Source organism: Bidens hawaiensis, unplaced genomic scaffold, assembly GCF_021521415.1.
Source record: "Bidens hawaiensis isolate Kalapana, Puna unplaced genomic scaffold, B.hawaiensis_p1.1 tig00033191_1, whole genome shotgun sequence".
NCBI lineage: Eukaryota > Viridiplantae > Streptophyta > Magnoliopsida > Asterales > Asteraceae > Bidens > Bidens hawaiensis.
In genome coordinates this window covers 58,660-130,748 of record NW_027495685.1, presented here as the reverse complement: position 1 = coordinate 130,748, position 72,089 = coordinate 58,660, and the positions used below count along the sequence as shown (strand labels likewise).

The 72,089-nt window shown below is 36.2% G+C and overlaps 3 protein-coding genes across 3 annotated transcripts; 2 read left to right on the top strand and 1 right to left on the bottom strand.

Moving 5' to 3' along the window:
• Positions 1-9,106: 9,106 nt before the first annotated feature.
• On the bottom strand, positions 9,107-12,372 carry LOC143584593 (uncharacterized). Its single transcript, XM_077066613.1, has 2 exons — positions 12,345-12,372; positions 9,107-10,989 (listed from the first exon to the last, which is right to left on the bottom strand). The coding sequence occupies exon 2, from the start codon at positions 10,970-10,972 to the stop codon at positions 9,107-9,109; it is 1,866 nt and encodes a 621-aa protein (XP_076922728.1). The 5' UTR covers positions 10,973-10,989; positions 12,345-12,372.
• A 13,567-nt stretch (positions 12,373-25,939) lies between these two features.
• Positions 25,940-52,209, top strand: LOC143584592 (rho GTPase-activating protein 7-like). Its single transcript, XM_077066612.1, has 26 exons — positions 25,940-26,125; positions 26,271-26,356; positions 27,936-28,082; positions 28,909-29,345; positions 29,826-29,908; positions 37,791-37,827; positions 38,244-38,320; positions 38,859-38,929; positions 39,022-39,100; positions 39,198-39,342; positions 39,906-40,025; positions 40,119-40,196; positions 40,277-40,329; positions 40,457-40,526; positions 41,014-41,101; positions 41,170-41,404; positions 42,186-42,422; positions 43,064-43,336; positions 43,834-43,883; positions 43,968-44,028; positions 44,102-44,185; positions 44,310-44,423; positions 45,114-45,253; positions 45,401-45,470; positions 46,548-46,754; positions 52,012-52,209. The coding sequence occupies exons 1-26, from the start codon at positions 25,940-25,942 to the stop codon at positions 52,207-52,209; spliced, it is 3,426 nt and encodes a 1,141-aa protein (XP_076922727.1).
• A 7,984-nt stretch (positions 52,210-60,193) lies between these two features.
• LOC143584591 (uncharacterized) lies at positions 60,194-63,583 on the top strand. Its single transcript, XM_077066611.1, has 6 exons — positions 60,194-60,268; positions 60,939-61,026; positions 61,132-61,196; positions 62,881-62,949; positions 63,038-63,087; positions 63,180-63,583. Exons 1-6 carry the CDS (start codon positions 60,194-60,196, stop codon positions 63,286-63,288), a joined length of 456 nt encoding a protein of 151 aa, XP_076922726.1. The 3' UTR covers positions 63,289-63,583.
• Positions 63,584-72,089: the final 8,506 nt, after the last annotated feature.

Genomic DNA, 72,089 nt, shown 5'->3' with positions numbered 1-72,089 from the left:
GTTTTATATTCGGGAAATTTTGTCACTAAAAATGGCACGTTTATCAAGGAAATTCTATACAATTTATATTTATTTATTATATTTATTTAATATATATAAAACTTTGGAAAATATTCATTTTTAACCCAAAACATAAACTCTAACCCCCTTTTGTATCCACATCAAAGCTTCAGGAACTAAACTGCAATTATCCTTATAACCCTTTCACCCAAACCCTAATCCATATCCATATGACCCGAATACCCGTATCCATGACCTGTTTAATTACTTGGTGCACAATTTTCATTCTAAACATAGAATTGAGTAGTGATTTTGATTCCCCGTATCAATATCGGCCTAAACTAACTCGTTAATTAAGAAACAAGATCCATTGAGATACGAATTTGATTATAAACCCAAACCACTGTGACCTAAAATTGAATATATAACCTAGACTTAACCACAATTCAATTAATCGCGTCTTCACGGCTCTAAGATCAGCTCCAACATAACCCCTATGGTTAATTAGATTATCGAAGGCCGCATATACCCCGTTCATCATAGTTCGCCGTTGGATCTGTTTGATTCAAATTGGATTGTGTTCAAACATCTAATCAGGTAATCAATAATATGGTTGAGTTCGTTTTTATCTGCTCTACAATAACCCTAACAATAATTAAACAAACGGTTAATGGATTGATCGATTTCAGGATTTAGGGTTCTTATATCACAATTCGGTTTTATTACTTTCTTTACATAAATATCAGTTTCCAGATATTAACCAACTGACACCCTAGCCCAACTGGTTAAGGTGTGTGTGTTCATCGAATCCGGTCAGGTCGTGGGTTCGAGTCCCAGAAGGCCCCTGTTTTTGTTATTATTATTTTTATCCTATTTTAATGATTTATACATTAAAATTAATATAAAATATACCATAAACAATATTTTCTTTAAAACCGACAATTATAAAAGTTAAACTTTTCATGTCAAATAATCTCGTTACTAGTTTTCGTATATGTATATATATACACACACACATATATATATGTATCTTATTATTAATAATGAACCAATATCATTTTATTAAAACCCGACATTAAAGATTGATGTTTCTCGTTGCAAAAGACGTTTTTATAGATTTGCTCGTATTTACTTGATATGTATTATTTGTTTTAAACAAAGTTATAATAAACATATTAAATACGTTAATATATTTTTTACCATCAAGTTTCGTTAACGATTTTAGGGTATAAATTTTATTATAATTATATATTTAAAACGATTAGTATTATAACAGCTCTCAACTTATATTTACTCAAATTAATTATTTGTAAGTTCGATTATACGTTAAACAATGATTTTATAATTAAATGATAACAATAATCCGTAGAGATCAATCGTTAAATCCATAACATCCCAAACATAATTGTAACTCAAATTATATCGAATCCTAAATTCATTATATGTATTATATCATCTATAATTCACTCATCATATCATTTAATTAGGATTCTTTTCGGTAATTCTTGAGGAGTGTGATTATCATTTTTGTCGTATTCATTTTCGTTTGGCTTAATCGATTAGGTGAGTTTGATCATTCCCCTTTTTATATACTATATTCAAATATTTTGGGGACATATGTGTACTTATTCATATTTTCTATCTATATATATACACAAAAATCGCAAATATAATAATTATGTGAATATCAGTTGAATGCTATTTGTTATTTGCTACATGTTTAATTGATTACTTGATAACGTTCGGAGAGGTCCAACATATCCCCTTGTAGAGGGTTCTCATTAGTATGATCATACGACCGTCTTAGTAACCGGAGCCCGATTCGCTTGGCAAAGGTAAAACGACAACCTTAGTCATTGTAATCAATGCCCGATTCGCTTGGCAACGATTTCATTGGCACACACGATTTGGTTATATGCATGATTGTTATGATTCGATTGATTATTATCACATGGTTGGTTTGCGCATTTATCATTTATCATTTAACAACTATATATATGTGTATATATATATATGTATATATATATATGCTATTATTTAATGTTTGAAAATTGGTGATCATCTCACTCAACATGTGTTGTTGACAAACTCCATTTTTCTACGCATATGAAGGTTGATTAGATTGAAGTATGGATATTTAGTCAAGACTATAGGTTACATTGAAGTCAAACTTAAATTTATTTGATTGTAGTTTTTATTTGAATGGTTTTGTTGTATTTGATTGTTGTGTGTACATTTGAATTAAAATAATTAATTAGATATTTTCACTTTTTATTTATGATAGTATCTTCGAGCTGTGAGCAATCGGATCACGCCACGGCATTTCCGCCTTAGGTTGGAGTGTAACACTCACCGAGTCGACTTTTTACATAGTTGTAACGAACGTTTAAATTAGTGTAATCAATGTACATCTTTATTCTCTCTCATACTTAATTTTTTAATCAAATTTAATCTTAATCACATAATCTAATTTATTTAATTAAATGTGTGGTTAAGAATGAAGTTCTTAAGTTCTTAAAACTTAACAAGTTTCTCAGCTTATCTCTCCCCTGTATATATATACTAGTTGAGTGCCCGAGCGATGCAACGGGGTTTGCGCTCAAACTCGACATTGAACGCATAGTCCTTGTGGGTACATAAGTCACCTGATGATAGTGCGCACGCAGACTGAAATTGGACGCGTATCTCGTGCAAGGGGCAGTTGTGTGTAACCGAAGATTGAACACACGTACCCAGACTGGAATGCACGTTACCGACATTAAAACATGCTTAACTAAAACCAGGCATCTAATTCATGCCGAATACCGGTGCGGGGGCACTGGATTGAGCGCTTACCAAGATTGGACTATGTGTGTTACGTGCTGCTTAACACGCGTTTATCGGCCCTGGTACATGTAAACAACGGCATATGCGTAACCAATGACGAAAATCAAGAAGCAAAGATGAAATATACAATAATTTAAAATATATCATTCTTTAAACAAAACTTGTTTTGGCCTCAAACTTGTTCTGACTCGACAACATTCTGACCTTGCCCCTTTCTACTCGAACTTGTACCGACTCGAACTGTATTAACCCTTTTTTGTATCGACTCCTTCCGAGCTTTATCTAGTTTTACAAATAACCTAGATCACCGACTCAACTTGTTGCCAGTTCTAAATGATAATCACGTAACATATAAAATTTTTAAAACTAAAAAACTATAAAAATATCATACTCAAATTAAAGAGAATAAAAGGCTCATTTTTATGATATAATTTTTTTGAAAAAATATTTAAGTGTGAAAAAGTTATGGCCGTTAAAAAGTCATGGGATAGTTGGTTTTGAATTAGGGGGTATACGTGTAACTATTTTTTAAATTAACAAATAGAGATTGAAGTTGAGGGATCAAAGTTGTAGGTGCATTTGAAAACAATGAAAATTTACGTAATAGTTGTGAGTAAAGTCTTAATTACCCCTATTAACTATATTTTAGATGCAATATGCAGTTTGGTACCTCTTAAAATTTAAGAGGTCCCTAACTTATGCTTCATATATAGTAAAGATAAAGATATATATTGTAACATCCCCAAAGTTTCGGTCTAAATTTGACAAATTTATAAAGATGAAGGATCAAAAATATTAATGAGATAAGTAATGGAGAAATGAGATAAAAGAATGTCATGTTAAGGAAATAAGGAAACTCCATCCCACATGGAAAGAGGGAAACAAATGAAAACACTTTATAAGGAAGAAAGTTTCCATAGTAATACTTTTATGTGGCTAACAACTCTTGCTAGTCCTAGCGGAGGGTGCGAAGCACCCGACACGCACGGGCACGGGCGATTGCACTTTGATGGCGCACTTTGCACTTCGCATCGCCGCAAGCTGCTTGAGAGCTGCATTAGTATTTTTGAACTGTGAAAGACAGATCACGACGTGACGAGCTACTAGGGACTAAAAATGAAATTTTAGATTTAATTTCCTTCGCGCGACGCGAAGGAAATAGGTAAGGAAACTTCGCCGCGCTACGTGAAGTAGCCACGAAGTAACCTTGTCAGGTGCTGAACGTGTCACTACGTATCGACACGTAGCAGGTCTAGGAGATGACACACTGGACCTATCTTTGTCCTTCGCGCGACGCAAACAACTATCAAATCAACTTCGAGATACGCGAAGGAATAAAATAATCAAAGGCGGCTAAGTTTGTCCTTCGTGCTACGTGAACGGCTAAAATGAAATTCTTCGCGCTACGCAAAGGAACACATTTCAATCTATAAATAGGTGGCACTAGGGTGGGAACCACTTCATCACCACACACCCACGTTACCTCAAATTTTGTGCCAAAATCCCGCCATTTCCGACGCGCTCGCTGTCTAGAAGTACGCGCAAGTAGAAGTGTTGTCCACGTCAAGTTTAAGCATTTTGTATAGACAAGCCATACAAGGTAGGGGTTCTGTCTGATTATTTTATTTTATATGGCTTAGACCCTAGTCGGGAGTATAGTCTATAACTTGATCAGATAAATAAGTAAAATGTAGCTTTCATAAGATAAGATTATAGATGAAATATTATTCTTTATTTTATATAAAGGTATTTCTTATGAAAGAAGAAATCTGATATACACGTTTCTTCATGAAAAAGAAACGTAACGTATAAATGTTAAACATATGTTTTATAAAAAAAATGGATATCAAGGTAAAGATTATGCAAATAGACTAAAGGTCTAAAGCTAGATTTTAGATCTAGTTAGTTATGAAATATTACTCTCGTACTATAGGCCCGACTCCCGAGATAAAGATCTAGCCTATATCAGTGAGATACATTGATTATAACAAAAGGTGAATACGCTCAACCTTTTTATAATATGAATCAACCTTTTTATAGTATGAATGTCCTTTACGACGTGATTGTGTTTATAAATCAAACGTGATTGTGTTTATAAATCAAACGAATGAGGTATGAGGTAACAATGCTTTGAACACACAGCTTTCTGCTAACCATTGGCGACTATGGCACATATGACTTCCGAATTATAATAAACTAGTTTTTAACCCGGCGTGGTAAATCCGAACGTTGGTAAGACACAAGCATTACCGGTCCTAAGTGTTGAGGCAGTAAGTTGACATGAATTCGGTCAGTTTCTATTACATGTGTTATTATACGGAAACCAAAACAAAAAAAAGTTATAAAAATCGAGATGGAACATTGGGATAGCGTTAGTCGGTGAAACTCGAGCGTTGGTAAAACCCGAGCATTGTTGGTCCCTGGCGGTGAGTCTATGCAAATTTGGTTGGGTTTTTCACATTCGTTATAAAACCGGACTAAAAAGAAAGAATTGTCATTTGGTCAGTTTCGTTACGGTACTATAACTAAAACTAAATGCGCTAAGTCTATGCAAATTATGTCAGTTTTTATCACATCCGTTACGGTATATTGGTATTGGAACTAAACTAATAAAAAACAAACATAACAAAGATAATTAAAAATATAATTATCAAAGTTTAAAAACAAAAAACAAACCAAATCTTGGTCCAATGGAATCTTGTCAAATGGACCAATCATAGTCCAGCGTCACCAAAACTTCTCTTATATATCTATATTACATTATAACATAAATAGGCAACTTTTCACATTCCATCCTTCTCTTTACATCAGACGCCGTAATATTTATTATCACTTCCCTCCGGCGACGTTACTCCTTTGAATCGCTCCCTTCAATTCAATCTTCCGGCGACATTCAATTCACCTTCGGTTACATTCAATCTTCCCTTCAATTCTCCCAATCCGTTTAAATTGAACCCTATTTCTCACTTACCTGTACGCCTTAGCAATCGTCCCACCTGTAACGTATTCTTGCTCCACTGGTCTCAAGGTTCGACGGATGATTTCTTTTCCTTTCTGCAATTTTCTGTTTCTCTGGTAAACGCATCATTCTTCTCTAATTTCTATTTTGTTCTTTGTTTGTTTCAGCTTTTACCTAATTTTCCACCTCCTTTTCAATTTCATCAATTCATGATGTCATAGGTTTTTGTGTTATCTATCATGTTCGGTAGCCAAAATATCGTGTTTTAGGTGGACGATACTGATAATGCCAATCAGAAGCAGAAATTTGAGGCAGATTTGAACAATGAAATTAAGAAACTTCATAGGTACAGTCACAGTGACCAGATTAAGGCATGGATTCAGTCCAGTGAGATCAAGGATACAAATGCATTTTCTCTTTCTGTTCTATTACAACACTTTTTACCTACGGTTATGGAGATACAGATTATATTAGCAGACCATGTATAGCTTGAGAATATTTGATGTAATGTTAGGTTACATATTATGTTAAGCAGACCCTACCATAGCTTGCTATTGGTGGGATATGATGATGATGATGATGATGATGATGATGATGAGGTTACATATTATGTTAAGCAGACTTATTTGGATAGCTCAAATTGTGTTTATCTATATAGCTTCAGAATATTAGATGTTATGTTACAGATTATATTAATCAGACTTGTTTAGATAGCTCAGATTATGTTTATCTATATAGCATGATATACTTGTGCCTGGTGGTATGGAAAGCATGTCTAATTTCCCTAAGTATATTGTAAAAGCAAGGTAAAGATCTTTCATTCTTCTGTTTGTTTAAAACTAAGGGTTCTTGAAACTTCTTCAACTGTTTCTTGCTGCAGGTAGGAGTCTAAATTTGGATATGATACTCTTGTTGATGGAATCCTAAAATACGGATTATTGGATGTTTTCAACAGTTACAAGATGGGAAATCTTACCTAAGGTATCTCTATCCCGAGGCTACCTGATATGTTCCCAATGAAAGTATATGCATTGCACGATGTATACATTTCTTCATTGCTGTGGCAAAACTAGATATAACTTCACTTTATTTACTATAACGTGTAGTTATCGTTACCATGATATCATTGTTTATGTGTTTAGATGGATGCTCGAATTTCTCATGGATCAAAAAGGTATTACATGTGTGTTGGGAAGACTAATAACGCTTACCAGAGCATGTCAAAGAATCTCACAGCTATTTTTCGTAAACGGATTGTCATGTTCAATATACAAAGACCTAGAAGAATGATAATCAAATTAGGTTTTCACATTATGTAGAGTTGTATTTTTTTTTTCTTTTTCTTTTTACCTCTGTTTATTTATTTATTTTTAACACATTTGTTTTATTATCTGATGAAATAGTTTATGAAACGTGCTACGGTTAAAACGGGTTCTTTCCAACAAAACATGAACAGCCAAAATCTTGTACCCGCCAATCCAGATCGGTTAGTGAACGAGCCAAGTCCGAGCCAAGGTAAGATTTGCATGTTGGCTCGCTCATTAGGCTTGTTTAGCTGGTTTGTTGCCTTGTCTAAACTAAAGCTCAATGAAGATCTTCGCTGTTTGGGGAAAATTGGTCACATTAAATTGAATTGTAAGGAACTTAGGAACCGGTAAAGGTTTCTGTCAATAGGGGTGTTCAACGGGTCCGACCTGGACCGAATCCGATTCGGAACCAGAACTGATTTGCATGATTTCTCAAACCCGGAGCAGGACCTATTACAAATGGGTCGGTCCGGGTATATAAACCAGTTGTGTTGTACGGGTTTAACGGGTTTCTTAACAAAATTCAGAAAGTATGGTAAACTCTTTGTTTGCTTGATTTCTTCCCAGTAAATCAAATAATATTTACAACGTATACTCTTAACTAACATTTCATGTATCACAAAAAGTACCTAACCTGCTGCATTCATATAGATAGTGCATAACCTTCAAGTATGATAAAAACATAACCTAAAGTTTATCAATAAAAAAACAAATTTTATAATATAACATTAACAATAAGCAGCTGAGTTTTTTGGTCAGTATCTTTTGGTTTCATGCACCCTGTTGACTCTCATCAATTGGATAGTAGTTGTAAAATTGCATAAATTAATTTACTGTTTCTTGGAAAGATTTGACCTCTACAAGCTTAAGCTTGCAACAACATACACAAAATAGATTTGACTCTTAATGTAAAAGTCCAAGCACAACCACTAAATTGCAACTCCAACCACAACCATAAAACTTCTGGTTACTAGGTTTTTTATTTGAATCAATTTTTGAATTTGTTTTAAAGTATGCATTTTTATGTTGTTGTGGCAGATACAGGATGCTGGAGTTTGTATAACATGAATCTGCATCTAATGATTGGTTTGGGCTGAAATTTACAATGAAAACAGAAAAAGAATCTTTATGGCGGCAGCTTGTTGAGGACCTGCAACAAAGGCGGAAGCCAACAGTTGACTAAGATTCTGAAAAACAACGAAATTGTAAAACATGTAGTTTGGTTGACTCTAGAAAACACATTTAATTTCAGGTTATAAGAGAACTCATGATCGCCAGTAACTTTTAATGGGACTATATATACCTTGACATCTTATACTGTTTGCTTATGATCTCTTAAATATTCTTTATTTTTTTGTATACTATGTAATAGCAAAAGATATTATTGTATTGTTTAGTCATGTTATAGTTAAATTTGTTTTTTGTTTATTTTGTTTGCATTTGTTTTGTTTTAGATTTTATGCCGTTTTTACATTTGTTTATAATATTTGTTAGTGATTAAAACATAATCAAGCGTACGCTCACCTTGCAAATTTTCTGGTATTGACGTTAAAAGACTCATCACCCTCGTTGTCTCGTTATCCTTGTTTTTGCTCAGCCTACACTAGCATATGTTGCATTAACCTATAGTAAACTGTTGTACCATCACAAACCGACGCCATCGAATTTTCATCGCGTCTCCGCTAGGAACCTTACTCATACCAACCTAATCCTCATGAAGTCCCGCCGCAGCACGCGGGCACACCTACTAGTATATTAGTAATAGTAATATAACTTAATCCAGTTTAAACAAGTTACTAGAAATCCTGGATACTTATCTTTTTTTTATTTTTTTTACTATTTTAACCTAACAATAATATAATGTTTAAATAAGCATGTAAATAGGCAGCAGCATAATTAAAGAACCAAAGCAGACAGACAACGACAATAAACACACGTTTAAAAGTCATGTTTTCTTTTTAATTTTCAAACCATTTCTTTCTTTTCCTTATTCTTTTCAAACTCCCTCCCCCCACTAGAGAGAGGGCGGAGAAACAAACTGTCTGGGCAAACTAAACAAGTCTTTCTCCTCAAAAGGAGACGTCCATTCACGCGAACCACCGCTACCACCCGCTTCCGGACCACCACCACCAACCACCCCATCAGGCCGGTGCAACCCAGCCCCACCCCCTATTGATGCCACAGGCCTCACCGCAGTCCTACCAGGCGAAGATCCCGAACCCATCAACGGCGCGTTTGGTATAAAGCCACCGCCCGCTGGCGCACGATTTAAACTCCAATCTATGTTCGTGTAGTCAAACTGTGACGACCAGTCAACGTTCCAATCTTGTGACGGACTTGAAACCCCGTTTGAACCGAAACCCGAGAACAATCCTAGAGAAGTAGCAGCCGTTAATGGAGGAGTTGAGGTGGACCCCACCGTCCTGTTATTACGCAAGTGGTTTGTAGCAACTGGTGGCGGACCACCATGATAGTCAACCACACCACCATGAGACTGATAATGAAGCTGGTCATACAGTTGATTGGTTCTATAACTCGAGGTATTAATGTTAAAGCCTCTTGTCGTATGGAACCCGCTTGGATTCAAGCCTGTTAAGGGTTCAACTCCACTATTAGAAGAACTAGAGCTCATACTTGTAGCAGGCATATGCTTCGATTGGGCCCTCTGCATCATTATAACCGGTTCTCTAACTGACCCGACTGACCCAATCTGAAGATTCTTTAGCTCATTACCAATGTTCATGTACGGTGTTTCGGTTTTGGATAGTGGCGGTGCAGCCTGCAACGAAGACGTCAATGAATAGGAACCAGACGGGCTCGGACTCAATCCACCAATCTCCCACCTCTTTTCTAAAGATGGAGCCGGGGGAACTTTCTTCAACAGTTGTATATTCTTGCCACCAGGTTCCACTATTGATCGCCCTGTAACCGCCACGGCTCCGGGTGCTTGATTCTGCTTTGATTGATGTATATGTGAAGCTGGCGGTGGTGGCATCTGGGTGGTGCCGCCCGAAGATTTAGGTGGGACACCGTTTTCCTCTGGTTTTGGCGGGACTAAGGCGGCATTAGATTCGGTTTTCTGGAACTTTAACAAATACTCTGCCGCCTGTGCAAGGTCGCCCTCACAAGCAACTACCGCACGTTCGACCTCTTGTTTTGAGCATTTGAATTTAATATCCATGTCAGCAATTTGAGCAAGCTCGTGTGATATGTCAACTTTCAGGTTGCTGCCACCACTGCCGCTGCCATGGTCAGAGTTTACTTCTTTTCGGTTGACCGAATCTTCACCGCCTTCAAACAACCACGCTACAGATTCTTCTAACTTTCCTTCGTTTAAAATAAGAGCCATTGTTGCACGTTCAGAAGGAAACCCCATTGCAACGAGCTGTTGAGAAAGCGATTCTAGCTTTCTCGACATTAAATACCCGCAACAACGTTCGTGTAGCTCGTGAGCCCGTCTCTCTTTCTGTCTCTGATGCTTTTTCTCATTCTTTTGGCGGATTTTTTCTCGTTTGTCATTATCAACCCCAGGACCTGCCTCGTGGCGGGTGGTGGGCCCATGGGTTGGTTTGTCTTTTGGGTCTTCTGATTCACCTGACCAACTACCATTGTTAGACGCACAATCATATTCCACACCTGTATGAACAGAATTCGGGTCATCTGTATCATCAATATCATGAAAACGACCATTGGTGTGAATATGTGGAACAGATGAAACTGGTGCGGTTTCAAGTGAGTGAAAGGTTCCAAGAAGTGGGTTGTAACCACTAGAGGGAGCATTGCCACCAGTGTTTGCAGTTACTGTGGGTTTGGTGGAAGGCTTTGGCTGTTCTTTTCCGACTGCTTTTTTATCCTCTGACTTTGACCTAGAAGTTGACATTTCTGTTTCTGGTTTTCCTGAAATGTAAACGATTTTATCTTGGTGTTAAATACTTGCAACAATAGTTGTAATGTCTAACATCTCAAATAAAGTATTTGCTTGTTCATATGGTAATTGATACATTCTTATAATATCATAACCCTAATTTAAAAAGGCATGTCATTAATTAATTTAATGTCTGCAAATAAATGTCCAAAAATAGATTTTATGCTTGATCATTGCAGGCATAGTTAAGTTCAAGTAAGCAAAATACAATCTACAGTTTCAAAAGTGCAAAAGAGGGGCCTCAATTCTCAAAACTAGATGGAGCAAGTGTGAAGAACAAATAAAGGTTGAAAAGAGTTTGGATTCTCAACCAAAATGATATCAGAAGTTAAGATCTACACAGTTTGAATGTTTTCACAAAGTTCCTGATAGTGATAGACACACCAACACAGATGTAAAATTCTAACAGCTAGTATGCAAAGACAATGATCTAATATGACAAAATAATATACTGATGGATACACGATCGCAGATGTAAACTTCTATTCTACAATAATATATATAGCCACAATTTATCTTGCTGAAAAGCTAGCAGACCAAAATGCATCAGCCATCATTCAAACACTGAAAGCAAAAACCTATAAATGGTAATAAATCGCCAAATGAAGTATCTAAGCATCAAAAACCAAACAATTGCATAAGGTACGACAAAAAAAGTTGCAAAACGCACAATAATTACTAAAAACAATCTCAACTGAAAGCAATCGATTATCATAAACCAATATCACAGATAATATCACTGGATACAATATTCCAAGGCCAATAACAAGTCGTAAAAGTCGCTAGTCGACTAGTGGGGTGGGGACTAGCGATTAATCGAATAAGACTTAATGTATAATTTTCATTTTTATATATGCACAAACCCATTTTTGCATGTAATTTTCGGTTTTATATACACAAATAAAAGATTTTGGCCGGAACCTAATCAGAAAACGCCAATTAAGTTCAATAAAACCCGATTTTAGCCAGCTTTGAGCAATGAGTGATTAATTGACTGACTAGCCCAAGATTAATCGGCGTGGTGGGGACTCGTTGAGATTTTGACAGCAAACACATTTCTGTCAATGTCAAGATAAGTGCTCTGAGAGTTGTTTCTGTAGAGAGGCCGGACAAAAAAAGCCACCGACACTTTGTAATAAATGTAAGATTTCATTCATAACGCCATGCTTATTATTCCCCATTAACTAGCATCACATCTTAAATTAAATCATTCCAATTAACACATCAATTTCACCGTAACCGATTCAATTCATCTTGAAATTGGCAATAAACCAGACACATTTCGAACAAGTGAAATAAAGGATTTGGATTAAGAGATGAAGTTTACCGCTTAGTGATGAATCGAATTGAAGGGATTTGGGCGCCTTTGTTTGTTTGTTTGTTAGGGTTTTCGTTTGTTGTTCGATCGATTTGTGTGCTGGTTAGGGTTTGCAAGTCGACTTTTTGGAAACGTAAATAAATAAAATGAACCCCTTTTCTTTCTTCTCTCACTCGTTTTGTTGTCTCATCTTTGGATCATACATACTTATTTATGTAACCGACTTACTTATTAGCCCATTTACTTTGTGGCTGGCTTTGAGCTTCTTTTTATCGACTTAATTTGGCCCAATAGCTTTATGTGTTGGGTGTTTGGGTTTGATTACACGAATCAGTCAAATGCAATATACTTTTATTTTATTTTTATTTTTACATATAATACAACGAAGTTGTACATATATAATACATAAATATTGAATACTAATTAAACACTATGAACATAAAAATACATAATAAAACATATGTGTAATACAGCAGTATCGCACAGTAATACGTATATGCATTACAACGTTTTTTTTTGTTTGTTTTTTCGAGTGAATGGTAGAAAAATATAAGAATAATGGTAAAAACGGAAATTTGAAAATGTTTTTTAATTTTTAATTAAAAATAATTCTTTAAGAGTTTTTAAGTTTTCACTCTAAGGATGAGTTTTCTCTTGATCCTCTCCATACACACACACACACTAGCTTTTGAACCCCGTGTATTACACGGGATTTGTCAAATGATTAAAGTTAATAAGATTTGTTATTTGAAATAAGACACAAAATTAAAGATATAAATAACTAGAATATTTAGTAAAAACAATAAAAAATCTGGAATCTCAAATTTACAAAGTTGAGAAAATCTCTTTATATTTTATACATAACATTTGTAATTTTATCATAAGTAGGTACTATCTAATATTATAGAACTATAAACACAAGCAGCATTATTTATTTTATGTTTTTATTCTGTATCTTTTTTTCTTTCAAATAATTCATTTTATTAATTTAAAAATTAAAATCTCATGTATTATATGGTTCTAGAGCTAGATAAAATAACAAATATGATAAAATGAATTTATTTAGATTTACACTCATAGCCTAATTTTTCTCTTAATTCTATAAGTTATAACCCTTTTGTCAAAATGGTTTTAAAGCATGACCCATAGATAGCTAGGATGAATGAGAGAAGAGATTAGAGAATTAAGAGGGAAATTTGGGCTAGGATTGAATGTGGTCAGAACACCTAAGTATCATTATTTTTGTTTATTAGAATAGTAATATATAAATATATATATATATATATATATACATATATAATTACTCTATATATATATACATACATATATAGTAATTATGTAATTACTCTATGATGTAATTATATAATTACTCTACTTAATTCTCACGTTTAGCACGTTAATTTCATTTGTATTTGATCTAAATCTTATATATATATAGGCTTAAGTTCATATGAAAAATCAAGTTATTGGGAGAAATGTGATAAATTAATTGGATCAATCATAAATTTTCTTTTCTTTTATGATTAATCTTAATATTAAGGGTAGATTAGAAACACATGTTTTCTTTATTTATGGTAATTATTAGATTCAATTGGAAGGTTACGTTATTATATATATACTTATTATTTTTAATTAAAACTCAGTTTACTTTAGTTGCATAAAAAATATATCTTTATTATTATATAAAATTCAATAAGTTTTCTAAATTTTCAGTAAATTATCGAACCATATATTTACATCCTACACAACATATTTATAACTATATATTTACACAACATTCAACACTACACAACCTACACATATATTTACATCATTCACAACATATTTACAAACTATATACTCACACAACATGCGATCCTGCACAACTTTTCAAATATTGTGTAGGATGTAATATAAATTGTGTAGGCTGTGTAGGATTGAATATTGTGTGAATATGTTGTATATGATGTAAATATATTGTGCAGTTCGTGTAGGGTTGAATATTTGTGTAAATATATAATGTGTAAATTTATTGTGTAGGATGTAAGCATTCGGTGTAGGATGTAAGCATATTGATTTTAAATAATAAAAAGAGGAAATATAATATTGATTTTATATAATACATGATAAATTTTGAGATGTCAACTTTTGAGAGGTTAGAAAAGAATATAATGCAGATGTTCAACTATTTTAATGATGGTCATGAACTGCATCAATGCAAAAGTTACATTTTAAAAAAATAAACACACATTATTATGTTAAATCATGTATACAGTAAATGTTTATAAAATAAACATTCTTGTAAATAAAGTTTTGTATATAAGTTTTTACATTTAGTTACTTGGAAAAAAGTAATAGAATTTAATGAAAAATAGCGTTGTCAATTATCTATCTCTTTAATAAATTGGCATAAAAAATCAACTTTCTCAATTTTAGAAACTGTGAATCATGGGGTGATAAAATCATGGGCTTACAAACGTTTGATGTGGAAGCAATTACAAGTTTACAACAATACCCTTTTACCTTAAAAAGCATTAAATACAAGGATCCAATAATTACAATATTGCCATAATCAATATAGTCCATAGATCAATCTTAATCAAGGGTTGTAATTCATTTCACATTTCTCAAACTAAAATTACTTCTCCCCTGAACCATCCTATATATATATATATATATAGGCAAAGTATAGAATGAAAACTCACTTGAGTTGTGAAAACCCTATGTAACATCGTTTTTTTTTTTTGTTACATGTAATATATGTTGTAACATTTAATACAAAACATCGAAACATTAAAAAAAATTGTTTTGCTACTTTTTAACATTTTTTTACTAATTTTTTTATATGTTTTTAAGAGAGAGAAAAAGTTATATTTATGTTAACATTTTTTATTAACTTTAATTATAGACCATAAGATTTAATCTTTAATTAAAAACATGTGGTTGAGAATGAGTTTCTAGAGTTTTCACAACTCAAGTGGGTTTTTATTTTAACCTAACCCTCTCTCTCTATATATATATATATCCTAGTATATACAATGCCTAGTTTAGAGAGGGTCTTGGCAAGATCCTATTTCCCTCTAGTCCAGCTCTTGCAGTGGAGGATGGTTACCTCCGAAACGTCTTTGAATGGTACATCGATGTATGGTTTTAACAGATAACCATTGACTTTAAACGTTTTTCCATTGGAACTTGAAATCTCAACCGTTGCATAATCGAAACTTTTTCAACTATGTATGGACCTGTCCAACGAGACTTCAATTTTCCTGGGAAAAGATATAATCACGTGTTATATAACAGTACACGATCGCCAATTTGTAATTGTTTGTTTCCTTTTAGATGGGCGTTGATGTGGTCTAAAATATACGTGTTATTATATAATATCTTCTACACTTTTAAATACTTTTTGAGCCAGTTATTATTGAATATTACTGCTAAGTGGTTCGTATGTTTATTTTATGGGTTTAAAAGAATACAAGCAATAATAATAATAATAATAAGTATACAACTCAAATTTTTTTATTAATTTTATACTTTGTATTAAACACATGTTTAACAGTAAGTTGTATTTACTAGATGCAAATTAATATTTAATGTGATTATCTTGGAAACTCACAGTGAAACAAAGAAAAGAAAATATTCAAATAATTAAATAATTTATAGTGTATTTAATATTTTAATAAGATAATCAAGTATATACAGGTTTAATGTATTTGCTTGAAATTTTACGTGTAGGAGCCTTTGGACTTCGATATTCTAGTGGTTGGATTTGATCTATTTTATATTTGGATATCGGAACAATTGCTATTTTCACTCATTCATATGATTATGGTTTATGATTATGACATTTTGAGTTATGTTCCATTTTAGCAAGTTTAAATCCATGAATAAGTTAATTATTTTAAATGTCCGTAGTCGTTCATATTTGTGGGAACAAGTATGAAGGTAAAACTATTATGAACTTGGATTGATGGATATTCATAAAGTATGAATATAGAGCAAGAAGTTCATGCCAAGGTTCATAGATATTTATGGGAAATAAATATTGGACTGACCCGCTCTCAAATGTTACTACATGGAATCTTTGTGATTGATCATAAGTAAATTTGAGTAAAGGCGAATATCATAGTATCCTCCGACCTGAGATACATATTGGGCCTTGATATTCACCAAATATTATACTTTGACTTAGTTATTCGCTGCTCTGAAACATGACGGTACATAAGGCTAAGATCAGGTATAACACAAGGTCATTGTGAGAGACATATGTAGTCAAGAGGGGATTTGTCCCTCTTATTCGTTGAGAGTAAGGTGTCTAAGGCCTGCTAAGTTAAATCAACAGAAAATGATCACTCTATGTCTCTGGATTTTACATGACATCTGAGGTAAAAGGATAAATGATAGATTCACCTAAATCATTTCAAGTAAGGGGCTTGAAGGGGATGATGTTATTGAATGGCACTTCGTCATACGTATTAGGGGTAGTAAACCGTTGTTAGGCGGTATTTGCTACTTGCATCAATCGTCTATGTATCTTGTGCAAGTGGGAGATTTTTGGACTCGGTCTACCCAAGACACATATTACAATTGATGTGGCTAGTACGTTATGATCCAAGTCTGGTCATACCCAATAACAAGCTAGGCAAACACCAATAATATTTGTTTATAGATGATATGATCATAATAAATAAATATTAACACTTACGATGTTTGGAAAAGGGTTTCTAAATACATTGCACTTGTGAAATAAATAAATCATATGGATGATTTATATTTTGAGAGAAGTCATTTCATAATGTTATTTAAAGTTGGTTAAATAACTAAATGTGAGACTTATTCATTTGCGTGTTACTAGAACTATGTTATGTTACATTTTATAAAATGAATAAACATAGCATAAGTTTTGTAATTTTTCTTTTTAGTTTTGAATTTTGGGAGAGATCCAAAAGCCCCCCCCCCCCCCTCACCCCCATTTTCCCACCTATCTCTCTTTTCTTGATTAAAAACAACATGCAATAAGTTTTATTAGGCAACTTGGGTGGTGCTTTGAAAGAACAATCCACTCTCTCTCTCACACACAAGACACAAAACTCCTCTCCCTTTTCTCTCTAATTTTCGGCCAAAGAAGAAGAAGAAGAAGAAGAAGAAGGAAAAAGAAGAAGAAGGAAGGAAGTTTTTAAGTGAAAATCCTAGCTATACAAGGGTGTTTGTTGAAGCTTGAAGGGTATACAAGTTTGAGGTTTTCTCCTTTGAAGACTAGTCGTTCAACCCTCGTCTTCATCATCTTCTTGCTTCCTTGAAAGGTTGTATTACATGAACACCCTACGGTTGTTTGTGTTGGTAAGTATGTAGTTCGTATATGGATCCGGGTTTTGGGTTTTACATATAAAATAGGTTTTATATTCATTTAAATAACAAGATTTAAAACTAATTTATCCGCTACGTTTTTCATATAAAAGAGGTTGTATGACTTTGATAATCTTGTTAAAACCCAACAGTATTGACCACCTTTACAAAAAATTATGGAGAAAAATGCATTACGAATATGTATGGAGAGAGGAACCTATGATTAGCTTTTTAGGAAATTTTCAAACGAACAATTTCAACGAAATCTTTCAATTCTTATTTTACTATGTTCAACTCTATGTATTCCTCTATCCGTAGAGTACATTGAATGTACATAAATGGCTATAACAGAGTTTCTCTTATTCGTATTAACAGCTACTAGCAGAGGAATGTTTTTATACGGTGCTAACGATTTAATAACTATCTTTGTAGCTCCAGAATGTGCTCCCACCTATTATTTGGATATACCAAGAAAGATGTACGGAACTCATATTGTTGCCCTTACGGAAGAAGAATATGAAGAGCTCGAAGATTGGAAACCATGCAATACTAACTCCCTAATGTCAAACAGAAGATTATCCAATTGAGGACTACTATGACCCATACGAAGATGATCCATCACATCTAGACTCAAGATGGAAGTAGTCCAAGTCTTCATTGATGGAAGAAGTTATTAATAATTGTGTACCTTGTATAATATTGTCTTAATTATGTTTCTCTTATTATAATGGGTGTCTTTTAAGCATAATCACTCTTAAAGTGATTGGTTAAGGTTTAGGGCATATGTATGGGCCTTGTGTCATGCCTTATTTCATAGGTATGGGCCTTATGTCATATGTATGGGCCTTATGTCTTTTATGAGGTTGGTTAGCTTTCCCTTGCATATAAAAAGAAGGCTTCCCCTCACTTGTAAACCATCTCTTGAAAGAAATAAAGCGTCTTCCTTATATATTATTCGCTCTAGCTCTCTTTTGAGTTTCCTTTTGAGTTCTTAAGTTCTCTAACTTGAGTTCTTAAGTTCTTTTATGGTATCACCTTTGCCTCTCTGATAATTTGGTAGGGTGACTTGGGTTGGATAGACTTGGGCTTGGTAAGCTTGATATTGAGCGGCTTGGGTTGGGTAGGATGGAATTAAGTTCATATATGTGATGGTCGGTTTAATTGTACATATATTAACGTGTTAACATAATTGTTTAAATCGTTTAGTTTAGGAACTTTGGTACTTCATACGTGTTTGTTGTGTTTCAGGTCACAGGTACTTAACGCGCTTAATTTGGACCTGTACGAGCACGGAATGAAGACCCGGGATGTCCAGCACGCGAATCGAGACATTAATATGGACTTGCTGAGTGAAGTGACCCATCGAGTAGCGCGATGGGTATTGAAGGTGGGTCATCGCGCTACGCGATGCCCTGTAATTTGACCAGGCGTTGACTTTGGTCCATCGCGTAGCACAATAGACCAGGGCAGGAGACCATCGCGCTATGCGATGGTCCCCAGAATCGTGATAGTTAGGGTTTGATTTTATATTTCGTTTTGATGACCCTAGACACCATTATTCAGTTTCCAGAGCATTTTTAGAGAAGGAGAGCGGCCTACCATCATTCTCAATCATCTCAAGGCCTCATACATGTTCCATAACATCGTAATCGAAGACCGAGACATACCGAGATGCGGCTAGACCCTTCGAATCATACCCGGGATGTATAGTTTGTAATATTTCAGTTTATTTCTCATGTACTAGAACAACTAATTGTAATTATCTTGATGTTAATCTATGGGAATTGATGTTTAGTATGTCCGTACATTCAGTCGGTTTAGGTTTATGTCGATCAGAACGATTAGTTTGTCGGTTGCTGTAATAATTGCTCGTAGGATTGTTTTGACCTGTTAATTATGAGAAAGCATACGTTTGCCCTTAGTTGCGTTACACTGGCAGGGACCGTTTGATAACTAGTGTCGTGTGTTAGCGAGCGTGGATGCCTAAGGTTTAACTGGTTAGTCAGTCTGTGGTTGACACAAGATAGTTTATCTGTTAGGTTGCATGAGTTTGCTGTTAGTTTGCTTACTTGAATTCCCGGGTGTGATTTGTTTTGTTTGATTGATTGAATACTTGATTAATTATTCGTTTCTTATAAAACCAAGTTGTTTGCTAGTGTGATCAGCACTTTGATATAGTTCACTTCATAATGTTAGGAATTGATTTCACTTCACACTGACCACATACTCCTCGTGGTTCAACACCCTACTTACCCTAGCTTGCTTAGGTGATTAGGACACTAGATTTAATTATTGTTTACTAGATAGCGACAGTCTAGCATCAAAATGGCGCCGTTGCCGGGGAATTAGTGCGCTTAGTGTTTTTGTGTTAATTGATTTCTTAGTTTAATTTAGTTGGTATTTTTATTTTTAGCTTAGTTTACTTTATTTTCCCATTTTACGCGGGGTGTGTTCATTGTGCAGGTAACAAGTTTATGCACACCCGCTATTCAGGAAGAAATTCTCCAATGATTTACGAGCCAGAGATTGAACGTTTAGCTCGGCAGAACTGAGCTCAGATCAGACAGTCAGATATGGAAGGTCAGAACCAAAATCAAAACCAAAACCCACCACCCAAAGTTTTCCAACCCGAACCTAACCCACCAAATAATCAAAATTCACCAATTAATGACCTAGCACCACCAATAAACACCGATCAACAACCCCAAAATTCAGCCCGACAATCCAGAAACCGAAACCGAAACCTTGACAGACCCCGGCCATTAGTCCCGAACAACACATCTCGTCACCGACACCCGATTATATGAGATTTTGACCATGTCATTATTCACGCTGAAGACGAAGAAGAGGGGGATGAGGAAGAACGAGAACCAATGAATGACGTGTTTGAGCCGAGAAATGCAGATGAGGGTATACAGGTTGAAGAGGTTAATGAGGTCGAGGAACCGGTTAGGGTGAGAGGTAACAGGTGGAGAAACAGAAATCCAGATCGGGGGTGGTATAGGAAGATATCGGGAGGAACAAAGACAGCCGATTCAGGTTAATCGGGGAGGTTTTGAGGAACCGAGGGCCAGACGAAAGAATTATGGGCTTCTAGCTCAAGGTGTTAACAGTCGGGTCATACCGGCTATTTCAGATGGTGCCTCACCGATTTTCCCACAGTTACACGTACAGGGATAACCGACATTTAAATCCCGTCAGTCCTACATCAACATAGTTCCCCATTTTCACGGACTGGGATTTGAAGACCCGTATTCGCATCTGTCAGACTTTTCAGCTATTTGCGGGTCTATTGGTGACGATACGTATGATCAGGATGAGGTTCGGTTGTGGTTGTTCCAATTTTCACTAAAGGACAAAGCCAAACACTGGTTCAACTCGCTACCGATGCACAACATTGAGAACTGGGTGAGATGCAACAAGTGTTCCTTAACGAGTATAATTCACAGTAGAAGAAAATCGAGGCCCGAATGGAGATAAGACACTTTTCACAGTTACCGGGTGAGTTGTTCCATGAAGCTTTTACTCGTTACAAGGAAATGATTCGGAAGTGCCCGCACCATCAGATTGAGTTGTGGGAGTTGGTTAAGTGTTTCGTTGACGGATTGACATATGAAGACAGAAAACATTTGAAAGCTTCGTGTAATAGTCAGTTGTTGAATCAACTCGAGGAAGATGATTGGGAATTTTTGGAATTTTGCGTGTGAAGATTCCAAGGCAAAGGCAGCTGGAGACCGAAGGCGAAAACACGGGGTCACCCGAATGGTTAAATCAGCTTCGAGCGAGTTAGACAGAATTGCAGAGGTGGAACGAGAACTCGCGGGTTATCGAAAGGAGAAGAAGAAAGAGGTTGGTAAAGTCGGGGTGAAATTCCCGGTTTGTGCAGATTGTGGAGAGTTGGGGCATAGGGTTGAGGATTGCCCCGGGTATGATGATGATGACGAGTACCCCGACGAGGAAGAAGTCAGTTACGCATACGGGGATTCTAAGCGCCACGGGTTCAATTCAAATACTTATCACCCAGGCTTGAGAAATCACCCGAATTTCAAATACGGAAGTGCGTCAAATCAACAGAACCCAAACTTCCATGGGTCCAGTCAGAACCGACAGCAGAATATCTACCGACAGGGTGGTTCGAACAGTCAGAGTTACAGTTAGGGATATAACAAAGATAGTTACCATGTAACAGTTCGTCAGGTAATCAGAATCAGGACCAGCAGAAAGGTAGTTTGGGAAATTCATACGAGTCAATACATTCAAAGTTAGATGCGTTGTTGAAGGTCGTGACTGATAATCAGAAGGAAACACAGAGACAGTTCGAGTTGAGAGACAAGTCAGCAGAAGCAATGTCAAAATAGATTGGTCAGCTCACAGCAGACATGGCAAAGTTGCAAAAAACCGCGGGTCAGTTATCGAGTGATACCACAGTGAACCCGCAGCACTTCAGTTCAAGTTCAAGTTCGATGAAACACGTCAATCAGGTAAGTATTTTAAGAAATGGGAAAAAGTATGATAATAAGGTTGGGGATCCACCATCTCGGGTTGATGGGGTGGTGGAAGATATTGATGAAACAGTTGTCAGTGATGACGAAGTAGAACCGGTTTTAATGGAAAATAATAAAAGTGAAATTAAAATAAACGAATCGGTTCTGAAGGATGGTAACAACAATGCTAAGGACAAGGGAAAGGTTAAAACCGTCCCCTATACCAATGCCTTGTTGTCACCATCAAAGGCGAAGATGGCATCTAAACGGGGTCCACAGTAGGAAGAAATGTGGGGAATGTTTAGACAGGTTAAAATTAACATTCCTCTTTTAGATGCCATAAAACAAATTCCCGCCTATGCGTAGTACTTGAAAGATTTGTGCACACAGAAACAGAACCGAAAGATCCTAAACAGATTGATTTAACAGATAATGTGAGTGCAATTCTTTCGGGTGCTCTTCCACCTAAGTTACAAAATCCGGGAGCGCCCATAATATCCATTCAGGTGGGTGATTTTAAAATGACACGGGCACTCCTAGATCTTGGAGCTAGCATTAGCATCCTCCCGGGAAGTCTGTACGATCAGTATGACTTCGGTCCACTACGGGCAGCCGCGACCACAGTTGTTCTCGCGGACCAGACACCGAAACTTCCCTAGGGAATGTTACATGAAGTGATCGTCAAGGTGGAAGATTTTTACTTTCCAGTTAACTTTTTGGTTCTCGATTACGTTTCGGGTGAGAGAACCAAACAGCCCACGGTTATCCTCGGTAGGCCATTTTTGGCCACCGCAAATGCCAAAATCGATTGTCAAACCGGTACTGTAGACTTGGCATTTGGTAACCACAAGCTTAGACTTAATGTTTTCACACATGTAAATAATGCTCCGGTTGATGATGAATGCTTTATGGCGGACATTATTGACGAGTGCATTCCTTTATACGACTCGGTCGTGCACACGGATGGCACAACGGAGACGTGTTTTATGTTTGACAGATTACAGGTGGAAAGTGATAAGCAGCTGGAAGAGGAGGAGAAGAAGCTGGAGGTTGCAGCTTTACGGAGAGATCGTCCCCCGTGGTCGGTTCAGGTGGAACCGCTTCCCGAGAAGATCGATAACGGGTTGAAACCATCTTTACAGGAAGCACCGAAAGTCGAGCTGAAGGAGCTACCGAGGCTTCTGAAATACGTGTTTTTGGGTAAGAATGATACATTGCCTGTTATTATAGCTTCTAACTTGTCTTTGAAACAGGAATCTGCTTTCCTGAAGGTGCTGGTTGAGAATAAGGAGGTGAATCGGGTGGACCATTGCGGATCTGAAAGGGATTAGTCCCTCGATTGTTATGCACAAAATTTTGACAGATCCGGATGTGGAACCCGCGCATGATGCACAGAGACGGTTGAACCCGAACATGCGGGAAGTTGTGAAGACGGAGGTGCTGAAGTGGCTCGATGATGGAATTATTTTTGCCATTTCAAACAACACATGGGTGAGCCCGACTCAGACAGTCCCAAAGAAGGCAGGCATCCAAGTCGTCAAGGATGACTCAGGTAACGAGGTTGCCTCGAAAACTGAACGCGGCAACATCGAAAGATCACTTTCCACTTCAGATTATGGAAAAGCTATCAGGTCAAAAGTTCTATTGTTTTTTAGATGGTTATTCGGGTTATAACCAGAGAGCTATTCATCCTGAAGATCAGGAAAAGACTACGTTCACATGCCCGTATGGTACTTTCGCATTTAGGCGAATGCCATTCGGACTGTGTAGTGCCCCCGCCACCTTTCAAAGATGCATGATGAGTATTTTTTTTTTATATGGTGGGGGAGTCCTTAGAAATCTTCATGGATGATTTCTCAATTTTTGGCACATCTTTTGAATCTTTTTTACATCATCTCAAAAGAGTTTTAGAAAGATGTGTTGAAACAAATTTGGTTCTTAGTTGAGAGAAGAGCCATTTTATGGTCCAGGAAGGGATTGTATTGGGCCATGTTGTGTCGAGTCGTGGGATCGAGGTGGACCGACCTAAGGTTCAAGTTATTTCCACTCTACCTCATCCCAAAAATGTCAAAGGCATTAGATCTTTCCTCGGGCACGCCGGGTTTTATAGAAGGTTTATTAAAGGTTTTGGTGACATCACCAAACCGTTATGTAACCTATTGTTAAAGGATGCCCCATTTGATTTTAATGAGGAATGTGCTAAGGCCTTCGAAATTCTGAAACAGAAGTTAGTGGAAGCCCCGATCTTGCAATCACCCGACTGGAAATTGCCTTTTGAAATTATGTGTGACGCGAGTGATTACGCAGTCGGGACTGTTTTGGGTCAACGGGTTGAGAAGAAACCCATTGCCATATACTATGCAAACAAAACCCTCTCGGATGCTCAGTTGAATTATACCACAACCGAGAAGAAGTTGCTCGCAGTAGTGTATGCTTTGGACAAATTCCGTTCTTATATATGGGGTAGCAAAGTAATTGTTTATTCTGATCATGCTGCAGTTAGGTACCTCACGGACAAGAAAGACTCAAAACCTCGGTTAATCAGATGGGTTTTGTTATTGCAGGAATTTGATTTGGAAATCCGGGACAAAAAAGGAACGGAAAATGTCGTTGCAGATCATTTGTCCCGGATTGTGTTAGAGGATGGAGACCGGGACTGACTCATAAAAGAGTCTTTCCCCGACGAACAGATTTTGGCGGTTTCCCAAAACCCTTGGTTTGATCATATTGTCAATTTTAAAGTTGCAGGTGATTTGCTCGAGCATTGGCCAAGGATGAAGAAGAAACATTTAGTGTCACAGGCGAAGCAGTATATTTGGGACGACCCCGATCTGTTCAAGATTGGAGATGATCAGATGATTAGGCGATGCATTCCTGAGGAGGATGTTAGATCAGTGTTGGAGCACGCGCATTCGTCTGTATGAGGTGGTCACTTCAGCGGACAGAAAACCACGAGAAAAGTGTTAACTAGTGGATTTTATTGGCCAATGCTATTTTGGGATGCTCACAAGTTCGCGACACGTTGTTTGAAGTGTCAACAACTCAGGAATATCTCCAAGAGGGATGAGATGCCCTTGAAACCGATCCTAGTAATTGATATCTTTGATGTGTGGGGGATCGATTTCATGGGCCCATTCCCGAACTCGTACGGTAATTTGTACATCCTAGTGGCCATCGACTACGTTTCTAAATGGGTCGAGGCGATAGCCAATAGGACAAATGATCACTCTGTAGTGTGTAATTTCGAGCCAAGCAACATTTTTTCAAGGTTTGGAATCCCTAAACTATTATTAGTGACGGGGTTCTGATTTTAAAATTTTTAAATTTGGAAAGTTGCTTAAAAGATATGGGGTGGATCATAGAATTGCAACGCTTTACCATCCACAAACGAGTGGACAAGTTGAGGATTCAAACCGGCAGATTAAACATATTTTACATAAAACCGTTCGGACGGACCGAAATGATTGGTCAACTAAGTTGACTGACGCTTTATGGGCCTACCGAACCGCTTTTAAAAAGCCGATTGGAACCACACCATATAGACTTGTGTATGGAAAGGATTGCCATTTACCGATCGAGATTGCACAACGTGCTTATTGGGCTAATAAGGAAGTTAATACTAGCTATGACGATGCAGGTAAAGCTAGGAAATTAGTATTGTGCGAGATCGAGGAGTTGCGGGATGAAGTGTATAAGTGTGCATCGGCTTACAAGGCGAAAATGAAAAAGGTGCATGATGCGAAGATCCGGTTGAAGAGCTTTGAAGTTGGTTAAAAGGTGTGGTTATACAACACGATGATGAAGCTTTTCCCGGGTAAGTTGAAGAGTAAGTGGACGGGCCCGTTTGTGATTGTTGGAGTTGGTAATCACGGGCAATTCGAGATTGAGGATTTTGATGACCACATTCGACAAGTGGTAAATGGCTATAGGTTGAAGCCATATTTGGAGATGGAGGATATTCACAAGATGGACAAGGAATCGGTGAGTTTCATTGTGACCTCACCGGTTTATGAGGATAATTGAAGCATTCGAGACATTTTCGAGCTGTAGATACGCAATTCAGCGCTGACCGGGAGGCAACCCGAGGTTTGTAAGTGTGTTCCAGTTTATTTTCATTTTTTTTGAGTCGTTGTTTGACTTTTGTCTCGAGTTTGGTGCAGTAAATCCCAAGTGTGGGGAGGCTTTTGGTGAAGTGCAAGTCATAGAATTTTGGTAAGCGTTTGGTTCATTTCACGTCAATCCAGGTATGCAGTGAAAATTCCAACTTCGGAAACGTGTTCAGGATGATGTCGGGATGTCGAACAAATCGGCAAAAACCTTCTGTTCATTGGGCTCCATCGCGTAGCGCGATGGCCCTGGACAGCTCACCATCGCACTACGCGATGGTGGCTGGGACATTCTTGACTTCTAACGTCATCGCGTAGCGCGATGACGCCAGACCAGACACCATCGCGCTACGCGATGGTGTCTGAAACCCTAATTTTATAAAATTGGGTCGCGTAGCGTGGCCCATATCCTCTTGACCCGTCGCGCTACGCGAGGGGTCGTGGATCATCCGGAAAAAAATAGAATAATATAAAATAAATAAATAAAGTTTGATATTATATAATAATAATATTTATATATATATATATATGTATATATATATATAACCACTCCGTCTTCACACCTCCCTCACTTCATCTCTCTCTCACTTCAATCACCGGCTCACCACCATCGTCGTCGCTCATTGCACCATCTCACCGTCTTTCATCATCATCGCCGTATACCGCCGGCCACCACCCACTGCTACAATCGCCGTCAACCATCCACCACCACTATTCCAGTGGCCATCATTATACGTCACCATTATCTTGTGCTTTTGACTTTCCGATTCTCGAGGTAAGGATGTTCATTCAAATGTTATTATCGGATTGTCGTAGTTTGATTGTTAAGTTGTTTGCGGTTCGATTCGAGTCGAGTAGCTAGTTAATTTGTGTGTCGGGACACTTGGCCTGAATTAGATATATGAGTTGAGTATCATGGATTTTGGTTATTGGTTTTGGGTAGTTTGGTCTTTGGCGGAACGGAATTTGTCGGGTGGAGATTGTAAATGCGGTGTCGGGTCGGGTTTTGTAATTCAAAAAATAAAGATAATAATAATTCAAGTAAAATAAATTCTGAAAAATTAATTAATATTATAATATTATTTTAATTTAAGAATTATAAAAACTTAATTTTAATATTTTAATATATATAAAATCATATAATAAAATTTTAATATTTTAATCAATACTAATAATAATATTTTCTAATATTTTAATATACTTTAATATTATAATAATACATAAATTAACTTAATAAAAGTTTAACAAATTTTAATTACTAATAATAATACTACTAATAATATCTATTAAATTAACTTAATATTTTAATAATAAACTATATAATATAAATTAATCTATAATAATAACATAATAATTGAATTTAATAATATTATAATAATATAAATGAATTTTGAGGCTCGAACCGCCCAATTTTTGAATCACGATTGTGTTTGTTGTGTTGCACGTTTTTCGAGACAATAATCAGTTGTGTCTGTTTCATGTCGTTCGAGTCAGTTTTGTTCGAGTCGAGTTGTCTGTAGTGTCGTGTCCCGGGATTTTGAGCGTTAATCGTCGTTTGGTTATCCGCTCGTACTCAGTCTCCATTCGGGCGGAGATACCTCGATTCATTTTAGATGTAAATAGGATTTCCCGAAATTTTTCTCGTTTTTCGTGTCTTATATTGATATTCTATCTTTGTCGTGCAGTATGTCAGACGTTCCAGGTTCTTCATCGGGCGCTGCCAGGCGCAAGAGACAGAGGCCAGCCGGCGCTGGACGACGTGGTCCCGTTGCCCGGCCGAGAGGAGTTCCAGATCCCCCACAGCCTGTGGTGCGCCAACCACGGGTTATCAGGTATGATGGGGACAAGATCCCGATCACTCCCGATACGGTTCGGGAGTTGACCATGGGGGACGACCGCCTGATCCCTCATATCATTTTCTGATTCGCTCCTTTGTCGGAGGAGTAGACTTCGTAACGCCGCTTCATGGCGATGCAGCTGCTCCGACATCGGACGATCGACTGGGTACTGCTCAGTGTAGTAGACCAGGAGGGGGCCGTCCATGCGATGTTGAGCGATCGGTGGGTCCAGGTCCTCACGTGTGACTCGGTACAGTATGTCGAGCTCACATATGAGTTCTTTTCTACATTCCGACACGTGCCTACTGATTTCCCCGAGCCCCACGCGGTGTCATTTGCCCGTGGCCGGCAGACATTTGAGATGTCCGTACCTCAGTTTGTCGGGGCCACCAGCTACTACACCGCGGAGGAGGTGCTGACCCCGGTGTTCCTTACGAGCGTCCGGGGTTATACTTTTCGGGTATAGACTGACCGAGAGTTTTGGCTGACTAAGGCCTAGTTAGGCCAGTTTTGGGCCACTATAGCAGACGGGTCCCACTCGAGCACCGTGGTTGAGTCGTCCATTCGGAACCCCGTCCACCGATACCTTCACCGCATTGTTGCCTGCTCTATCGTGGGTCGTCATTCGGGCCACGAGAAGTGCAGCAACATTGATCTTTTTTCATTTCTATCGATGATCACGGGCCGGGAGGCCAATATAGCGACATTGCTTCTTGCGTCGTTCTCCCAGAGCTGTGGTTGGTAGGGCCGGTCAGCCCAGTTAGTATTGCAGAGCGCCTCGGGGTATTTGATCGTTACCCACTAGAGTATTTTACCCTAGGGCCTGCTACGACCCCGTACGCATTGGAGGACCCCGGAAGGCCGGGATATGCGAGCTACACGATCCACCTACGCTCGTCCCGGTCCGACAGGGTCCTCAGGCACCACCACCTCCTGGGACAGACGCGGCTGTCGCGCTTCAGATGGGTATTCTGACTCATCGACATCCCATCTATGTCCCGCACAACATAAAACCACAACAGCAGCATCCTCTCCGCCAACCACAGCAGCCGCAGCAGCCAGTCACACTCGAGAGCATACATCAGCAGCAGATGGAGATGTGGGCCCACATGGCCCGCCAAGACGAGTACTTTCGCATTTTGTTTACTCATCTGCAGGTATCGATCCCAGCATCCTTACAGTCACATAAGAGTGCTGGAGATCAGGCGGAGGCATCTGGCTCGGGTCAGGCAGCTGATCAGCCTGACCCCGCGGGAGGCGAGTAGATGGCAGCAGACGCCGGTTACCGTTTTTGGTTGTTTTTCCATTTATTTTGTTTTTATTCAGATGGTCTGTATTATATTATATTATATTTGGGAAAACATGTATGGGTAAACGGTTGGGTAACATTTGTATATATATCTTGTGATGTTTGTCTGTTGTATTTTATTTGTATATTTGTTTGTGTTGCTTTTGGAACTTTGTGGGTGTGTTCACTATAAACCCTCACGAGACCTCACTCCTCCACCCGGGCTACCGGGGGGTTTAAAGGGCTTGTAGCATATGCTAAATGCTACGAAAGTGAGTTAGGTCTTTTATTATTTTTAATTGGTTAACAAAGTTTTTTATGAAACTGAATAACTCGGCTCGGTAATGTTTTTATAATATAATAATTTTACTCTCGAAAGACCTAAATCGTTATACTTGTGAGTGGTTGCTTATACATGTCTCAAGATTTGTGCAAATTTGGTTAATCAGTATTGGTCGGAGATGGAGATGTGTGTCACGAGTGTGTTGAAAGTAATGAACCGAATTTAGCATTGCATTGTTGTGATTATCAGGTGATTTTAGTTTCATAAACTATTTTGTTGTTTTTATTTTAGTTGTTAAAACTATAATTGTATTATTTGTTTAAACCCATCACATTTGTTCATCGAGTTTTCAAGTAGTAAACTGTCAGTTCAACCCCGTCCCTCAAATGATTATTAATTGTTTTATTATTTTAACATTGAGGACAATGTCAACCTCAAGTGTGGTGATGGGGGAAAATTGAAATTTTTAGCCCAATAGTACCTCGAAGAGTATTCAGAAACTTAAGTTATTAACTGTCACTTATTGCTATTAATGTCAAGTTAGAGGTTTTTGGTCATGGTTGGTTTTTCAGCTTCTCGATAGTTTTCCCGACAAATGTTTTTAAAATGAGAAGTTGAAAATGGAATCGTTTAGGCGGGGATAACGAGTCAAGGGGACGGGTATACATGTTTCTTATCGGCAGCCTTTATTTTTCCCGACATATTGTGAGATTAGCCCCTATACTTAATACACATATTATATAATAGATATAAAACATGTCTTGTCATTTATTGAGGGAAATCGGTATGTTTTACAGAATTAAAACTTGCTTGTCACATGCTTTTCGAGATCTTAATACCACCACCTGTATCGAGATTAGGACTTTAGAAAACCCATTCCGTACATATTTCCTCACTAAATAAATTCTTTACCCGACATTATCCCCTAGGAGCCCGTTTGGACCATATTCCCTTTTCATTTGCTAAACTGAACATTACATACCATTTCAGCCTTGGTCTTTATTTTATTTTTACCCGTGTGATGAAATCCAGTTCGTTATCGAGTTGTATATATTTCGAGTTGTGCTTAGCCAGACGAGTTGTAAAGTTGTAAATATCAGTTATTGATGTAAAAAAAATGAAAAATAAGCAAAAAGACAAAAAGAAGTTATCAGTTTAGTATTTCAGTTGTTATTAGCAGTCGAGTATGTAAATAGCAGTTGATTGTGTATTTGGTTCGTTTGTATTCATGAGTCTGTATATTGGTTTGTTTAAGTGGGTTTCATCCACCTGAGTCACTAAATAGGCCCAATCCGCACCCGAACCTAAGCCTCAGCAAAACAAGTCCGAGTCTTTATGCAACCGGTGGTTAATGGGTGGAGATAAGACTGACCTGCAAGCGTATTAAGTTGTAACTTATATTAGGTATTTTCAGGGCAGAGACATATACTAGCACATCTTTTGCTAGTCCAGATATTAAACCGAGAGGAGTGTTGATAGTGTGAGGGGTGTGAACATGTATGCCCTAACCGGAAAAAAAGTACACTTGTCTGGGCAATTCTAGGGTTTTATGGTAGCATTAACTTTATTTGTGGGTTGTCAATCTAGAAAGTGTCACTCTGGGAAACTTGGTATGACCTTAAACCTTACTAGTATTAACGGTGATAATTGGTTGACCTATGATGGCGGTTAATGCCTACTTTAGAGTTTTGCTTGAGGGCAAGCAAAAGATAAGTGTGGGGATATGATGTTCGGTTTAATTGTACATATATTAACGTGTTAACATAATCGTTTTAATCGTTTAGTTTAGGAACTTTGGTACTTCATACGTGTTTGTTGTGTTTCAGGTCACAGGTACTTAACGCGCTTAATTTGGACCTGTACGAGCACGGAATGAAGACCCGGGATGTCTAGCACGCGAATCGAGACATTAATATGGACTTGCTGAGTGAAGTGACCCATCACGTAGCGCGATGGGTATTGAAGGTGGGGCATCGCACTACGCGATGCCCTGTAATTTGACCAGGCGTTGACTTTGGTCCATCGCGTAGCGCGATAGACCAGGACAAGAGACCATCGCGCTACGCGATGGTCCCCATAATCGTGAAAGTTAAGGTTTGATTTTATATTTCGTTTTGATGACCCTAGACGCCATTATTCAGTTTCCAGAGCATTTTTAGAGAAGGAGAGCGGCCTACCATCATTCTCAATCATCTCAAGGCCTCATACATGTTCCATAACATCGTAATCGAAGACCGAGACATACCGAGACACGGCTAGACCCTTCGAGTTATACCCGGGATGTATAGTTTGTAATCTTTCAGTTTATTTCTCATGTACTAGAACAACTAATTGTAATTATCTTAATGTTAATCTATGGGAATTGATGTTTAGTATGTCCGTACATTCAGTCGGTTTAGGTTTATGTCGATCAGAACGATTAGTTTGTCGGTTGCTATAATAATTGCTCGTAGGATTGTTTTAACCTATTAATTATGAGAAAGCATACGTTTGCCATTAGTTGCGTCACACTGGCAGGGACCGTTTGATAACTAGTGTCGTGTGTTAGAGAGCGTGGATGCCTAAGGTTTAACTGGTTAGTCAGTCTGTGGTTGACACAAGATAGTTTATCTGTTAGGTTGCATGAGTTTGCTGTTAGTTTGTTTACTTGAATTCCCTGGTGTGATTTGCTTTGTTTGATTGATTGAATACTTTATTAATTGTTCGTTTCTTATAAAACCAAGTTGTTTGCTAGTGTGATTAGCACTTTGATATAGTTCACTTCATAATGTTAGGAATCGATTTTACTTCACACTGACCACATACTTCTCGTGGTTCGACACCCTAGTTACCCTAGCTTGCTTAGGTGATTAGGACACTAGATTTAATTGCTTTTTACTTGATAGCGACAGTCTAGCATCAATATGCGAGTCTTGGGCATGCATTGCGAAAATGGCTATGATCTCCACAATTGTAACAAACTCTAATAGTTGAGGGTGCTTGAGTAAACGATTGAGCATAAGGTAAAGCTTGGGGTTAGGTAAGAGGTGAGGTAAATGGTTGAACCATGGGTTGCTTGAGTTCACGACATGTGGTAATGAGGTGACCAAAACGACCGCAATGGGTGCATTGATGACACTTCAATGTTACGGCATGGCGAAACTTGCACGTGCTACACAAAGGATGGGGTCATGTGTAGGACTTTTTGTTGGGAGGTGCTTGTTGGGCTTGCGGCTGGGCCAAGACATACGTTTGGGAAATGGACTTTCTTTTATTGTTGTGGTAGTGGAAGAGTTGTTATTGTTAAGCTTGGTGGACTCAGGTGTAGAGGCTTTGGGCTTTGATTCTTAGCGGCTTCGGGTGAACCCTTATCATTGGGCTTCATGGAACTTTTCCGCGTCAAGGTCCCGACTTAACGTAGTTCTCGGTGAGGGTGCCGGCTAAAGTGATGACATCATGGTGGATATTCAGATCACAGCTTAGCACGTAATCTTGGATTTGCGTGTGCAAGCCCAAGAAGTACTTATTGATGGCACGCTCGAGAGGAGTGACCATATGCGGGATGAGGAGGCTTAGTTCGTAGAAGCGGTATTGTCACCACCTTCTTGCTTCAAATTCCAAAATTCTTTATCTAACCTCTAGAGCTCATATTTAGGACAAAGCCTTTTAAGCATGAGCTTCTTGAGATCAGCCCATGACAAGGCCATGACAACTTCAGCCCCAAGAGAGTGTTTTTCACTATTCCACCAAGTGAGGGCGCCAAGTTCAAAGACATTCGAGGTATAGGTGGTCTTTTTATCTTTCGAGCATGCACAATGAAGGAACACACTTTCTATCCGCTCGAATTATTTGAGGAAGATGGTACCTTTGGCCCCAACGTATTTGGGCAGGTTAATGTTTGTGAATTGTTTGAAAGTGCAAGAAATTGGGTTTGGATTTACGGGTGTGGTAGCGGCATTCACGGTTTAGAGCTGGGAAATGATTGTTAGAAAGACTTCCGCCATTCCCTTATCAATGCAGGATGACATGCTGCCAGAGCTGCTTGTGCGACGATGGGCTCGACGAGAAGAAGACATGCTACAAGGACAAAATGTGAAAACTTTTGAGATTTTGGGTAAAAGGTGTACGTATGTGAATTTCTTTTTTCAAAAACTTTCGCGAGGATACAAAATGTAGATTTTATTAACCTTAACTTAGAGTATTGAGGAGGTTGAGTTAATTAAAACATTTAAAAAATTTATATTAAGGGTTGAGATATGCACGGATTTACCATGAGCTTGTCCCAACAAAATCAGAAAATTACCTTTCATAACAAAAACACAATTAGTACAAAAATCTCATTGTTGAAATATCCATGTACCACCAAGGCTTAATTTTCAACAACAGATTCAAATCGAGATGAGGGCATTGAGGTGAATGGTTGGGGTATCTATGTATCACCATGGCTTTTCCCTAGCATTCTTTCAACTAAAACAACATATGGAAAAAACCAAGTCTAGCCACCAACCACCGTGAATTCGGTTATAATTAAGGTATTTGATCGTCACATGATCACTTTTGATACAATGAGGTTAGTAAATTCGTAGACGTTTAGTGTGATATGCTTTGGCCTAATAGGTTTCACAACCTCGCCGAACCCCTCCTGGAAAGCAACCGGGTCTTGCGGTTGAGTAAGATTTATGTGCATTGCATTTCCTTAGGCTCGCAAATAACGCATTATTGATGATGATTAGGCATTAACGTTATGGTCTCCAAATTGGTGCAAACATGAATCTTATTAATTCTTGGGACCTGGTTGTTGAGTTGTTTAAAAAATGGTTGTCGGGATGGAAAGCAAAGATTTTGTCTTTTGGAGGAAGACCAACAGTGATTAAGTCGGTCTTGAATGCCCTCTCGACTTACTACTTTTCTATTTTCCGGGTGCCCGACGAGGTGTTGGATAAGTTGGATATGTTGAGAACAAAGTTTTTTTTGGGGTGGATCAGAAGATAAGGCGAAGATAAATTGGGTTTCTTGGCAACGAGTCACGGCTCCTAAAGAATACGGGGGGTTAGGTTTGGGGTCGTTGCGGGATACGAACCGGGCTTTATTAGCGGAATGGTGGTGGAAATTTGAGGGGGAACAGGACAAAATATGGAGAAGGGTAATATGGTCTTTACACCATTCATCTAGATATTGGCTTAGTGCCCCGCGAAGGTGTCGATTCTGAGTCCATGGAAGCAGGTGAGTCGAAACTCAAAAGAACTCAATATGTTGGGGTTGAATTTAGATCTGTTGGTGAAAAAGGTTGTAAATAGTGGTAATAAGACTTTATTTTGGCTGGATTATTGGATTGGAGACGACACTTTGCGAGTAAAGTTCCCCCGTTTATTCGACTTAGAAAGAAATAAAGATTGCTCCGTGAATAATAGGTTGATAATGGTGAATGGAATTATTTGTAGTACATGGGATTGGAGGAGATATCCAGGCTCGATACAGGAAGTTGGGGTGTTATGGGAGTTACTAAAACTTTGTCAACATGTGGTTATAGGGGCTGGTGATGATAAGGTTGAATGGGGTTTGGACACGCCCGGTGTTTTTTTTGGTTTCAAGTATTAAAGATAAGATAAGAGTTATAGGTTTGAACCAAGTGGATTATAAAATCGAGTGGAATAATTGGGTCCCTTGTAAAGTTGGAATTTTGGCTTAGAGGGTGGAGATGAATAGGATCCCGGTTTTAACTTTGTTGGCTAAAAGAAACATTGCTGTAGTGTCTTTTGGTGGTCCAGCGTGCGATTTGTTGGATGAAACGACTGAGCACATTTTTGTTTTGTGCGGTCTCTCTCAATCCGTGTGGCATGCGATATCCATGTGGTGTAATGTCCCTCAGATGTATAGGTATACCAAGTTCTCTAAAAGAAAGACGAAGGTGTTTCATGCGATTTGTCTCGTTACGCTATAGTGTTTATGGAAGGCTAGAAATGAAATGGTGCACAACAGGTTGCCGGTAACAGTTGGTACGGTGGTGGATAACGTAAAGACTCTAAGCTTCCTTTGGGTAAGAAATAGATCGAAGGGGCTTTCGGTTTCGTGGACGGATTGGGTTCGTTTTGTTGTATAAAGGGTGGGATTGATGCCCATTTTGGAGTAACCATGGTTGGGTCTAGTAAAATCTTGCTGGGCCGATTTGGTTGTTTGTTGTATTTTTATGATGCCTAAGAGCATTCTCAATTCGTTCCCTAAAATTATGTGAGGGGGATTTGCAAATTATATGGTATGGTTATAAGTGGTTGTGAGTAGAGGAGAGAGAAAATTTATATGGGAAAGTTAGATTTAGGGTTTCACTGTAGATACTGTATAATTTTTTAATATTTTTATAAAGTAGTTGTGAGTGAAAGAGAGAGAAAATATGATGATAAAGATATAAAAATATTATTTAATTAAACAGGAGGGAGAAAATACAATGTTTTTTAGTGTAACTACCTATGCTAATAAAATAAAATAATAAAGATGACGTGTCAGTTTCATATTCTTTGTTGGCTAAATTTTCCTGCTTAAATTCCTAATATCTATTTATAGACATTCTAAGAACTTTCCATATTATAAATGAAGATTATATATTCTAGAATTGGACAATTTCTTGTAAAACAAATAACGTTAATTGCAATTTATGTGTGAAAATATAAACCTAAAAATGTAAATGAAATATTTAACCAATTTTAATTTCTTTCTTGGCTAAATTTTCCCGCTTAAATTCCTAGTATCTATTTATAGGCATTCTAAGAACTTTTCATATTATAAATGAAGATTATATATTCTAAGATTATATATTTTAGAATTGGACAATTTCTTGTAAAACAAATAACATTAATTGTAATTTACATGTGAAAATATAAACCTAAAAATGGAAATGAAATATTTAACAAATTTTAATTTTAATTTATAATAGATATAATGTCATGCATAATAATATAAAAAAATATACCAATAATAATAATATACGATTTCTAAGATTACGTGTACATCTAAAAATTAAATCATTTTTCTTAATATCTTAAACTTTTTTAAATATCTGTATTTTGTAGCATAACAGCAAAAACATGTATACATATATATTATCTACCTACCTTTTATCCCCCGTATTACAACGAGCTGTTTTACGTTATTCGTTTATAATATTTATATATATTATTTGAATTTTAATTTTATGTATTGTAAAAAGGTTAATAATATACTTAAGATTTGATGATAAAATGGTCTCACAAATATATGAAATTTTATAACCCGGTATAAAAGCTATCTGGATTTGTTGAGACCCATGCCCTGTTTATTTTTTTTACTATAAATTGTTTCTTAATTATAAATAATATCTTAAAAAACGGTTATTAATTTTTGTATATCTCTATTTTATAGGATTTTCATATCAAACATTTGGTTAAATTATTTTTTAATTTAATGAGATAACCCGTTTAACATTTGGTTTGATGAGACCCATACCTGTGAATTCGGTTCAAATGCATGAGAAGCCTTCATTTACAAATAAAGTAGTTTGTTGGCTTGCGAGAATGTAGGAAGCAACCAGAGAGCTTTTAAATGTTTCGTTTATATATATTTAAGATTTAGAAAATCTTTTCATATGTAAAAATCGGATTTACATAAAAAAAAGAATTTTAGGAATTTGTACCATTAATAATTGATCAACCCAATATTGATTCTATATAACAAAATTTGAATTGTTTTTAAAAACTCTATTTAGTTTTTTTGTTTGTTTCAAAGTTAGGACTCCATTCAACACCACCAAATAAATAAATACCCTGATTAGATCTTCTTCTCCTTCATCATCCTCAACTCAACTAATGTCTTCTGCATTCACACGTCCTCAAATAAACACGGTTAGTTAGTTAAATGTATGCACGTTCGTTGTTAAATTAATATTCAAAACCACCCATATGATATGGATAACCAACCAACCTTGGGAAGCAATATCGGTTCGATTAAGTAAAGTATTTATGCTTTAAAGTTTCAATCACTTCACTTGCTTTTCTTTCAAATTGTAATTAATATTTGCCTGCTTTCTTAATTCTAATCTCTTCTGTTCTTGTTGAGTTGTTGTTGTTTATATGACTCAGATTGCTCTTCATTTCTTTTATTCATTCTTTTAACAATTATGCAGGTTTTCAAGACCGGTCCCCTCTTTATATCTTCCAAAGGTCAGTAAAAGCTCTGTTAATATTATGACTAATGCTATCATTATTATTACTACCTGTTTTTTTACGCTTTAAACATATGTTGCAACCTCTTTATGCTTTGGGATTTTATTGGGTATGATTGATTGATTGATGCTTGTGCTGCCACTAAACAATGTATATTGTTTAAGCTTGTTGGCATACTAAATTCATAATAAAGACCTCAGCTTGCATAAAGATTTTTGTTTTATATCAAATTTATAGTTCATGAATTCAAAAGAAGCCCATTTTTGTTTGCATAAGTTTTCTTTCATGTTTTAGTTTTTTTCTTAATTATATCAACACTGCCATGCATAAATGAATTTTACCGTGTTTTACATTTTCTGACTGAAATTAATATTTATTTTTGCTTCTTCTGCAATAATTCTTTGGTGATTCAGGGCTCGGATGGAAGTCATGGAAGAAACGCTGGTTTATTCTCACACGTACTTCTCTGGTTTTCTTCAAAAACGATCCCGTTAGTCATCTCTCACAGTTACTTTAAATTTTTTAGAAAATGTTGATTATCTTTCTCCTTCTCTGAACATAAACAATTTAAACGATCCCGTTAGTCATCTCTCACAATTACTTTATATACATTTATAATTATTTTTTGTATATATTTTAATTATAATTTTTTAAGATAATATATACTATTAGTTATTTTTATCATAGTTTATGTATAATAATTATAAATATATATCTGATATATAAAATAACAATTATATAAATAATAGGCTCGCGAGCTAGCTCAGGCTCGATAAGTGACGCCTGGGCTCGTGCTCATTTATTAAACAAGCTTATTTTTAGGCTCGAGCTTGTTTAAGTTTAGCATGATTCTAGCTTTTTGCGAGCCGATCACAAGTAGCTCATGATGGGATTGGCTCGTTTATGCCCCTAAAACAAATGCACAAAAACATGGCAACGTAAAGTAAAATAAAGTACAGAAGGTTTATCTGTGATTCACATGTGAAGTTTAATATTTGAATTCACATATATATTTTTTTCTTTTTCAGAGTGCACTTCCTCAGAGAGAAAGTGAAGTAAATTTGACATTAGGAGGAATTGACTTGAACAATTCTGGAAGGTAATAGTGGTTATTGGGCAGGTTCGCGTGTATTCATAGTGAAGTCTTTTTAGCTTTTAACATATAGTTTATTGAGAATTTTGTATTTTCAGTGTTGTTGTTAGAGAGAACAAAAAGCTGTTAGCTGTTCTGTTTCCTGATGGACGCGATGGTCGGCCATTTACTCTCAAGGTTTTAACTTTTACATGACACATTAATCACACTTAAATCAGCTTATGATTGAAATAATATTTTAAAATCACATTTGAAAACAATTACTTATTTTCAGACAGAAACATGTGAAGATTTGTATGAGTGGAAGACCGCACTTGAACAAGCTCTTGCACAAGCCCCAAATGCAGCTCTTGTTACGGGCCAGAACGGAATCTTCTGGAATGCTACGGTTGATTCAGATCGCGGGTCGTTTCTTCAATGTTTGTGAACTTCATTCTTAATCTTTAACTTTTTGCTGCGTGTGCCCGCCTTAGGACTAGGCTTGTAAATGAACCAAACTAAGACGAATGGAGCATGTTCGTGTTCGTTCATTTTACTTTAACCAAACAAATGATCGAACATGAACAATTAAACAAATGAGATTTTCTTGTTCGTGTTCGTTCAGGATGAAAATGAACATGCTCTTGTTTGTTTATATTCATTATTTAACAATGTAAACAAACAATTTACGAATGCAAACAAACGAACATAACTGAACATAGCTGAGTGAACAAAACTGATCTAAAATCAGTTAAAAGTAATGGGAAAAACAATGTGTTGGGCTTAAAAAGTTGTTAAAACTAAACTAATTTATAATGAACCAAAAATATTTAAATGAATATATTAATAAACCTTAACGAATGAACTTCCCACCAAACAGTTCATAACTGTTCACTGAGCATTCGGTTCGTTTACAGCCCTACTTAGGACCCCGTTTCAAGATAATTGAAAAATCTAGTGTCTTTAACCTTTGGCGGTAACTTATTGAATATTTATTTTTCAGGGAGAGATAAACAGCCCGTTAAGTCTTTTGTTGTTGGAAGACCGATATTGTTAGCACTGGAGGACATCGATGGAGCCCCATCGTTTCTTGAGAAAGCTCTTAGATTTCTCGAGACACATGGTTAGTTTCATTCTGAATAATATTGAAATGTATAAATAAAAAAGAATTATAGGTATTTTTATGAGGTAAACTTACATTCTCCCTGCATTAAAGGAAGCAAAGTTGAAGGAGTCTTGAGACAATCTGCAGATGTAGAGGAGGTGGACCGTAGAGTTCAAGAATATGAAAAAGGTTTCATTTTTTTTAATCATATTATTATTGCTGAATTTAGAGTTTGTTCAAATGCTAAAGTTTAATATACATTATTGTAGGAAAGGACTTCAGTTGTGATGAAGATGCACATGTTGTTGGTGATTGTGTTAAGGTACATATTTGATTTGATTCCGCTTATACGTGGAAGAAGGTTTAATTACTTTTAGATTATGTGATATTTAATGGTAGACTATTTTGCATCTTGTTTTGATTACTGATTATAATGTTTTTGTTTGCAGCATGTTCTTAGACAACTGCCCTCGTCACCTGTTCCTGCTTCATGTTGCTACGCTTTGTTGGAAGCTTATAGTGAGTTGTACTCTCCTCCCTATGTTTTCAGTTGAAGGCGCAATTATACTTGGGGATTAAAGATTTATTGTAATCTTTTATCTTCTTTTTTATTTTTGGTTTCATTTTTTTATTGAATGGTAGAATATGCTAGCTCTTTTCTGTCGGGCCTGTAAGCGAACCGGATGGTAAGTTAAACAAGCGTAAACTGACGAACATAAATGAGCATAAGCAATTGAACACAAAACGAATTTAAGTGAACGACCGAGACATGTGTTAATGTTCGTTCGTTTAACTATATGAACAAAAGTTTTTGTTCATGCTCCTTTGTTTATAAAGTCAACAAACTTCCCACAAAACGGTTCACTGAACTATCAATTCATTTACAGGCCTAGGTTTTTGTGATAACACATGAAGGGAAATCATGCTGTTTGAATTCACACTTCTTATTCTTAATAAAAATTGTATTTTTATAGTATGCATGCTAATAATTATTGCAATGATCCAGAAATTGATCAGAAGGAAGCTCGAGTAAACGCTATGCGAACTGCAATCTTTGAAACATTTCCTGAACCAAATAGGCGTTTATTTCAAAGGTTTTTTCTGGCTTATTATAATTGTACTGTGTCAGTTTTTTAAAAATCCAGTAATATTTTACTTGCAGAATCTTGAAGATGATGCACACTGTTTCTTTAAAAACTTCTGAAAACCGAATGACCGCATTAGCAGTTGCTGCTTGCATGGCACCGTTGCTCTTACCCCCACTGTTGGCTGGCGAGTGTGAGTTGGATGATGATATTGATGATAATTCTGCACAGCTGCTTGCTGCTGCTAATGCTGCTAGCAATGCTCAAGCTATTATTGCAACTCTTCTAGAGGAGTTTGAGAATGTATTTGATGTAAGACTGTTTTGTTTGTTCCAAGGTGTCAATTTTGGGCTGTTTGCGTTTGAGTCGGTCGATTTGGCTTGGGGTGGGGGTGGGGGTGGTGGTGGGGGTGGGGGGGGGGGGTTCCCTTTCAAATGGGTCAAATAAAAAAGTAGGAGTGTCCACAGTTTGGTTTTGGTGAATTTCTGGGCCAAACCATTTAAGTACAGTTTTGGGTGAACCGTTCGGTTTTGGTGGTTTGGGCTGGCTTTTTCATTGGCATTCATATCATCAAACCTTTTTACCTTTTGAGTATTAAAGGGTTTACTAAAGGAAATGAAAAAAAGAAAGAAAAGAAAAAAAAGTGATAAACAAAATTAATAGCATCAAATCGGTTGGATTAGTAATATATGTATTATAATTATGTGAGTCTTATTCGTGAAAACATATTACTATAGCTATTAAAATGTTCTAGACTAAAAAAGTAATTTTTGTAAAATATTTTAGATAGTTTGGTTTTGGCGTCCAGTTCCAAACCGTTTACCGAACTGTGAAACCCGGTTTCCAAAACCGTAACCCGAACCATTCACTCTTAACCTGGTCGCTTTAGCTCGGTTTGGGCAGTTTCAACGGTTTTTGAACACCCCTAAAAAAGTTTAGCTAAAATGAGAAGTCAAATGTTTCTAATGGGTTGAAAATTGAACGTCACCAGGATTCATTTATTCAAAGATTTATTTTTTTTACGGCTCAACGCAACTAGTCAACCTGACCCAGCCCATTCCTAACATGTACTGAAAATGTATCTTTCTTTCAGGATAATGCTATGGTGAGATGTTCTATATCAGCAGAATCTCGGGACATTAGTGCAAGTGAGGATTCAAGCGATGATGAAACTATGGATATAGAAAACAATGTTTACCATGATGCAGAAAACGAAGCTGGTCAAGAATCTGATGATGATGATGATGATGATGATGATCCCGAACGTATATTTAGTGGAAAGTTGAGTGAAAGCAGCGGTTATGCTTGCAGTGATCTTTATGACTTTAAGGTACTTACTTTCTAACTATTGGCTGAGGTGGTAAAATTGACAGGTTAGGTAACGAGTCAAAATGAGTAATTTTGGGCCGGGTTGGATTAAGCTTAAAACTCTTTTTTGACCAAAATTATAAATAAATAATGTGTAAAATATCATTACAAAGTCTACATTAATTTAATAATTATTTAACTTTTTGATCGAACTGATTTACGAGGTTTGATGAATTAAAATTACATTTTGGCTGATTTAGACTCGTTTGACCCGCATTCAAGGATGATTTCAACCCGTTTGACACCATTCAAGGGTATTTCAACCCATTCACCCGTATATTATCAATCGGCGACGTAAAAGTTTTTTATATTATTTTATCTTGTTTTTTATTTTATTTATTTTTTAAATCTGTATTTTTTTTTTGTTTTAGTTCCGGTACCGTAGAGATTAACAAACATAACCGAAACTGACTGAATTCACGTCAACTTGTAGAGTTAAAACGTCCCTGATTCGCAACCTTTACTCTAGAATGATCTTAACCATATCTTCATCTTTCCTATTTTCGTTCTTTCTGAATTTTGATTTCTTGAGTTAAGTTGTAATCTGCATGAGATATTTCTTGTCCCCAAATTAGTGATTTTTAATGTTTGGCACTTATTTAGGTATGTGGAGCTGATGAAACAGATGTGGCATCTCCTAGAGACAATGTATATTCAGCAATTATATCAAATTCATTGGAAGATTCTCAACCTCTTGAAGAAGATTCTAATGTTGTAAGTAATGAGCAACAAGTACAGCAAAATAGGCCTAGTGATAATCAGATGGATGTACCTCAATCTTTATCTGGACTCGAATCAAGTACCGGGACTCCTGTTAGTTTGCTAACAGGATCAAATATTAGTTCTAGGCGTTCAACGATTTGGGGACGGAATAATGTAAGTTTCGTTTCTATTTATAGCTTTTTATTTTATTTTATTACTTTTATTTTTTTTAAAATTTAAAACTTGATATATAATATCTATACAAAACACACACAAACCTAACGAAATTTGTGGGTTTAGGTTTAGTATAAATGGTTTCGGATCAGACCCACGAACTATTTAGCTAAACGGGCCATGTTCGTGTCAACTTGGTGGGTTCGGGTGTTGACCTGCTTAATCAGTTTATTAAATTTATATTTTTCTAAATAACTTAAGCTCTTCGAGTAATTTTATACCAAAATTTGAAACTTTATAAATAAATTGGCATGCATAAATCCTAAATGCTTAAAAGAGTAATATGCATTTTTAGAATTTTAGAGTATTAATATGTGAAATTAAATAAATTTTTTCCATCTTAAATGATTAGATTCATGTGTGACATCTGACCCGTTTAGCAGCACTAAATACAACAAGGTCTCTTTTTGCTGATCGTTGTTCTTTCATTTCCACAGGGAAGAAAGACCCCCTCGGTGGAATCATTTGATTCCTCTGGCGAAGAAGAGTAAGATCATGGCACCTGTTACACTTCAGTTAATGTTATTTTTTCTGCATTTAATATCTTGAACTGAATTCTGTGCGTTTGTAGACTTGCTATTCAGAGGCTCGAGCTAACGAAAAATGACTTGAGGCAAAAACTTGAAAATGAGGTCATACTTTTATTTTTTTGCTTATTCTGCAGTGATCATATAATTTGTTAATAATATATTAATATTTGTTTAGGCAAGAGGAAACATGATACTTCAAGCTAGCTTGGAAAGAAGGAAGCGCACATTACATGAACGTAGGGTGGCACTTGAACAAGATGTAAGCCTGACTTGACACGCTTTTGACCAATGCTGAACTTGTGTTGACCTGACTTCATTTAATATGCTGGAGTTTGAGTTTGTTACCATTGCATGCTTCTGATTTTACTCACCCGTCATGACAGGTTTCAAGATTGCAAGAACAGTTACAGGCCGAGAGAGATTTAAGGTCCGTATTAGAAGTTGGGTTAAACATGTCTTCCGGACCGGTTTCTAGATACCATAATATGGATCCAAAGGTTTCTTTCCTTCACCTATATGTTTTGACTTTTTGTATGTTATTTCTTTAGTGGAAACACTCTTTGTCCAAAAATTTTAACTTGCAAATTAATGAGCCGAGCCTGAGCTCGACTAGTATTGATCTTGGCTCGTTTAACTTATGAGGGCTAGAGCACAAGCTTGGCTCGTTTTGAGCGTTATTTCTAAGGCTTGAGCTTGGCTTGCTAGTAGTTTTTCAAGCTCGAGCTCGGCTAGGGCTATCTGCTCGTTTTTTATTTATTACTTAATCTATATACATTCTAAATTATAATTTTTATATATGATAGTATATATTATTTAGTTATTATTTATCATAAGTTTATATATAATAATAATATATTAGATAAAAGGCTTGTTTAGGTTCACGAGCCAGCTCTAGCTAGATAAGTGAAGCTCAGGCTCGGGCTCGGGCTCGGGCTCGTTTAAGCTCTGTTTGATTCAAGTTTTTAGCAAGCCGATCTCAAGTAGCACACAAGCGTCTTGGCCTGTATGATTCGTCTATTACAGATATAATATTATTCCAGTAATAATAATACTTATTTTTTTAATAAATTTATTCAAAGGTTATATATGCTTTAGAAGTACAATCTGGGCCACTTTTAACCCTTTTAACCGTTTTTAGCTAACATTTTGTTAAAGTTATTTGATTGATCATATACTTTCAAATAAAGATGAGAGCTGAGCTGGAAGAGATTGTTATTGCTGAGGCAGACGTTGCTCGCTTAAAACAAAAGGTTGCAGAATTGCATCAACAACTTCATCAACAACGCCACTGCCACTATGATTATCAACATGACTATAATTATCAGCAGTGAGTTATTTTATTAATAAAACTTTTGGTTTTATGATGGAACACATTAATCTTTTTGTACTTGTTTGAATGCGTGATAAGTGATTATGTCATTTAACTAATCATAACCGGATTGTTAACTGCTATAAACTTTATAATATTTGGCAGGAGAGTTTTACAGCAACATTTTGATTCTACAATTTCTTATATCAACCATGAACGGAAACAAAGATCCGAGGTAAATATACTCTAAATACGATGATGATATCAATAATTATTCATATCTTTTGGCGATTTCAATTTCCAACCCATTAAAATGGGATGTTTGTGATCCTTAACGGGCCAGGTGGAATTGGGTCAAAAGTCATCTGAAGTGTACTCAAATGCATAAACAACAAAAATGCTTTATTAAACAAGGCCACACTTATTGTAATGCTATAGTTTTTTGTGTGATCGTGTTTAACGCATTAAGTATCCATAAATTAAAAAAAGGATAAAAAGTGTCTTGTGTGCGACCGACCCGAATAGGCTGCTAAACGGGGTGTGTTCGTGGGTTGGCATGTCGAACCCGATATAAACTTGGAAATTTAACACGAATGCCTTGTGTGGCACTGACCCGCCTAGGGCTGCTAAACGGGTCGTGTTCGTGGATTGACATGTTGAACCCAAGATGAACTCGAAAATTTTACATGAAAAGGATTATCGTCTCGCACACATGAAACTGAACAGGACACGTGTATGTTGACACGAATACGACCTGTTTAACCCTTAAAAAGACTAAATTTAGTTCTTTTCATATATTAATACTTTAAAATTCCAATTTTAAAAAGACTAAATTTAGTTCTTTTTATATATTAATAATTTAAAATTCCAAGTTTACATATTATTATTATTATTATTATTATTATTACTAGTCTGAATCTAAATTTACATATTATGTATTATTATTATAATGATTTTTTTAAGCAATTATGTTAAACCATGCCAATTATGAAATTTGGCATGAATTTACCCAAATAGTTTAAGTTATGTAAATCAAATTTAAAAGAACTAAAAAATTAAGTAAACACGTTAAATATGTCAACCTTAAAACCCACGAGGTTGATTTGAACACAGCCCGTTTAGATAAACGTGGGTTCGGGTCGACCTGAACTGACCCGAACGCGTTTAGACTAAACCCAAACTCAAAAATTTCATGTTAGGTTCGTTTCATATCAGAAATTCACACCCCTAGACCAGACCCGTTTTGCCACCTCTTGAGGTATGTTTTGCTCATTTGAACTAGTGATGTATCTATTTTTTATATAATTAGCAGGAAACTTCATTGGGAGCAGAACTGAGAAACATCAAAGGGCAAACCTTAATGAATGGAAACAAGAGTAGACAGCCTACTCGCGTTCAGTTTCTAGACCCGACAAGATTAAGTGATTCTAAAACTACCAAAACATCTACAAGCTTTTCCATAGATGAATTTGGGGCCTTTGATTATGCAAGTTTAGCATCTACATCCGGACCAACCGAGGTTAGACTTGATGCAAATGACTGACTGTATTTAAATTTTACTTTGTTTAATAGGGAAGTTAAACTTGCAAAACAGAATTGTATATTATTGTGATTGTAATCTGTACATTAAGAGAGTATATAATAGAATACAATATTACACTCTAGACCCTCTAATATAATATAATAATAAATTATGTCTAATATTCCCCCGCAAGCTAAGGCCGGGGAGCTATCCTTAGCTTGGACCGTAAGTAGATAAATCGCTAAGAGGGTAGAGGCTTTGTAAAAACATCTGCAATCTGATTCTCTGTAGAGATGAACTGCACTGAGAGTTTTCCTTGAGCAACCAGTTCTCGAACAAAATGAAAGTCCACTTCAATATGTTTTGTACGTGCATGGAAGACAGGATTTGCTGACAAGTATGTCGCGCCAAGATTATCACACCACAGTGTTGGGGCTGATTTGACTGGAACACGTAGCTCACGCAAGAGTGCTTGTAACCATGTTAGTTCGAGAACCGTATCAGCTAGAGCTTTATGCTCAGATTCTGTGGATGACCGTGAGGCAGTCTTTTGTTTCCTTGCAGCCCAAGATACAAGGTTCGACCCAAGATATATAGCATGTCCCCCGGTGGATCGACGATCATTTGGACATCCAGCCCAGTCAGCGTCAGAGAAGGCACTCAAAGTGTTGTAAGTGGCATTTGTGTAAGCATGAAGAACCGAGGATGACTGTTGTTTGAAGAGAAGGCCATGTGTGGCAGTACCCTTTAGGTAGCGCAAAATGCGTTTAACAGCCGACCATTGATTTTCGGTTGGCGAGTGCATGAGTTGACAGACCTTGTTGACTGCATAAGTGATATCGGGATGAGAAAGTGTTACGTACCGAAGAGCACCAACAATCTGTCTATATTTTACCGGGTTCTCACACGGGAGGCTGTCACCCAACGCCAAGTTGGCAGTTGTTGTAATAGGTGAGTCAACTGGTTGAGCATGTGATAAGTTTGCACATTGTAATAGTTCCAGAACATATTTCTGTTGAGACATTATAATGTCCGAGCCTTGGTAAATAATCTCAATACCTAAAAAATAGGAGAGTCGGCCCATGTCCTGAACCGCAAAGGACCTGCTAAGATTATGTACCATTTTATCAATCGCCTGGGGGTTGTTACCTGTCAAAATAATATCATCAACGTAGACAAGTAGATACAAAAGAGTGGCCCCGGATGAATAAATGAATAAGGACGGATCTGTCCTAGAACCTCGAAAACCAAGCCCACGAAGAGCTGTAGACAACCGCTGAAACCAGGCACGAGGGGCCTGTTTTAACCCATACAAAGACTTATGTAATAGACAAACATGATCAGGTCTTTGTGGGTCAACAAAGCCAGGTGGTTGTTGTAAATACACTGTCTCGTTTAATTCACCATGTAAAAATGCATTCTGAACATCAAGTTGTCGTAGTTGCCATTTTTGTTCAACTGCTAAAGAAAGGACCACAGGAATGGTGGTAGACTGGACAACCGGGCTAAAAAGTCTCCTGATAGTCAATACCCGGTTGTTGTCGAAAACCTTTTGCAACTAAACGAGCTTTGTGACGTGTAATAGCTCCTGTTTGGTCCCGTTTGAGTTTATAAACCCACTTACAATCAACAATATTAGAGCCCGGAGCACGAGGCACCAATGACCATGTATGATTTCTCATCATGGCCGAGTATTCTTCAGCCATGGCATAACGCCATTTAGGATGTGTGTTAGCAACAGTAAAGGAGGCAGGTTCGGTATCAGGATTAAGGGTGGTAGAGTGAAAAGATGTTGCATTAAAGGGCTTTGTAGTTTTTGGATTTTGGCGAAGGTTTGATGGGCGTTGACGGGGTGGAGGCTGGGCTGTAGAAGTTGGTTCGTTGGTGGTAGTTGGAATGGGTGTTGTAGAAGCCGTAGGGGCTGATATGGCTGTGGGGGCTGGTTGGGTTGAGTCAGTGAGCGGAGATAGTGAGGCTGGTGTTGAGGTCGTAAGAGCCGTGGAGGTGGTGTCGGTAGTGGAGGTTTTGACAGGTTTGGCTTTGCGAGCGTAAGTATGGATCAGAGGTGGACGACCAGAGGGTGAGGGCGGTGGAGGTGGTGTAGGCGGAATGGTAGGGTAGGAGGACACATACATATCTGTAGGTTGAGATGGGGAGCATGGGATGGATTGTGTGGAGAATGGGAAGTTGTGTTCATTAAAACGAACATGGCGTGCCACATAGATGCGTTCGCTTTGTGGATCGAAGCATCGATATCCATGATGAGTAGGACTGTAACCTAAAAAAACACACGGGGTGGACCGAAAGCCCATTTTATGTTTGTTGTAGGGGCGGAGATATGGGAAACACTGAGAGCCGAAAACTCGTAAAAAGGAGTAGTCGGGTGGATGGTGAAAAATGTGTTTAAATGGAGATTTAGATGAATTTGTGCGGGAGGGCATACGGTTTATTAGGTAAACTACTGTCAAAGGCAAAATTCCAAAAACTCTGTGGAACGTGTGATTGGGCTAATAAGGTGAGACCTGTTTCGACAACGTGACGATGCCGACGTTCCACAATGCCATTTTATTCACTGGTATGTGGACACGAAAGACGGTGTGTGATACCCAGGGTAGTAAGAAAGGTAGGCAAGCTTCGGAATTCTCCACCCCAATCACTTTGAACAGACTTAAGTTTAGTGTTAAATTGTCTTTCAACTATAGTGATAAATTGCTTGAAGATTCCAAAAACATATTTACTTTTGAATGGAAAAATCCACATAAACTTGGAGAAATGGTCTACACACAACAAAAAATAATTATGACCCTCAAAGGACGTAATAGGGGCGGGGCCCCAAACATCACAAAAAATAAGATCCAAAATACTTGAACTCTTAAAATTAGATGATAATAAATGTAATTTAGACGATTTTCCATAAAACATGAATCACAAACAGTGCTAAAAGCATTGCTTAGTAAAGGTAAATGATAAAAAGATAACATTGACTTCAAAAGCTGTGGATGAGGATGTACCAGTCTTTGATGCCAAGTTGATGTGGAGGCACGAACCACGGAGAAGGATACTTTAGACACGGGTTGTAACCGCGGGAGCTTGAGGGAGTAAAGACCACCATTACTTGGACCCGTGAGGAGGGTAGTGTGTGTAAACTTGTCCTTCACAGTAAAAAAAGTAGCGTGAAATTCAAAATAAACATTATTATCAAGGCAAAAACGTTGGACAGAAAGGAGATTTTGTTTTATTTCAGGGACATGAAGTATGTTTTTAAGGTCAAAGGTTTTTGCGGGTGAGGAAAAACGAGTAGAACCAATATGCAAAATGGGGAGACCGTTACCGTTGGCAACATGAAGACTGTCATCACCATGGTAGGCTTCAGAGTTATCGAGGCTAGAGAGATCCACTGCAACGTGGTTATTTGAGCCGGTGTCCGGGAGCCAATTGTTGAAAGTTCGTGAGCTATGTTCCGCATAGTTGGCAGATGGTTGTTGTCTTGAGCGGAAAGTGGCAGGGTCATGATTATGGCATTCAGACGGTATATGACTGATGCCACACCTGTTGCATGTGCCATAAACAATATTTTGATTAGACGCCCAATTAAATTGATTTCGATTAACTCCCGTGTTGCTACGGTTGTTATAGCTGTTGTGACCGCCACGTCCCCGACCGTTACCTTGTCGATTGTTTTGGTTACGGTTTGAGTTCCGGTTTGTGTAGTGGGCTTGTGGCGGCTGAGATGAAGGCAGCTGTAGTTGTAACCCTAATTGGGCAGCCAATTGCTGACTGCATGAATTGCATCAGATTGGGTCCCACTACACAAACCGGAACTCAAACCGTAACCAAAACAATCGACAAGGTAACGGTTTGTGAGCTGCTGTAAAAGCTTGTGTCGGTGGGATATCAACCGCTATTTTCTTATGCATATAATCATAATCAGCAATAACGCATGTAGTTCGTTAAAAGCCAATTGTCGTGTAAGAGCGGTGGTCTTCAGTCCATGGTATTCTTCACGAAGACCTGAGATCACAAGCATCACAATGTCTTTTTCTTTCATCGGTTCGCCAATATTGGCAAGTGCAGTCGCATATTCTTGAGCCCTAGTTAGATAAGCAGAAGTCGTCTCATCATTCTTCATCTCGATTCGAAGAAGTTGGGTCTTCAAAGTGTATTCTCTGGAAGCCGTATGAGGAGCATAGGCACGTTCCAAAGACTGCCAAAGATTCAGGGATGTCGAACCCTGAACATTGGAAGGAGCTTTCAGAGATTGTGGACAGCAAAAGCATGCGAATATGAGCATCATTAGAGACCCAAATAGCATGCTGGGATTGGGCTGAATCTGTTGTACAGGGGCGTCTTCCTTGTCTTTCCCAGAAGAGGATGTAACCGAGATAGAGGGTGAAGGTGATGGAATTGTGCCATCTATGTAGCCAAACAAATTATTGGTTATTAAGAATGGCTTAATCATAGTCTTCCAAAAACCATAATTGGTCGGAGACAAGGTAAATCCAAACTTGTGAGAGTTATGAATTGTCTTTTCGGATTGAGAGAATGCCACCAGATCAGTCATTGTAGGGACTGATTAAATTCAGCAAAGAAAAAAAAGAAGGTTCAGGTATGCAGGAAGATCGTTGATTGAAGGGTTATTGCTGGGTGGTGGGTGACGGCAGAATCAGGGTTGACCTAGCTGTGATACCAAGTTAAACTTGCAAAGCAGAATTATATATTATTGTGATTGTAATCTGTACATTAAGAGAGTATATAATAGAATACAATATTACACTCTAGACCCTCTAATATAATATAATAATAAATTATGTCTAATAAGGGATAAAATCATAAAACCATAACAGGTGTTGAATTGTTTTAATTAAGTCACTCATACTTTTTCTAACCATGAAAACCACTTGAGTTGTAATATTGTACCATTGTTAAATATTTTAAAATTGGTAAAGCTAAATGACCTTAATGGAACAATTATAAACTGAGGTTATTATTTAGTGACTTTTCTTCTTACAGTTACCTCCTACTTCAAGTTAAACATGAAATGAATAATCATTAAATAGTAACTAGTTTCGTATTTATTCCATTTAACATTTATAAAAATTTTCACAACAGTGAAACAATATTCAAACTTGAGTGTTTTTTGTTGAGTGATTTTAATGGAACAGTGAAGAAACTTGGTTACTGTTAGGTGAAATATTCATCGTTGGCTGCAGTAAAATAGTGTTTGGATACTAAAGTAAAGGTGTTAAATGTGTAGGTGATTGATCATTCAAGAAACCCGTTGGCGGCATCATCATCATCGACATTAGTAGAATTAACAACCCGTCTTGATTTCTTCAAGGAAAGGCGTTCTCAGCTCATGGAACAACTTCACAACTTAGACTTAAGCTACGCAACCTCGTCACAAAATGTTGCATATAAACAACCCGACCGGAAGATCCCTAAAAGAAGTTAACCCCTTTTGTATATCCTCTCTTTTCATGATTCTTTTTCATTTGGTGTCAAAACAAAAACACCAATTTGTTTTTTTTTTGTTAAGTGTGCTCCCCAAGAATCCTTGATTAATTGCATTATATATATGGTTTGATATGAAATGATGGCCAGCGTTGCTATTTCATAATGTAACCAGTGATAAACGTTTAAGCGATTCTCCACTTACAATTGGTTCAAAAGCAAGCTTACATACATTTTCTATACTTATTTCAGCAACTGAAATTTACATTTGTGGTATCACTAGATCAACTAAGTTGTCTGCTAGAAACCAATGATATCCATACTATAAATTAATTAGTTGATAATAAACAAGCCGAACGCTAGCTGAATAACTACCCATGAGCCAAACCGAGCTCAAGCTTGAGCTTTTAAAAGTTAAACGAGCTTGAGCCTAGATTAGAATAAAAATGTCAAAATTGAGCTGGCTTAGAATTTTGTTTTGCCGATTGGTTATTTTAAAATAAAATGTTTACGTAATTTAGAATAAAAAACGTCATGGTCAGTTGTATTTTATTTTAGAATCGAAAATAATAAATCAAATCACCCACCCTATTTGAGTCTTAGTCACTCAATTAAACCCCCTATCGGCGGAAGGCGCACTTGAGAGGAATATTTGAAAGCTTTAAATATTCTAAGTATTGATCTGTTCGAAGTAAAATCCCGATCACACTCGAAGATTACAAGGTCTAACGGAGCCATGCTTGTACTAAAGAACTTTGCTCAAAGACCTGCTTAGACTTGTATTTTATTTTGTTTTGTATTAACTAATGATTTGGGTTTGAAGGAATGTCAGCTCTGAAGGAATAAAACAACATAAAATACAAGTGTAAACAGGTCTTCGAGCAGGGTTCTTCAGTACGAGCAGGGCTCTGTTAGACCTTGTAATCTTATCGGGATTTTACTTCGACCAGATCAATACTTAGAATATTTGAAGCTTTCAAATATTCCTCTCAAGCAGACTTCATCTTCAGAAGCACACCAAACTTTGCTTCGATGTGCTTCTATGAGCAAGCAAGTTCTTGCTTGAATCTCTTCAGACTTCACTTGGGTTCATTTGAACATTCTAAGTATACTTGGGTACTATAGACATGCTCGAGTCTGAATCATCCTAGGAGTAACACTTAGGGCGCGTTCGTTTCACAGAATTCGTGAGAATTCGAAGGAACTGGAATTAAAATCCCATGACCATGGCGTGTTCGTTTTATTGGAATTAAAATCTTAATTCCATTTTGGTGTGTTCGGTTGTCAAGGAATTGGAATTGGAATTCAATTCCTTTAAATAAAGGGATTCTAAATCCTTCCAAAATGTGGAGGATTTCAAGTGAATTCGATGGAATCTTTTCTCGATTTTTTTTAAACGAGAACAACGAATAAAACATTTAAGTTTTTTTACTTTTTTTGTTTTCGATTTACATTTTGAGCTATGAATTTTTTATTACTCTTTTTGAATATTTGTTTTGAGGGTTTTTTTTATCTTAATAGAAAACCCCTAAAAAAATTCAAAAATAAAAAAAAATCATAACGCGAAATATAAATAAAAAAAAATCTAAAAAAACTAAAATGTTCCCGCCGTTATTCTCGTTAAAAAAAAACTGATTTTTATTCATTTGTCAAACAAACACATCAAGAATGGAATTGGATTTCAATTCCTTCAAATTCCAATTCCTATTGGAATGTTCAGATTCCGAATCCAATTTCTTCCAATTCCAAATCCTATGCAAATTCCAATTCCAATTCCATTCCATTCTATGAAACGAACGCGCAGTATAATTTCCTAAACTCCCTACCAGCGTGCTTGAGTTTCTCCTTTATTCCAAACTATGCTCGACCCACTAAGTTGCTCGTGAAGTTAGTTTAAGTGAAGTAATAACAAGGGTTTGCTCGGAGTAAACCATGCTTGATACAAAAATTAACCTTGCTCGATGAAGTTTCTGGGTCTAAAGGAAACATTGGAATCTTCTCAAGCTCCCTAGAATTGTCTAATATGGAACCCGAGCAAGCTTAAGAACTCTGAGCAAGGTTTTTACTTTCTAGAGCAAGATATCCTATCCGAGCTGGATAATATTCAAGAAATCTTCTAAGTGTTAGCTTTGAACAAGCTACACTTTGTCGAGAAAGGCTAGTTCTTTTATCAAGCAATCTTCTAAGTGTTATGCCGAGCAAACCCTTGATGTATCTTTGCTTAAACTAAGCTCCTGAGCAACTTAGTGGGTTGAGCAAGGATAGAATAAAGATGAGTCTCAAGTATGCTAGTAGGGAGTTTATGAAATTATACTAAGTTTGTCCCCCAGCAAATTTCAAAATCGAGCAAGCTATTGTACCCGAGTATGCTCAGCTTGTTTTCTCATGGGATCTTTCCGAGCAAAGTTTGGAATGATCATGAATATTGAAGCTTGCTTGAGAGGAATATTTCCACTGGAAAATATTCTAAGTATAAGTCTGCTCAAAGTAATGTTCCAAGCATAGTCAAGCATTACAAGGTCTTAGGAGCCCTGCTCGACAAGGAAAATGTCTGCTCGAACCTGTTTTACACTTGTAATAATTTTTAGAATGTTTTGTAATGATTAGGGTTTCTAAAAGGAAAGTCAGGGGCCTATAAATAGAATTATTAGGTCACATTGATGATACACCTCTTATACCTATCCTGAATATTATTGACAGGCGCACCTGACATTTATTCATTCTGAAACCCTTAGTTTTTTGTGTATCTCATTGGAATATTGTTAGTACATGGTTTTGTGTCTTGGTCTTTGTGTAATGTATTATTTTATTATAAATAATGTATAGGGGCATTTTGGTAATTGTAAGTCACGAATATGACTCATTCGTTAACTTGTAGGGCGCATTCATTATACGCCTATAACGAATGTGACCATTCGCTAATGTATTGCCTCATTCGTTAGTCACTTATAACGAATGGGAAGACGAATGGGTTCTTTCGTTAAAAGTTTACGTATGAAGTAACGAATGAGTGTTCATTCGTTAGGCATGTCTAACGAATGAACCTCATCTTCTATAATACCCCTATGTAAAGTTATTTCTATTTAACGAAGTATTATTATTGAAACCCTACTGTTACTCTGTCCAATTGCTTCTAGATCTAATAGCATTCCTAATCGTATATGCAACATCTATACATTGATGGGTGGACCATAGGGCAACCCTTAATCGTAGTAATAATAATAACAAACATGTGTTTTGTGACATTTGTGGCAAAACCGAGTACACCTAAGTATTCACATATCGAATAAGCAATTAACTGCTTACTGCGTAACGAATGAACGATTAACCAAACGGGTCTGGTTATGACCCGGATATCCTGGGGGGGGGGCATCATTAAGTGATATACGTTTATTATAAACCAACATTTTGATATTATGGCTTTAGCACGATAGCAAAACAGTTAAACGAAAACATGCTCGTTTAACTACCTGCTATGAACTTAAACATATTCAGTATGTTTCACGAGTTTCTACGGGCGACTGATTTCTTCTCGACCATAATTCCTACTGTCTTCACTTGGATATCCGTTGTTGCCATCTCTATAAGTGTTGTGTCGATAACTGCGATAATCACGACTCTGATCATACATGGTTCTACGGGAGACACTCCGCTCAACCTGGCGACCTCTATCGCAACTTCATACCTCTCTTCATTCTGCCGAACTTGTGAACGTCCTCACGCTTATGTCACGTTGATTGGGTCTTACTACAGGTGGAAGAGACGGGGATGAGGATAATGAGTCCTCGTAAGTCAACGTTCTTTCTTGTATTCTTTCCTCTTGTAGCATACGCTCATATTCTTCTTAAATTCGCTATTTCTCTTTCTAGAGTCATCGTTTGTTTTCCGGATCTATTCTTGCGTAAGCGAACAAAATCTCGTTTATTACGACGAGAATCTCCAGATCTGGAGTTTGCTGACGTTGATGAGTTTCAACCGTTACTCGTCCTTCATCTACAGGACTCGGACCCCCAGCAGTAGCAATTCGTTTAACCACTACCAGCGTATCCACTGGATTCTTTTGAATCTGACTCGTATTCAACCATAACATACAAAGAAAATGCAATTCTAGTAAAAAACACGGATGATGCCAATGAAGAAACACATATCTAAACCGTAATATGGTTGGATCTATATTTCCACTAGGTAGGGTTTAGAAAGTGAATCGAGTTTAAACAAAATCAATAATCAAGTCAAATCCGGATTTATGCCTACAAAACAGAACACTGTGAGTCTCTTTACGGGATGAACAAAATAGGGGGGGGGGGGTCTTCCCGTAACCACCCTCCCGCGTGAGAATAAGTACTGTTCTTAAGAGAGTAGAAGTACAAAGTGATGAATGTAATGTGGTGATTGTGAATGAATTCCTTATGATGATGATGATGATGAAGATATTTATAGCCGAGGGTGAGGGAATGTGATTGGTGGAGTTGTCACTATCTAAAAGACTCTCCCTTCTACCTAAATGGGCATGCATCATGTTTTGATAGGAAGCAACAGCTGGCCATGTGCATGGTTGTTACCAAGTGTCCAGCTGTCCTTCTCTAATTGGCCGCGTCAGCTCGTGTTCTCCGTGAAGAGGGTTAATGTCACTATCAGGGAATATTTTGACAATATTCAAGAAGGACATTCTTTATAACTGTTTCTCTCTCCAAAGTGTGAAGTTATTCTTCTTTGTGGCGTACCTGCGCTGCGGATATCTTCCGCGATTTACATATTCTTTGGCATGCGGGTTGCTTCCGTCGTTGTTTTGAGGAATATCTGGACTTTAGTTTCCTGGCAGATGGCTTCCGCGGGTGTCATGAGTGACCCACAGAGCCTACCCATTTCTTACCCTACCTCTATAGGGGTAAACCCTGCAAATACTTGCTAAGAATATAGGTAAGCTCTGCAAATACATGGGAATAAATACTTGTGAAGAATTAGGGGGCAAGCCCTTATTATACTTGTGAAAAATGAAGAATGTAGAATGTAAAAAAGTAAAAAACAATATATGTGTAGGTTTGTATATAATGGTGTATTCGGATATGAATGTGTATGTATAACCTATGACTTTTTAAAATAGAACTCATTCAACGTAGCTGACTTTTAGTATGCATGCAGGTAAACAAACTTAGACAGTTGGCTTGAGGAGAGTAGACATGGCTAAGATTGACTGGCTGGCATTGAAGAAGAATAATTTTTATATCACATTTTTGAAATTTTGAAACAAGTTTCTTGTTTTGGTTTAAATTGCAAGCTGATATTATTAAATGTTATTTCGTGAAAGTTTTAAGCAACTCTGATTATTAAACTGTGTTTATTATAATTCGTGTCCTATCATATAATTTAATTAAAAGTTTATATGAAAAACTAACTTAGCTACCCATGTATTACACGGGTTTAACAATTTAAATTATGTAAGTAATAAAAAACTCAACATATATGAAATGTTTAATAAACATGCTTATCCTCAAATTACATTTGAACCATAAATCATTTCAAACTTCTGTAAATAGATGACATTATTAATTTTTTTTTCTTGTGGCCTATATCACCATGTTATGTCACAAATTTTAACAACTCAGACAAATTATGCATACAATGAGATATTATTATGGGCTAGCATATAATTTAAATAGACTAACATGTATCTCTTCAAACTTCTTCATGATTGGATTCTTCTTTGACCCGTTAGTAGTTTAAAAGAAATCAAGATGCGTAAAATGTTATTTTTAGAAATTTGACCTCTATTAAATAAAAAATATATGACAAAAAATATTGACTTTGAATCTAATCCGAAACCAGATTTTAAATTTCCAAAATCAGTCTTTTGATCTGTCACCAAAGTCATGACCCTAAAGATTTGTGACCAAAGTCATGATCTGAAAGTTGAAACATACTTTGACCCGTTAACTCTTTTAGATAAAAATGCTTTTAACCTTCAAATTTTGAATCGATTAACAATATTTTGTAGTAAAAACACATTGTTCCTAAACTGCTCTTGCTAGAGATTATAACCTGAAATCTATTTTTTTTTTCATATTGTTCAAAACCCTTTATTCGGTTTTAACTAAGCTACTTTAAAAAATTGGTTATGACAAAAATACTCTTTTACACTTAGAAACTTATAGAATTCTGATGATTAATTCTTATTTTCTTAGCTACTTAGAAAAAATTGGTTATGACAAAAATGACACAACTAACGATAGCTCGGGCTCAATGGATCACCTCTCGGTCTCACTTAACAAACCCTAACCACTCTTAAACGGCTAAAACAACCAAACCGGAAAACAATTTTTAACGTGTTCTAATGTTGACTCACCTCTTGGTCTCACCAACACTCGACCCTAATGGTAATGAATACTACACAACCAAGGATAGAGGAACAATTTAATTTAAACCAAATAGATCAACTAGTCGCTCAAAACACCTAAACCGGACAAGAAACAAACTCGCTCTCGCGCAATTCTAATTCTAGCATGCAAAGGCAATGAGACAACCCCCTAACTTCTTATCACCTCTCGGTCTCTAAGAAGGCGTCTAACCGCTGTACTTTAACCAATAAATCATGCAACAAACACACTACGGTTGTACCTACCGCAAACAAACCCTAAACACAAAGTCTAGAATCAAACAAGCACCGATCAATCAACACGAAACTAATTAACCAACGCAAGGTGTTTAAGCAATAAATTTATATAATTTCCAGCCATCAAACACAACCTATTTCATGTCTAAATCAAACTTTACAACAACAATTCAAGTCTATCAATCAAACAATCCAAAAACTCATCAAATACTAACAATAATCATCATTCCTAGGTAGAACCGACAAGTTTAGCTTATCATCATTTTTGGACAGCAGCTAATACTTAATAAAAACATCACATAATTTATCTCAATCATCAATTCAATCATTCAATGATCAACAATAATCATAAACAAGTCAATCTTCAAAGTAATTGTAAAACTACTTAGCAATTGAACAAGAAAACTTAAATTGATGAACAATGTTTAACAAAAAAGGATATGGGACGGTTTGAGGCTGCTCTTGGCTGGGCAAAACTGATAAGAAACCTTCCCGAGGCTTGTTCTTGACTCCTTCTTCTTCTTCCTTAGCCTCCACAATGTCCAAAACCCTAGCACAAAAAACCTTTTTCCTTGCCTATTGCTGCTGCCGATCGGACTGCTTGGGGGGGGGGGGGGGCTTAGGGCTATGTTTTTTTATTATTATATTATAAAGTAGGCTTGGACTTGTCCATGATGTAAATGGGCCGGGCTTTGAGCTTTGTCTTGAAATCGTATGCGTACAATGCCTTTAAACTCCTCATGAAGTCCGGTTTTTCTTCCTTTAACCCGTAACCTACAAGATAAATAAAACTATGTAAAACCTAGATAAAATAAGTTAAAATATATTAAATATAATATAAAAACTTAGATAAAAGGTGCGGAAAATAAGTGTGTTATACAACACATCAATATTCACTTGTGTCTCGTAGGTTAGGATGACATGACACTTTAAATATGCATTAAACCATTCCCCACTAGTGTTAAGTTTGTTAAAAAGACCCATGAATTATGTTTTTCAAGGGTTAAAATGAACAATATGCATTAATTACTAATTGATTTGTTAAAAATTAATAGGAGTGAGATGAAGTTAAATAGATTAAACAATTTCCTTTGAAGGTAAATGGGTAGCTTACACCTTTACACAAATAAACTTTTGTAAATAAGCTAAAAAATCCATCTTCAAATTAGCTTATATAATATAAATAAACATATAAATATAAGCTTAAAAAGGTAAACCAAACACCAAACTAAACTTATTTTGTAAAAATTGCTAAAAAAGCTATAAACGTGATTAAATTAAATAAGCTAGACGAAACACCCCCATAATTGATTCGAGTCCTGAAACATTTTCAGTGATCTTTCGTCATATCTGAAGAAGAAGAAGAAGAAGAAGAATGGTGGGTAAGGGCGCCGAGCAGAGCCCTAATACTTCTTCTCCGGAATCTGAATACGTAGAGGCCTTGCTTGAGGTAACACCTCCAATTCATCATTCGTTGCATTCACACCAGCAATTGAACCTCCTAATACATAAATACTTCATTTTCAGTTTACTTACCCATCACCATTTATTTGATCCACCGCCGACTTCAGACAGAATCATAGAATTAGGGTTTTTTTTTTTAAGTTAAAAAATTGGATACTGGGCTAGTATTGTTTTAGTACGGACTAATTTCTAGTACAGAAATCAATGTAAATGCATTTATAAGTAAAATAAATAATCTTTCGAGCCAAACGAGCCACCGTCACTTTGCTCCTTCTCGGCTTGTTTACATAAACAATAATTCGAGCCAAACGAACGAGCGTATCTTTGCGCGTGCTTGACTCGTTTACATAAACAATAATTCGAGCGTGTCTTTGCGCGTGCTTGACTCATTTGCATACAAAATTAATTCAACCCGAGCGAGCAAGCGCATCTTTGCTCGTGCTCGGCTCGTTTACAAATTGGACGAGCATTTTTTGATCGGGTGTCGAGTAGTTTGGACAGCCCTAATCAGAATGACTTAGTCGAGTTCAGGGTTCACTTAGTGACAGTCTTGCTGTGAATCTGTATGTGGATAAGGTTTTGCTTTGTGAATTTATTACTCGTTTTTAATTTCTTTTATCATTATGTTTAGTGCTAAGTGAATTTCTGTTAAGTAGGCTGCTAGATATAATGATATTGAAGATGTTAGAAACTTAGTTGCCATTGGGATTTCTCTTAATTCCAAGGATGCCGAAGGGAGAACAGGTAAACTAGCCTTACATTTTGTGTTCTTTTCATGTTCATTTTTTTTTTGCTTGTCAGTGACATGGTTTATCCTCTTAATTTGGTTCTTGGTTATCTATTTTGTAGCACTTCATATGGCTTCAGCAAATGGAAATGTTGACATAGTTAACTATCTTATCAGCAATAATGCGGTAAGGAAACCAACCCATATTAGCAAATATGACTGTTCTTTTTTCCTGTATTGCTATCATTTATATTTAGATAAATTGTCACCCATCACTTTTCTCTCTAAATGTTTAGGATATTTGTTTCTTTATTGCTCTATTTCGACTGACGCAGATGTTACGTATGCCCAAATATTAATTTATAAACAATTATATACTTATGCTAACTATTTTTTACCAATAGTTAATATACGAAATGAAATACAGTAGTTTAAAAAGTCATTATATATGCTATAATGGATATAAAAAGTAGCAAGTCGTATATCAATACTTATAAATTGCCAATGATTTTGATTGTAAAAAGTTACAAACTGACTATATTCAATAAGTGAAGATATAATATCTCATTTGTCTCTGCACATGAATTAACACAAAAGAATGTTAACGCTCAATGAATCAGTTTATTAATCATTAATCTTATCTGGTTCTTTCCTATTTTCTATATCCACAAACCCTAGTCGATCCACAACAAGATATTTATGAACATGTTTTTTTTATGTATTGATTGATCCTCTCTACGTGAAGGTAGTCTAGTCATTATTCACTTCAGTTCATTCATTCATATTGTTTCAACACCGTAAAACATAATTGTACCTTTTAATGTTTATAGATGACTTGTAAAAATCATGATTATAGCATTTGCTCAAAATTGTCAATGCTCAACCTGTGTGACCCGTTAACCTTTTCTATCTTCTGTTTTTTCTTGAAGTGGCACTCAATACTGTTTTTAACATTATGTAGACTTCATATGGGGCATTTTCTTATAATGGTTATCTAACTCTTTGTAAAGCTCTAGATGTGAAATTTTTCATTAAGAATTAATATAAATTCATTAAACGGTAGCCCAACATTGGTGTCCTTTTTGCCATTCTAGCCTTGTGTTAAATCTTTTTTGCATCTTAACTTATATTTATCATGAAATTAACATTATTTGGTAACTTTTGACATAAATACAAGATTTTATTTTTTAATACATTGAAATTTTGTTCAAACATGTATTGTGAAATCATAACGGGTTTTGGACAAAATTCATTGAACCATCATTTGAAGTCTATATCATGAATTTACAAAAACTAGTCCTTTGAAATTTGGATGCCATAACTCATAACTTGATTAGAAGGCATTGTGTTACACCTTATAATAAATGTCTGGATTTAGCGTTATTGTCAAGCATCTCATTCACTACTAAAAGAAAGGTATGAGTCAAATCTTGAATTTCAAGTCGGAACATAATTTTCAACTTTTTAGATTTTTCTCAGAAAACTAAACTATAATTTAACTCTTTTTTCATAATAAGAATAATCAATCCCTTGAATATGCAGTTAAAACCATTAATATCAGGGAGACATCAAACTTTATTTTTTAAATGCTTAAGTAGTATGGAAAACTGATGCAATTAAGAGAATCTTATCCTTGATGTAATTTAGGAGATTAAGAAAAGTCATGAATATGCTAGTGCCACTAATTGTGATCCAAAACACGAGACTATTTTTTTGTTACATTAGTTCTTGTGTAAATAAATGAATGTATTTTTCGGTATAAACTAAAGTTAATATATTGCATCTATTCCTCTGTGCATTTCATTTTGATAAGTAATTTCTATTTTTTAGATCATTCTTTTGTGGGAGTCCATAATCTTTTTCAAATGCAGGATGTGAATGCATGTAATGTCGAGAACAACACACCTCTTCATTGGGCCTGCCTAAATGGACACATTGAAGTAAGTACCATTTGCTTTTATTTCTTTTTACTGTAACAGAATTCAGTTTCAAGCAACTGACAATTTTTGCACACTCTTGCCCCTTTAGGTTGTTAAGATCTTAATTTTAGCCGGAGCAGAAGTATCAAGTTTGAACCGGTACGCTACTTCTCATCTTGTCGTTACAATATCAATTACTCTTTTTCAAACATATTCTGAATGCATGTGCCTGGATTTGTTTTGTTGTGTAGACATGAACGGACGCCTGTGGATGAAGCTGCAATTGGCGGGAAGATGAATGTGATTGATGCTATCAACACGACAGTAGCACAACTTGAACTCACAAGAACAAGTGTTTGAAAAAAAATACATTTTTTTTTCTGTTTAATGATAGTATATATGTGACAATTTTGGATTTTAGTAGCTAATGTATTAAACCAAGGGCTTTTGTTTATATGAAACCTTTGTTTTGATGTTATTGTCCTCATTAGTTTCTTGATTATCGAGCTTGTGGATGGTGACAGTGGATGGTTGCTGTCTCGTGACGGGGACAGTGGGTGGTGACTGGCTTGTGATGGTGACCATGGGTGGTGGACCAGGACCATGGCTGGTTGACGGGGACCGTTGTTACTGACTAGAATGGTGCCAAACAAAACACGCAACTAAATTTGGTGTTGTAAGTGAGAGTTTGAAAATAGAGGGACATTGATCTTTGCAGACTAGATCTACCCGTGTACACACTTTGTGCCCACAAGCCGACCGTCTCATAGTTGTGTGTACTAAATTAAATGCCGATGTAAAATTAAGAAAAGGGGACAAAAGTGTTAGGCCTTGTTGCAAGATTTGTGGTATCTTATAGATGTGGCATCTATTTTGCAAATCCTTTTATAATGTAGTATTAATATGGTCCCTATTGTTTAAGAAAATGGTCCCATTTTGTTTTTAAAATGACAACAAAATGATCATGCTATATTGTTCATCTCGAGGCTCATTGTTCCTTCTAATCTTCTTTAGTGCTTTATCTAACTAATTAAAACCAACTAAAATTTTGAAGAACAAAGCATGTAGATAGATATCTATATGAAATTTAATTTTTACTAACATAGTCATGCGACTTTTCTCTAAATTTTTTTTCTCCGCATTTCTACGGTTATGCAGAATTTACTGGAATAACAAAGTGACATGGCTATTAAATATTATTATGTGCCCTTCTGTGATTACCTTTATCTAAAAAGGTTTTTCTTCCTAAATCACAACTTCTATTCTCAAATTCATTCAAATATCCCAAATTCATTAACAAATTCAAATGTGTTAGTTAACAACGGCTCATTTTTGCCTAACTTGAAATGTTAAAAACTACCAAAATAAGTTTGATTGCAATTGATTTCAAATTTTAAGTTAGAAAACACTAGGAAACGATAATAGATAATTCAAAACCATTCTTGGCCTTTGATCAATTAATTCATCAAATTGTTGATTAAGGTCAAACTCTATCACAGCACCATTAGTTAAGAACATTGAGATAGGGGTGTTCATGGTTCTGTTCGAAACCGTGAAACCGTCCAAACCGGTCATCGGTTTGGTTTCACGGTTGGTTTTTTTTCTTAACTTTCGGTCGGCTGGTTTGAAAACTTTCAAACTGTAACGAACGATTTGGTTTACGGTTTATACCAAAAACCAACCATATAAAACTGGACCGAACCTTATGATTTAATTATATTTAATTTAAGTATTTTATATATTATATATGAGTATACAAATATAGGGGAAGGTTCATGTGCATTTTAGTCTTAACATGAGAACGTAGGAAATAATACAAATTTATAAAAAAGTAAGAACGTAAGAAACAATACCAACTACAATACCAATCTACATAAACAATTATTTACAATAATAAAGAAAAAAACCTAAAAATTAAACAAAAGAATCAAAATCAAGAACAAAATAATAACAGTAAATACCAACAAATACTTATATCAGCAAAAGAAAAAATCTAATAATAACAACAAAATATAAATAAGCAAATACTTATAATGTCTCATAATCGAAAATTAGCAAATACGAACAAAAAATAACAGCAAACACTTAAAAATAAACTAATAATAACAGCAAATTGGTTGGTTCTCACTGTTTTCATGTTAAGAGTAAAATATATTTGATCATGTTTCTTCAAATATATTACTATAAATAATTAAAGTAAAAAAAAATGGGCACATAATATAAATTACTAAGCAATGACAATAAATATAAAACAATGGGCTAAGCCCAAATCTGAAACTCACAAATTTTAAGATGTCTTTCAAATTTTTAAATGAAAACCTAAAAATCAGTTGTTTAACCTTGTGGAAATATGTAAAAATTGAGAGTTTTACCATAAAATATTATCAATTATTTTAAATATTTTGTATAAAACTTCAATTAGTTCAAACAGTGAAACCAAACCATTACTAACGTTTCAATTTGGTTCGGTTTAAAAGTTCAACGGTTTGGTTTTGGTTTACAAAAATTAAAAACCGTTACAAATGTTTGGTTTACGGTTTGACCTGAAAATCATGAAAATCGGACCGTTAACACCCCTGCATAGAGATATTCAACCTTAAACTTAATAATATTAAAATTAAGCCTTTCGTATCAAGTATATCTATACTCAAGTATTCTTAACTAGCTCTGTTATTGTCATCCAGTTGTTTATATATTAATGCTACACTAATTGTCATTCTTTGAATTTATTTTGAAAATACTAAATAAAACGACAAATTTCGTTACAAAAGCACTAGTAAGAAGCCTATACACCCACCAACAAACACAAAATGTTACAATCTTAAATTACACCAATCAAACCAACTAATATTTTTAAGGTCAACTAGTTTTCGATCTAAAATATTCCAACGATTTTATGTCATCCAATGCGTGACTCCCTGCTCAAAATCTACTTACAATATTAGTAAAAATGCAAATCACATATTACTTGTGTGACCTTAGTTGAGGAAAACAAAATATTTGAACATTGATTTTTTGGTTATTAATTTATTTTTTTAACGACCAACGAATGAATCTCAATTATCCGTGTAACCCAATGACAAAACACGACCCCACGTGCCCGTGATCATAGGAAACGCTTGGTAGCTTAAACCCATAATCTCCCGTTTCGGGGAAAACCCGATGTCCTAAGGCCTGTTGTGGTAAAACCCGCTTGGAATCGGATTCAAACTTAAGATCTTGTGGTCGTCTCCAACTTAAATCTTCACTTTCCTCCCATGCTAGTTGAGCTAAAGCTCATTAAACTTTATAATAAAAAAAAGCATGAATTCATATCATTGTATTCACTCAAAGCTACTATTGATTACTAATTACAATATAAGAACATAATATACATAGTAACGTTTTTGCATTAACACATACAAATATGTCTTGTTCTTATTAATGATTTATACTTCTTATAGAAAAATCTCTCCTTTTAATCATTTATATTTCGTGAAGTATATATAACCCCAAAAGTAAAACATTAGAAATTATAGTCTTTGGTGGAATAAAGTAAAGGTTAAAGAAGATAAAGAAACATTAGTGAAAGGGAGTAAAGTGTAAAAGTGACAAAAGTAGGAGGGTTTGAGGTGAAATAAAAAGATGAAAAGTAAAAAAAGAAGAAAAGGGTACGGCGGAGGACATGTAATGTAGCACAGGGTTCAATGCACCTCGACATCCTCCTTCTTTCTTCCATTGTTTTTTTGTCTTATTAGATAATAACTCATCTTCACAAAAGCAAGCACCAGATCCATTTCAAGGTTTTGTTGCCACCTAGATCTTTGCTTTCATCCAACAAAATGTTTTTCAAGAAACAGTTTTTTAAAACTTGAATAAGAAATGTGATTCAATAAGGGGTAGAATTCTAGAGACACTCTCACTTTTTCTAAAACACCCGTTAATACATCATGTAGAGGGTTTTATACAGGCAGGGTGTATAGGGAACCCAATACACCTCATATAGCCCTATACGGGGGCGTTTGATGGGTGCATGGGTGCTCCTAGTAGGACCCAATAATAAAATGTTTGAAAATTTTTTTTAATGGTCAACAAGCATAGAATGTTTAGGTATTCCGTACGAGGTGAACCAATAGTAAGCTACCGCCAGCTAGCCCCACCTAGTTGTACAGAACCCTTAAGGGCCTCAAAGTTATCTCCAGTTTTAGAGACCCGCTGGTGGTAAAATTAATCTTAATATTTGAGTAAACTTTTTTAGATAATATATCAACTGTTCATACCGATTTTGTTATTTCAGGTCTGACTTGCTCAAAAACACTATAAAAAGAAAAACCCTTTACTATGCAGAAATCTTCTTGAGTTATGATCACAAACCATAGCTATCACACCCATGTTACTAAACCAGAGGACCAACTACTAGCATTAGCTTGATATATATATAAGGTTAAGTAAGTTTTTTATAGATGTTAACTGTGTTGGGATAACAAGTTTTGAATTGGCCCAGTGATAGACATGTATAGACTTTAGGAGTAGCCCGGTCTACCCTTTAATTTTCCAGTTGCTGTGCAATTTTTTTCCCTCTAGTTTTCATTGTTTTATGTATCTGTGCAATTTTTTTCCCTCTAGTTTTCATTGTTTTATGTAAAAATTGCATAAAACAATGAAAACTAGAGGGAAAAAAATTGCACAGCAACTGGAAAAAATTTGAGGGGCATCATAATTTTCGTTCCGAGTATCCTGATTATCAGGATACTCGGAACGAAAATTATGATGCCCCTCAAATTTTTTTAAAGCCCAAATTAATATGATTAGAAAGCCCACATATTAAGTTGATTAAAAAGCCCACATATTAATTAAAAACCCTATTTAATTAATAACCCAAACACAGTTAATCATTTAGATGAGACAAATGATGGTCTAAAAAAATACGAACAAAATATGAACATAATTAGAGTCACCGGCTGCTATTGCCCTTTGCCACACAGCCATCTTTCGACGGCCGCCTTCACCCGTTCGTCGGCCATCCCGTCATCGCCACCACCGTTCGCCGGGTCCACTCGCTTAGTCAAATATATTCTATTTTTTTGTATTTTGTTCCCTTTTGATTTTAGGGTCCATGGGCGTTTGTGCAAACCGTTCATGAATGCTAATCGAAAACGAAAATTATTGTTCGTATTCGTTCGTTAAAGCATTGAACTTGTTCACGAATAGTTGATGAATGTAAACGGACATGTACTGTTTAAAAAACAATTAAAAAGCGACATTCTTAATCCAAAATGTTAGACATAATCGCCTTAATTAAATATAAAGTTAAGCACCTATTTAATTATATATACAATTAAGCACTTAAGATTATATTTATAAACGTAATAATCCTCCAATCGACGGTTTTATTAAGATAATGCCAGTGAAACACAAGTTATATTTGTTGCTAATTAAAGAAAGACTTTATAAAACAAACCCTTAATGAAACGAACTGAGTATAAACAATAAAAAAAACATGTTAGGATGGTTATTACAAATTAAAATTTACAAAAATACAAAACAAACCATTAACTAACGAACATAAACAAACAAATGAAAACGAACATAAATAAACACATTACTCAATGTTCACAAATACAAATGAACGAACGCAGCCTCTATTCATGTCCGTTCATTTAACTAACGAACAAAAATTTTGTTTGCGCTCGTTCATTTAATAAACTAATGAACGTAAACGAACTTCCCGCCCAACAGTTCACAAACTGTTCATTGAATGCTTGGTTTATCTCACAACCCTATCTAACACAAAAGAACGAAATTGGGTTTTATGTTAAGGTTGTTTTTGTTTCGTTGACATGCATGTACAGTAAAAAAAATTGTTTCATTTATTTGCATGTACGTTAAAAAAACATATTAGGATGGTTATTACAAATAAAAATTTATAAAAACACAAAACAAAAACTAACCAACATAAACAAACAAATGTAAGCGAACCTAAATGAACACATTATTGTTCATTTAATAAACAAACGAACGTAAACGAACTTTCTGTCCAACAGTTCACGAACTATTCATTGAACGCTTGGTTTATTTACAAACCTATCTAACACAAAAGGCACGAAATTGGGTTTTATGTTATGGTTTAGCTTCTAGCTTTTGTTTCGTTCACATGCATGTACCTTTAAAAAAGTAAATTGTTCTTTTACATAAATGTACGGTAAATATTTTGATCTTCGGAATTTTATTCTAGATCCATCATTGACATAACCATATGCTTTTGGGTGTTACGCGCTAGACACGTCTACAATAACTGATGTCATTTTAATTGTTTGGTTTTCTTATTATTCATTACTAGTTAACAAACTCATGGCCGGCCCATGAGTCAACAAAACCAAACAAGGGATTTAGGCCCACACTAAATTAAGGGCTTCAAAAAGAAAATATTAAATATAGATATATTACGGTGGGCATATTATCTCAAGCTTATATATTGGTCAGGTGGTAAAGCTGTGTTGTTTAGTTATTAGTTATGAGTTTGAGACAGGTTTTAAGCATTTTTTTTTCTCAAATGTCATGAAATAACCACAAAATCTCATTTTAATTTATGCCTTCAAAATCATTAAGCCGGCCTAAACAGACTAATTTGAGAATTAGTGTCCGTAGTAAGAAAACAAATTAGAATTAATGAATTAGTTGCGAATAGAGGTGTTCAAAAGTATCCGTATCCGAATTATTCGATAATCCGTATCCGAACTATCCGAAAATTCGGATTCGGATAGCATTTTTTGAATTTTTCGGATAGTTCGGATATCCGAAATATCCATAATATTAAATTTAATAATTTTTTATTATTTATACATAAATCAATATTTGATCTCATATAACATCAAACCCTAGTTTCCTCCTAAACATAAGCAGCCGCTACTCTACCTCCATACTCACATCTCTCTCATCTCTACTCCATACCTCCTCTGGTCAGTAGCCTCCGACCACGTCCTTCCTTCAGTCACCACCTCTGTCCTCCGGTCACTCGTCAGTCACCGCTCGCCACCACTTCAGCCCAGATTGTCGCTTGTCACACAAGCCCTCTGTTCTCCGTCCACCGCCGGTCCGCCACCACCACGCCAGTCCATTCCTCGTCACTTGGCATGGATCTATGGAATGATGATTTAGAAGATGGCTTTTTAAATCTCATGATGTTTGTTCAAGAAGCTTGTTTATTTTGAAAGAATGGGTTATGTTTATTTTGAACAAGGAATTGTGTTACTTGCTTGTTTGTTTGTATTTTGAACCACTTGTCTTTAAGATTGTTGGATTGGAAAATTTGAATATATGAGATGTTGTAAGTTTAATTTTAAAATAGTTTTTTTTTCTTCATATTTTCGGATATCCGATTCACTATCCGATCGGATATCCGAAATTTCGGATATCTGAAGTTCGGATATTCGAAATTTCGGATTCGGATAGTGAAATTCACTATCCGAAAGGACCGGATATCTGAACTTCGGATATCTGAAATTTCGGATATCCGGTTTTGAACACTCCTAGGTGCGAAAGTTTAACATGGAAAGTGAATATCACTTTACATGTATTTATATTATTTACATTTTTTTCCAAATAAAATTAAACATTAAAATTTTTCACATGTCAAAGAATTCACTGAATAAATAAATAAATCACACTTTAATGAGATGGTAAGATTGTTAGGTATGAAATAGAAATGGTAAGATGATTAGGTATGAAATAGAAGATTAAGGATTTAATTTCTGTAACGTGTAATATGTGATCGTTCAAAAAAATAAAACTAAAATAAAATTAAGTTGAATATGGGAAATTAGTTATTGTGTATATTTTAATAATGAAAAAGATGTCATTCCCGAGTCCCGCCTTCCTTTACCTAAAATAAAACTAAAATAAAATTAAGTTGAATATGCAAATAAGTGACATTCTTGATGTCCCGCCTTCCTTTACCTCAATCTTATTACAAAGTTCTATCTGTTTTGGTCTATATTTAGTCTATATTTTGATATACCGAGTAAGACCTGCGAGACATGAACCAATCCGACGTGTTTATTTATAATATGGTCGATTCCCAAATCCTAAGAATACCATTAAACGGGCACGGGTCCAGGTTGAGTCACAGCTTTAAATTTCGCGGGCCATGGGTCTCACTACACCCGAATACCCTTACACGGGTCATAACATCTCAAATACCGAATAACGCTGCCCGCCAAACCCTTACCTTTACACTTCATCTTCATCGTCAATTATCTTTACTTTCCATAGACCACACCACTAACAAGTGCTTAACTTCTTAAGCATAGGGATGTTTCCAGTGAGCTATGTATCATTTACATACAAGAAAGGGAATTATATAGTGCTACAACTAGCTTTTCTATACAAGAAGAGGAATTATATAGTGCAACAACTAGCTTTTCTGTAAATATTAGGCTTATCTTCATTTTTGACAAAACATGCTCTTTGATTTTTAGTCAAAACGAAGATTTTAGCTGCGAGATGTCCATGTATGTCCATAAATGGGCTTATTCACTTTGCACACCATATTAGGATATTTAGGGTCAACAAAATCTTAAGGCTGAACCATAGAGACATATTCAGAGAGGTGTCCATTAAAAAAGTGGTTTTGACATCCATTTGTCATATCTTGTAGTCATAGTATGCAACTTCAATATCCTGATTGATTAGATCATAGCAACAGGCGAGAATGTTTAATCATGGTAAATACCTTGAGTTTGAGTAAAACCTTTGGTAACCATTTGTGCTTTATAGGTCTATACATTTTTATGCATATTGGTTTTTCTTTTGAAAACCCACTTGCTCCTTGCTGGCCCGAGATTCTGGGGGAGGGGGGGGGGGGTAGCTACCAAGTCTCAGACTTGATTAGCACGTTATATCTCGGTGTTCATGGCTTCTTGCCATTCTCAGATTCCTTAGATCTAACACATCTATTCTGTAGTTAGCAGGTTCGTCGTTAATCTCAACTACTTGTAGATTAGACGTTTCGACTTCCTCAGCGGTTGTTTGTGGTTCTTGAATTTCTTTAAAATAAACGATATTATTTCAAGTTCCTCGTTCGAGAATTTCTTTCTCAAGGAAGTGACCAGTCCTTTTGCTTGAAATCACATTTGTATCAGGATGGTAGAAAAAATATCCACTTTAGCCATAGTATCTGACGA

Coding starts and splice junctions, on each gene's coding strand:
- LOC143584593 (XM_077066613.1), bottom strand. CDS start 10,972: ATGTCAACTTCTAGGTCAAAGTCAGAGGATAAAAAAGCAGTCGGAAAA.
- LOC143584592 (XM_077066612.1), top strand. CDS start 25,940: ATGATGAAGCTTTTCCCGGGTAAGTTGAAGAGTAAGTGGACGGGCCCG. Junction 40,330..40,456: donor TTGTTGGTGATTGTGTTAAG/GTACATATTTGA, acceptor TTTTGTTTGCAG/CATGTTCTTAGACAACTGCC. Junction 44,186..44,309: donor GGGTGGCACTTGAACAAGAT/GTAAGCCTGACT, acceptor CCGTCATGACAG/GTTTCAAGATTGCAAGAACA.
- LOC143584591 (XM_077066611.1), top strand. CDS start 60,194: ATGGTGGGTAAGGGCGCCGAGCAGAGCCCTAATACTTCTTCTCCGGAA. Junction 60,269..60,938: donor ACGTAGAGGCCTTGCTTGAG/GTAACACCTCCA, acceptor TCTGTTAAGTAG/GCTGCTAGATATAATGATAT. Junction 63,088..63,179: donor GAAGTATCAAGTTTGAACCG/GTACGCTACTTC, acceptor TTTGTTGTGTAG/ACATGAACGGACGCCTGTGG.